Source organism: Astatotilapia calliptera, chromosome 5 (genome assembly GCF_964374335.1).
Source record: "Astatotilapia calliptera chromosome 5, fAstCal68.1, whole genome shotgun sequence".
NCBI lineage: Eukaryota > Metazoa > Chordata > Actinopteri > Cichliformes > Cichlidae > Astatotilapia > Astatotilapia calliptera.
Genome location: NC_137426.1, coordinates 18,191,650 through 18,257,829, shown reverse-complemented (window position 1 = coordinate 18,257,829; position 66,180 = coordinate 18,191,650). Strand labels below are relative to the sequence as shown.

Below are 66,180 nucleotides of genomic sequence, written 5' to 3'. Positions count from 1 at the left end.
ATTTGACCAATACATGAATATATTCAGCAGGCAGCAACGTGTGCATAACATCAAAACAACAACAAAAATGTTTTAACTCAACATGACCTTAACATGCATGTAAGCCTTTTACCATGTTTAATGAAGCAAAGTCTAAGAAAACTCAGGCCTCCCTGGAGGAGTAAGTGAGTGTATGAGGTGTGTGATCGGATCATTAAATAGCCAATTATGCTGAACTAACCTCGAGCAAACATCTCAGCGGTAAACCCAATGGGCTCACGAAAGAGTAAAAAGAAGGAATTAAGAGGGTAAGTAGTAACCAGGTGTTCCTAAACAAATGCACTTGATTAACTGATCATCAGCAAGTGTGACCATCTCTATAAAAGAAAACATTTGGCAGTTGATCTCTATCAGTCCGAGAAAGGCTATGAGTCATGCTTGACATACCAAAAGTAAAGAAGAGGGTGGAGGGGTGATGATTTCGATTTGTTTTGCAGCTTCTGAGATTCTGCAAGGTGTTCCGATTCTGAACGCTTTGCAGAATTCCTTATAGTTAGAGCTTGGCCAAAATTAGTGTGATCCTGATTAGTGTGATTAGAGTTTTCCTAAGCGCAGCGACAAGTCTACAACAGAATGACTAAAATAAATGAATAAATAAATAAATAAATAAGGTGTTGTAATGTCCTGCTCAAAGTACAGACCTCAACCTGACTGAGATGCTGTGAAGAACCCCTGAGAGAGTTGTGCATAAACTAATGTCCACAAACCACAATAAACTAAAGTAACACTGTAAAGAAGTGTGCACTAAAATTTGTCCACAACAATGAGACTGAAATCATACAGAAAACACTACTTACAGGTATTTCAACTGATAACCACCTGGTGGTGAGGTGGATCAGGTGGCAAGGGAGGATGCAGACCTGGCATGGATAAATGTACAGTGAGGGTGCACTGGAACGCCTAGCAGAACACCCATATACGGTAGAGCTTCGACAGCATCCAAAAGGAGACTGGGGATATTGATTTTGAATGGACCATGTTCAGCACCTCCATTGCTGAAGCTGCCGCACTCAGTTGTGGCCGCAAGGTGGTTGGTATCTGTCATGGTGGTAACCCCTGAACCAGATAGTTAATACCGGAGGTGGGGGGGCTTCAGAGGCAGCTGATAGATACCGACAGAACAAAGGGAATGTGGCTCTGGCTTTCACTTGAACGGTCTCAGAATCTCGTCTCTGCTTTTTTACGGATGATGTGATGCTGTTGGTTTCAACAGGTGGTGGCATCCAGCTCACACTAGAGCGGTTTGCAGCCAAGTGTGAAGCAGCAGGAATGAGAATCAGCACCTCCATGCTACTCAGCAGAGGTGGGACCAAGTCATTGTTTTGCAAGTCTCAAGTAAGTCTCAAGTCTTTATCCTCAAGTCTCAAGTCAAGTCTCAAGTAATGTCAGGCAAGTCAGAGTCGAGTCTCAAGTCACTGGTGTAAAAGTCCGAGTCAAGTCACAAGTCTGAAACTTTGAATTTCAAGTCCTTTCGAGTCTTTAAAAAAAAAAAAAAACGAAAAAATAATGTTGCAGTTATGCTAAATGTAAATATTAGACCATGTAATTTTAAAATCTGTGTTTTTCTCAACACATGACAAAATAGTGAACTTAGAAAATATACACAAATTGTGAAATTGCACCTCTTTAAAATGCAGCTCAATTAAACCTAGCTCCAAGAATAATTTTCACCGACAGTTCTGAGATAAGCTGCATGTTATTCTTGGATGCGGTTGTAGGACCAGCTTTAAAATCGCATGACAAAAATATCATACACATTAAAAAAAACTGTATCACCAACGTAGCCTGGACAACATTTGCTAGTTAGATGAAGTCAGCTATCTCATCTTAGCATATTTATATGCATATTTATAATTATACGGTTCTTGGAGTGAGTGCATACACTCATGAAGTTTAGTAACTTCAGGTCACTGCAACAAGCCCAGGTACAGTTTACCGACGGATGGGTACAGGACCTTGAAATGCACCGTGTAGAACGAAAGACCATCGTACGTATCATAAGTTTACCAGTCTCACAAATTGTCGTCATAAATACACATTCCTTAACCGTTTATTAATAGGACCTTTGAGCTCAACGGTAATTAATTAGTAGTGGAAATAATTTCTGGTAGCGTTACAGAAATGTAGCAGTGACAACAATATTGTATGCTGTAATCACCGCGCGGATAGGAGGCGGCTGGCTTGACCGCGGCTCACAAATGACGGCTCACTTTACCGCAGTCTGTAATCGCACTGGGCAATTAGTGATACAAAAAAACTGTTTTATCCTGTGAATAAAAGTATATGTTTTTGTCAATGTACCATAATAACAGAAGCGAAACGCAATATTGTGTCAGGACAATTCACTATTTATGCACAATAAACAAAGGAGCATAGCGCGACAATTTCTGTTCAGCGCCAGACTTGCTTGTAACCTATATCACTAATTATGTTATGAAAATGACGCATTAACTACTAAAAAACACTGACCTTCGTGTAAATGCTTGGAGCAGACTAACCTGTGAGCTGGAGTGTTCTGGGACGTTATATTTGATCTTTGAATGGCTGCAATCCAGGCCATCCGTCGCGTCTTTGTTACTTCGGAAACATGGCTTGAACAATTTCTCTTCAACGACGTAATCCGATAACAACCGATCTCTTTACCCGTCGGCTTCCCGTGGCTGTCATGCGACCGGCTATTGCAGTTAATAATACAACAGCTTCTTGACATTTTTGTGTTTCTTTTTATCGCTGTGTGACTGATTTTAATTGAAAGCCTGCGTGCGCTAGTACCGCTTGCCACGAGTTCCCAGAATCCTTTGCGGTTCTACCCGTGAATGACGTCACATTTTCAATCTCTATATAATATGCATGTTAAATTTTATATTTGGGGTAAAATATCAAGTCTTTTCAAGTAAACCGGTTCAAGTCCAATTCAAGTCCCAAGTCATTGGTGTAAAAGTCCAAGTCAAGTCACAAGTCTTAGAACATTTTTTCAAGTCAAGTCTAAAGTCATAAAATTAATGACTCGAGTCTGACTCGAGTCCAAGTCATGTGACTCGAGTCCACACCTCTGCTACTCAGCCCGAAAAGGGTGAAGTGATCAGTCCAGGTCAAGGATGAGTTACTGTCCCAAGTGGAGGAGTTTAAGTATTGCAAGTTATTGCTGCTAAAAGCAGTCCTGCAAGCTGTTCTATCATATGATATGTTCAATTTTTCACACTCTGCTTCTACAAAATACCTAAAGCTATCATCATGTTAAATTAAATATACATGCAGTATGCACAGTAAGTGCATAAACACTATCTTCTCTGAATAATGTCTTCAAACGAAATTTTACTGTATCAAATGTTGATGTGCTTGAATGACTGTTAGGACTGTTTAAATTGTACATAATGCTACTGGTCAGACAATCATGGCAGCCTACAGCCTTTGCAAAACACTATAAAATATCTGATGGAGCAAACCAAATTTAAATTAACCCCCAAGAACCTCATCTGATGTGCCATAACAGGGATTCTATAAAACCTAATGAGGCTTTAACAGCAGCCCACAGGAGCTGGAATAGAAAAGCAGCTACAAAGTCTGGCTGTAACCTCACCCTCCAGCCTCTGTTTCAGTTCTCTCCTTCACATCAGAAATCCTGCACAGTGACTGTGTATTTCACTGCTAGGCTCGCTACTCTGCACAGAAAAGATTTTGCCTTCAATCCAAACATCAACTTGCTCTTTGTCCCTCACTGTATTACTCTCTGTTTCTCTGTGATGTCAGCTTTTTTGTAGCCAATCTGGATGTTACTGGCTGCAGCCTTATACAGTATGACACTTTACGTCACAGAGCCAAGCAGCAGTTAGAAGAGCCACATCAGCCAACCTCATCAAAACCCCTTACTGCTTCAATAAACGGTTTCCTAAGCATTGTCTGTCTGCAGTTTTATTTCGAAGTAACACCTAGATCCAGGTCACGTGCTACAGTACTGAAAGTATGCACATCAATAGTTGATCCCAGTGATGTAATGACAGAGAACTAGAAAAGTATTTCTACTACATTTCTGTGTGTGTGTGTGTGTGTGTGTGTGTGTGTGTGTGTGTGTGTGTGTGTGTGTGTGTGTGTGTGTGTGTGTGTGTGTGTGTGTGTGTGTAAAAGCCATGGCCACAGTTTTATCCCCACTTTGCATCTTTAGTGACCCTTGCATAAGACCCTTGCCCTCAGAATGGTCCAGACTGGCGTGACCAATCAAGCAAACAGCCCACTCCTCTGTTACCTAGCAACACTTCAGTGCATATTTCATTTATGACAGCAAGTTTTGCATTTTAACTCTTGTATGACTTGAACTCATTTAGCCTCCATTTCTTCTCAAGTATTTTTGGCTGTTAGGCCATAAACCAATCAAATTTTTACCTCTTGGTTGACTGCTGCCATTCAGTGATTATCTCAAGCTACATGACAGTTTGTGTAATCATCGTGCATTATGTTCCCATCCAATCAAATCTGTGTATTTCACTGAATTAGTTAGTTAACCTGCACAAGACAGAAGATGACAAAGAGTGGAGGGACTACCACAAGCATTTTCTTACCATGTGTGTGCTGAGGGTTCAGGTGGCAGCAGATGCAGATTCTCTGAAAGCCATTAGGTTTACATATCAGTCCAGACTCCTTGATAATATTCTGCCTGCCTCAATTACTTTTGCAGCAACGCATAAAGCCAGTCTAGGGAACACAGCTGAAACCATCAATAAGAGTACTATTCTATTGAATGGCAGTGTAAGTTGGAATCACAAAGATGTATGCAATAGAATTTTATCTGTGAATAAGTATGTGATAGACTATAACTGGTGCTTTGCTCTTGGTGCATATTTAAAACCATCTGCATGACAGCCTGTGATTTCATTTCTTAAGCATCTCCATTACAAATACACATAATAAAAGCTAGCTGAGTTGAACATAATTGAAACTATTGACTACTGAGTCCAGCAAGCTTGTACCTCCCACAATGCACATTTCTGTTGCTTGAGTGATGTAGAACATTGCAAAATAAAAATTAGCTTTTTATTCCAGACAAAACTATCCAGAGGAGGAGGATGACAATGACAATAGTGGGCTTTACAGAAGAGAATCAATGTGAGAGTCAATGACAGTCAGGTGTGTGTAAACAGTGCCACTGGCAGTCAGACTGTGCAACACTAATAATGCCAAAATCACCTTAAAAATGTTGTGCAAACACTCTAAGAACTAAAACTGATAATTACTTAAATATTTTGGTGCAACACTTTTACACTCAAAAATAATGAGTAAATGCAAAAACAATCACATCTCTTAAATACACCTTATTAATTGAGTAAATCCAACTAAAATGGAATAAGTTGTTATGAACAATTAAAGATGTTACAGTAACATACAAAATTGAGTAAATACAATTGAAAATCTAAGTTAAAACAACAGTAACCAAAAGTTCAAACTACATAAAATATTAATTAGGAAATGCTGAAATGCTTGGCACATTTAACCTACACCATTACAATTATGTTTTTAAATAATGGTGCAATTTACTTAATATTTTTAAGTTAATTTAAGCAAAAACGTTAATTACAATTAAGTGTTTATTTTATTTATACACACACACACACACACACACACACACACACACACACACAGGAAAAAAGAACCACGTCAATTCAACATTGTTCACAATGATTTATTTTAAACAGCTTTTTTGTGAATCACACATTTAGCAGATTCCTTCTCTGAACACAGTGAGCTGAAATCTGTTCTACATTCAGTGGATAGAACTTGGATAAAATTTCAGTCACAACAGCCTTATATAATAAAATTGCATCCAAATTGGCATGCTTGATAAAACTCTGTAAAACTGGCATATTGATGCTAACAACAAGAAAAATGTACCTGCCATACAAAGAATAAAAGTGGCTCAAGTGAACGCAGTGCTTTACCTTTTCAGAAAAGGTCAAATGACAAAAATAAAATTAAGATCCCAAAAAGATATAAATCCTGAAAAAAAAACCCATTTGCACTGTGACATAGTTTTTGAACATCTTATTTTGATTCCAAAAAATTGGGAAGATTATAACTAAAGAGTGACCAAAAAACATCCATAATGATACTCTACCATTTACACCTTAATGTGAATCTGGAAAGTTAATACAAAAACACAGTTTATGGTACAAACATTATTTATGAACAGGAATGTCAAAACAATGTAATGTCGCAACTGAACCTTTTGATGAGCATTACATGTCACTTAACAAGTCTAACACTTTAAGAACAGCCCTGTGAAATTTTGTCTACAATGAACAGAGGTCATTTTTCAGTCTTTGAACCTTGACAGAAAGGTTTCCTGGATCCAGCTCCATGAACACTTTTCGAAATGCTTCAAATGTGCATTTGAAATTCTTGGGGTATTTCAGATCCAGAGCATAGCACAGTCCCAAAAGATAGCAACAGGCTTTGCTCAGATTCCCAAGTTTGCCCAGAACAGTAACGCCTTCAATAACAATACCCACATCAGTAGGTTCGCCTGACCTGTCTTGATTCTGCAGCAGGTAAATCTTCATCACCTCCTCAGCCAAAGCCTCTTCAACAAAGACAGCATCAGCACCGTCCTTTAAAAAGAGAAACAACTGTTTTAAGCTCACATATTTCCAAACATTGAAACAAAAAGTTTCATTTGTATGACATCACCGGTACTCATAATATGTAGACACTGTGCTCCAAAATCTTATAGCAATAGCAAATGCTATTCTTTTGTATGCTTTGAAGTGTTTTTTTTTCTTTAGAACAGTATCTTAAAACTTTTCTATGATCTCACAAGCTAAAATAAACTACCGTAATTGTCGGGCTATAAGCCGCTACTTTTTGCACCAGCTTTGAACCCTGCGGCTTTTAGTCAGGTGCGGCTTTTCTATGGATTGTCCATGATTTTTGTCATATCGTAAGATTTGTTTTGTTTGTTCCGCTGTTGCCTGGCGGAAGGGCATGTGATCAGACACACAGTATCGGGGTATGTTGGTCACATGTCCATCCGCCAGGCAACACAGTGCCGTACAAGTAGCGCGAAAAACAAACTTCAAAGTAGCGCTACGCGTTCAGCGGGAGGCGTGGATGACGAGCGGTGATAAACTTGCGAAAAGCAAGTTATGCTCAATTCCACCGGTGGATTCTGACAGCGTGGAAAAGTGTGAAAACATCCACGATCACCAACGGATTTGAAGGGCTGGACTGTTGCATGATGGAGAGGAGGACACCGCCACGGCCCTTCTGAGGGTGTTCGACTCTGACACTGACAATGAGGATTTCTTTGGTTTTGAAAGTGACAACGAAGGAAAGAAGCTGAGAGTGGATGACGAAGCCATCCTGAGCCTGTTCGTTTCCGACACTGGAGGAGAGGACTTTGGTGGTTTCAGTGCGCAGGAAGAAGAGAAAGATGGTGGTGAATGACTGACTTTTCTTCTTGTTAAAGCCGTGTCGCTGCACCTGAGCCTAAAAGGTAGTCCGAATCTATTTTTCTGGTGTGCTGCAGGTTATTGTTATGTACTACATTTGTTACTCATTTATGAAGCACAGTACATGTGTCCTACTTGTAATTACCGCTACTTGTACATATACCTAAAAAGTTATGCAAATATGTACCCATAACTTGTTTTTCAAGATATTAATAAAAGGGGTGTGTCTCCAAACAGCCATCTCTTTCCTGACAATTCCCTTTGTGCATATTCTCTTACATATGATAAGTCAACATTGAAACACCTGCGGCTTTTGGTCAGGTGCGGCTAATGTATGTACAAACCAGGATTTTCCCCTGATTTTAGCTTATGCGGCTAATATTCAGGTGCGCTTTGTAGTCCGGGAAATACGGTACTAATATTCCTAAAACAGATTTATTGCACCAACCTCAAAGGTTTTGATTAAGGCACTTGGATCCTCTCCCAGATGGTCAATGAAACATCTGATGATGACTTCTCGTTTTTTCTCGATGGAATTTCCACTCTGTAAAACAGGAAGTCTCAACTGAGGCAAAATTTGCACATTTAAAACATGACTTACCATTTCTAGCTTAAACATAACTATTTTTTTTCTGTTGTTGACCTGTTTTCACACCCACCATCAAGGTAAGAACACCTGTGGAGCTAAAATATTGAACAGAAACCTAAGAAAAGCCGTTTTTAGTGGAAGGGCCTCTTCAATGCTGTGTTGGAACGTTTTTGTGGTTAGAAAATGCAATCTTCCTTACCTGAAGCAGAAGGTTTAACTGTGCCCTGTGGCGTTGTCCAGCAGCACCTTTCTTGGCTTGAAACAAGGACAGGAGTTTGGATGAATACAAGTCCAACGATGACATGAACTTTGGTTCAAGGTTCAGGGTCGTGATCCTATGAAACGCTGCACTGACCTGGATGGGAGAGGACAAAAAATCTGAAGGCCAAAATTCTGATTCAATCAAAAAAAAAAAAAAAATTAAAATCTACCATTTTTTGCAACCTGGACCTTATTTTCTAACATGCAAAAGATTAATTTACACATCCAGACATAAATCCATATAAGTGGAGTTTCTCAGTATGCAGACTAAACCCTTAACATAAAGTATTATCTTCCACTAAGCTTCTAAATTTTATGTTATGAATTGCTTGCACTATTTCCCTGTGAGATTGTATAATCTTAGAGGGAAGAGGCGGAGCCAGGTTGCCCTCTGAACCATCGTCTGCCAGGCAGCGATGCGAGAGGAACACACCGCTGAAGTGGCGCACATATTCAGAATCGTGTCAGCGGCTTTACAGAGAAAGCCTTTCAGCTCCTCTGGCAGCTCTGCTTCCTCCACCTTCCTGGAGATGACAAACGCTAGCAAATCAGTGTTGTTAGTCAATGCAGCTGACTGAACAGTGCATTGATGTGCGCGATCAGTGAACCTTGCTATCAGCTGGTCAAGTTTGGCGGGATGGGCCAGTCGCTGTCCAACGACCTTGGTCATTTTGGTGCCGAAAACTGAAGCGAGGCTCGGCTCCAGAGGGGGAACAGGCGGAAAACTCCGGTCTGTGAAGCCCTCTGTGAAGCCCTAGGTAGAGACCGGCGCTCTGATCTTCGCTGGCTCTGCTGCTGCCTCAGAGAGGTTGGTCATCATCCCTGGGAACTGAGGCCAGATGGGATCTGGGCAACGAGAGTGAGTGGAGCCATACCTTCCCGCCAGATCATGGCCTGTATTTATATAGCGCTTTACTAGTCCCTAAGGACCCCAAAGCGCTTTACATATCCAGTCATCCACCCATTCACACACACATTCACACACTGGTGATGGCAAGCTACATTGTAGCCACAGCCACCCTGGGGCGCACTGACAGAGGCGAGGCTGCCGGACACTGGCGCCACCGGGCCCTCTGACCACCACCAGTAGGCAACGGGTGAAGTGTCTTGCCCAAGGACACAACGACCGAGACTGTCCAAGCCGGGGCTCGAACCGGCAACCTTCCGATTACAAGGCGAACTCCCAACTCTTGAGCCACGATCATCAGATGGGGGTGGAGCAGGCTGAGGGACGGGAAGTTCCTTCTCACCAGCTGCCTCCTGGATGATGCCAGGCAGATCCAGGAGCAGCGCACCAACAACTGGGAGCGGCGTCCTTGCCGACATGTGAAGGCCAGGGGTGGATGAGCGTCGGCTCATCCACCCTTCTGTCACCAGGCTGCCCAGCTGGGAGGCAGTGGAGCTGCCACCACTGCCGTTTTCCTCACGGTGGGTGGAATCATCCAATTCCGGCCCACCATCGAAGAACTCGATGGCTTCTTCCAGCGAGTGCCTCTCTTAGTGGGAACGCCTCCTCAGCATCAGCCTTGAAAAAGGCTGACCTCCGCTGCTTTTCCTCTGGCGGGAGGAGCTAACAGGAGCAGCAATAGGATTAAGGTGTGAGGGCAAGGTCCGCATGGTGAGGACCGAGGCAGCCCACGCAGACGGCATGTCGGTCATACGACATGATGTAGCCGGTCTGGCAGGATGGACACAGACGGATGGTCTCGCTGGACATCTTCTGGCTGGCTGAAGAAAAACGGTAGAGCCGATTTCCTGGTCTCACCGTAACTTATACTAGACCAGGGTGAGGCCCACACAGCAGGTGGGCGTGGACTAAAATACTTCAGTGCTGCGCGCACAAGGGGAATACCCACTTAAAGGGCTGCGCCTATACTCATGGTGACACTGGATGACAGGCCATGAACTCATCAATATATTTACCGAACTGAAAAATTCTCAAAATTTAGATTTGGCATTTGTATGACTAAAATAACCCACCACAAAACCAGTATAAATATTTAGGTGGTATCACCATCCACTACTCAGCTTGTATAAAACAATATCATATCCTTCCAAAATTTAACACATCAAGTCCTCTGAGTAAAATTACCTGCTTTACTTTGTAGTTGATGCAGATTTTTTTCCTGGTGGTGAAGATGGTGCTGAAAAAATACAAATCAAAACTTTATCATTACAAAACATGTCACTGAGTAATCTGCCATAACACCAATCTCTTATAAGAAAGTTTAGCTTGGATTGAAATAAACATTTATTTATGTAAATTGGGAGTAACTAGGCAAGGCAAGGCAAATTTATTTGTATAGCACAATTCAACAACAAGGTGATTCAAAGTGCTTTACAGAGAAACAAAAACAAATAAAAAGCATGATTTAAAATTGATTAAAGCAAGCAAACAAACAAACTAACAAACAAAACAGTATATAAAATCAAAACATAAAATCACAACAGTAGATAAAATCAGTAGTTAAATGTAAGTTTTGAAATTTAAGCTTAAAAGTGTGGATTTGGTGCTTTATTCAAATACAGCAGAGAATAGGTGAGTCTTCAACCTGGATTTAAATAAACTGAGTGTTTCTGGAACTATACTATACTAACTATATACTAACTATACTGGAAATGATGGTACTTTTGGCTTGACCAAAAGGACCAAAGCTTTTTTTTTTTCATTATTTTCTGGGATCTGAAAGGAAGTAGGGCCCCCAGTCTAAATTTACTTAAGGCCCCATAGTACTTTGGACCGGCCCTGGATGAGGTAATCTGCTGACCCGGGCGGTCCTGTCAGCGTTCTCTCAAAAACTGGCCCTGTTCGGGACAAAGCTGAAAGCAGCGTCTTATATGCTCTGAAAGACCCCACATAGAACAAGAAAGCTAAGCAGCATGGTTGCTGCTATGAACTGTTCCGCGGGCAGGTCTTCTTAGTTACCAAAGCCATTGATGACGTCTGTTCATCTCCTCCTGAACAACCTGACAGAGTAAGTCAGGCCGCGTGACTACCGCAGCTCCCGCACCGCGACTCAACAGGGCCATTTTCTAGAAATGTCTGAGCACACCTGCTTTCACGTGGTTCCTAAAATGCCCCCGATTAAACGGTCAGGTCGCTGGTACCGGGACATTCCGGTCAAATTACCCGGAACGCAGATAGCGACTCAGAACGTAAAAGGATAAAAGGGCGCGGTTTCCCGCCGCCTTGACTGGAAGACGGGTTGAAAACTTAAATTAACGTGCACAAACACGCTGCGAAAAGTGAGCCACCATGACAAACGCTTTCTTCAGAACATGTTATAAAAGAACGGTGTGGATAAAGACAGCTATTGTAAGAATTGGTCACTTACCTGAAAACGTTACCAAGTCTGCAGTGGATGTGTGTCTGTCTCGTTCAACGTGCAGAAAATCTCCCATGAGGCCATGCTCCTCGCGTGCGGTACATGCCAAAGGTCATTAGTCTTACTCAAAGTTTTAAGTTAGTATTGGGGGACAAAATTATATTGATTTTTGAACCATTAATAATTAAAGTTAAAGACAATGATAAGTATGAATACCAGTGTCTCAGTTATTATGAGTACTTTCTATGAGATATATTGAGTAGATTTAAATAATGCACCCTGTGTTTCAAATACAGAATTTTTTCTTTTAAATAAACTTGAACAAAAGAGCTCAGTTCAACTCAAAAACTGGTGTTGAAAATTTAAGCATTCTTTTCAGTATTTTCAACTCAAGATAACACTTTTGTGATTTTCAAAGATTTAATCAAGGTCATCTAACTTAGAATTATAATGATATTTACTAAGCCCCTGAATAATTTTTTAGGGTGAAGGACCACCTCTATTAATCCCAACCCCCTAAAGCCGTTATAGGTCAGAGTTTCTATCCATACTCTTTGGAGGTGCAACACTAACAAAAAAAAAAAACAAACAAAAAAAACCCCCACACACCTACAAATACGAGTTCTCTGAAATACAATCCAGAAAGTGGTGTGTATTTTCAAGGTGAATGTTTTTTTTAATTCATATGATTTGCAAGCAGAGAGGGTTTTTTTTAATCTAATCTGTAGATCTCTGCTTTTATTAACCAAATCACAATGTATTCAAAATGTAAACTTCCTCTTTATCTTTTTTGAAAAGTACTTTATAAGTTTTGTTTATTATTATGTTATGCTGTTGTTATAAAACTGCAATGATAAAGAACCAGAAAGAAAGTGAAAATAAAGGATTGGCACAAAAGTCTATACTATGAATGACTGAATGCAACCAAAACATATTACAGATTCGTGATCATACTGGCAGAAGGTTTTACTGATTGGAATTTTGAATTCTTGTCAGAAAGGAGAGGTTCCCCAAACCCTGCCAGTGTACCACCTTAAATCCTAATTAATAGACTCCACACAGCCATGACTGTGACACAACACAGGTTACACATATGTCATGGAGTGAGAGGATGGAGTTGATGGATTGGATCTCGGCCAAGCAGGCTATCGGGTAATGCAAGCCACAGTGAGTTAAAATGATATCTATAGAACAAAAAAGGAAAAGGTGCTTCAGTTTGCAGGCAGGAATTTACAAAGAAAGAAGAAAAAACTCAGGAACAAAGGATACTGGAAAGCAAATGAAATGACTGCCATCAAAGGGAATGGTTGGGCTATAAATATATAAGGAACTTAACAGGGAAACAACACAGGAAAAAAATAATATTAAGATAAAAGTCACAGTATATACATGCTTTTAACTTCTGGGATATTAATTTTGTCAGTTAACTAGCAAAAGGGTTTAAACGGGTACACTAGAGGGGCAACAATGAAACAACCCACAAAACAGGAAGGGTTTTAAAAGTTGACGTGAGTGGCACTTTTCTAACACATTACCCAGTCTATATCAGTTTAGACATCCAGGATGATTTTTTCCCATTGAGCTCTGATGTGTAACATTTTTGAAATAGTGTATGTACACAGACATGGAAAGTCACTAACAGGAAGTAACTGTCATTTAAAAACAAAAGAGACAAAAAACTGAGGGAGATAACAAAAGGGAAGCAGAGGTGACACAGTGAAAAGGTAAGCTGTAAAACAAATAAGAAAGAGAAACTACAAGAAAAATAAGTGTTTTTCTTCTTCTTCCTACACATATTTCACCTTCTTTTTTTAGAATTTGTGCCAGCACTCCCTCTACATGCTGCCTTCCTCCTGCGTCTTTCTCATCGTGCCTTTCCACAAGGCTCAGTTTGGATCAGTTCCCCAGTTCAATCAGACTTCAGCAATAATCTCTGCACCTGGTTTAAAATTGCAGCTAATCTTTCACTCAGAGTGTCTGTGAGGGTAATGTGAGTGTCTTTCATGGCCCTGCGTATTTTGTAACATTTGCTTTTATCCTTGTGTTATTTTGTGTCTGCTAGTCAATGGTTTCTCAGCACCTGTATGCTCTGTAGCACTGTTTGATTGCCTGAAGACTAGGCCAGGCTTAGCTTTAGTCATTTACTATTAGATGCACAAAGAAAAGGGACACAGCTATGTGTATTTTGATTGTAGTAGGAAGCTAGGTTCTTTTCATTTGTAACTTAGTAACTTTAATATTGGAGCACTGTTTGCTTTTTTGTTATTTTTATTCATTTCTTTGATTTTGCAACACAAAGCCTTTTTTTCTCTGCAGTATTGTCCCCTTTGTTAATTGTAAACTGCTCCAATGCCAGTTGCCTTTGATTCTAAAAGTCTCTGGTTCTCTAGTGGAGGAGAGGAGACATGGGTGGGGACATTGTAATCCTGGCAGAATAGTTAGGACAGAGATGTTTCATTATAGGGTAAAGTTAATCAGTCTGAACAACTTTGCATTGATTTGCAGTTACGATTCCCTCTAAAAGAAAATAAACCAAGCCAGCAAAATATTCCCAGAGCCACCAGAGTCCAACTCTGTAGGGATCCCAGGGTTTGGGATGTCACCTGTCTGCGTATTAAAGCACACGTTAACCAGAGAAGACAGAATGAATAAGAGAGCAGATATTTAATCAGTTAAATATGCAGATGTTTAATAGCACTCATTAGTATAAAGATGTGACTCGGTACCACACAAGCAATTGAAATTGGCACTGCAACATGTTACCATCCCAGAGAATCAACCACCCACAGTCTGTCCAAAGACTGTGATTGCTGACTTTATCAGCAATCACTTGTATTTAGAATCTGTGATAATCCCTGCCCCAGTGGCTGTGTACAACTCTGAACTTTAGCTCAAGCACAGTTGCCAGGTCTGTCTCAAAATCTTTGATGGTGTTTAGATATAAATATATTAATACACTTTTTAAAAATATAGGTTTGCAGTTATCTGTCATATCATTTTAAGGCAAAGCAACAAAAAAGAAAGAAAAGAAACTTTTTGAAAGTATGTAGCAATCTACAAGTTAAAGGTGCAGTTAGTTATTTTTATTTTGAGGTTTTTTAATAGGAAAGAAAATGTGCTCATAAATATACATCCAATTAGTGTCTTAATTATGTCTTCCAATTCATTGATGCATTGTCATAAACTTAGAACGGAATCATTTTTTAAAGTGGTAAAAAATGATTGCAGTTTTTGTTAATTTAGTTTCTGTCAACCAATATCAGCAAATGCAAAAACTGTTTGTGTGCAGTTTGTCACACAGTGTGTCTGCTAGCTAGCTAAAGGTACACATGCTGTATTTCCCGGGGAAACGAGAGAACGAGTTCTAACTTCACCCCGAGACGGAGAAAAATGAGAAAGACAGGACTGGAGAGAAAGAAGTGAGGTTACATTTAAAGGTTATATCAGTGCAACAGTCAGAGTTAGGTTATGTTAGGTATAGCAGAGATGAATCTGAACTTAAGTTGATGATGCTTAGAATCACTAACTGAATTCTACCTTCATAAACTTCATGCTGTCTATTATAAAGACAGTATACATCAGGGCTGGGGGAACTCCAGGCCTCCAGGGCCAGTGTCCTGCAGGTTTAATATATCACCTGGGTCAGCACACCTGAATCAAATGATTAGTTCATTACCAGGTCTGTGGAGAACTTCAAGACATGTTGAGGAGGTAATTTAGCCATTTAAATCAGCTGTGCTCGATCAAGGACACATCTAAAACCTGCAGGACAGTGGCCTTTGAGGCCTGGAGTTCCCCAGCCCTGATATACAGTATAGTGTCAGTGTAGGGGACTGAAATTCATTAAGACAACTTACGTATAGTTAAGTTTAGTTCTGTGAATCCACAAAGAGCTGTGAACCTCAGAGCAGCATCAAACAGCTCAGCTGATCACAACCCGTACACAAAGATAATCTACTGAAGTTCACAACAGAAATTATTGTGAGTTTTCATTCTTTTGTTCAAGTTCAAGTTCAAGACTTTAACAAGTTTTGAGAATCCTCCACATGCTGAATCTAACATAAACCCCTGACTATACTTACTATCCCGTTTAGGTGTGGAGGCAAAATGTACGATGTAGGCAGCAGAAAATAGAGTTTGATAAATTTTTATATTCTCACATCCTATAAGAGTTATTCACTAATTGTTCATCTAGCAAAGTTAGCTCCACTACAATCAAAGTTTCACTGATACTGGCTAGCAGCAGCTAACAGTAACAGTAGCTAAAAGCAGCAGAAACAGAAAGTTCAGGATATCCTGAGCAAATTACCTCAGTATTGCTGCCACTGGACAAAAGTGCACCTCTCCACTGGTAGCTCTGATCTTCACTGACTCAGTGACTCCTAGCGGACTCCTTTCATAAGGTTTTACAGCCTCCTCCACAGTAAATAGATGTGGACACATACCGACAGTGGGTAGCCATTTTTCTATGATCACACTATCATCACTATGAAAGGTGGCCAGAGTTGTTTTTCTTTCCTACAGCACTATAGCTATGATTATGCACTTTAATCTTTCAATATCTAGCAGTAAGATTTTATGCACTGTAACTTTCTAATGTTTTTCTCCTTAAAGTTATCACAGTGGATCTTTTATGTTTCCTGATATTGGTCACTCCCCAGTTAGCCTCATATAACCTAGTCCATCCTTACTGATCCTCCACTGGTGGATAAATATACTGAATGACAACTGAGTGTTCTTTTCTCTTTTTTCTCTGAGTGCTGACTTTGTGAATATTGAATGTGTAATGGACAAATGCATGAGGTAAATTGTCACTCTATATGTTATCATTTAGTTTGACTAACTTACTTTATTTGGGTGACATTGCTAGTTTTCGGTAATCTTATTTTAATATATTTTGTTGCCTGTAGGGGCAGCGCTGTTTCTGTCTCTGTCATTAAATATATAACTCAAGTTAAAAGTTATTCAGGGATGCAACAGATGCATATGGTTGATATAAAATTTTCCTATTATTTTTTCCCCTCAAATATGTACCTTCATTCTTCATGACCCTTATGAAAGCCACAGACCGAAACACACGGGTAAATAATAAATCAAATCTTCCTGCCACAAGTGTTCCTTAACACCTTGGAAGTGGGTGAAGCTGTTTGTTCTTTTTCCAGTATTTAACAATCTATACATATAAGATAAATATGTATACAATACATATTAAATATGGGGCATGTGGATTTCCAAATAAGGAAAATCACTAAATTTGCAAAAGCAAATAACAGAAATCATATAGATGACATCCCAGTCCTGTATGGAAATGAGAAATCAAACAGTGTGTTGGCTTTACTTGTTAAAGGTTTCCAATTGAATTCAATTTTATTTATATATATAACCTTTAAGGTGTAGGTTTGTATCTACACCTTTAAGGAGAGCATTCCCTTTCACTGGTGCTTTGCTGAGAAATCTTTCTCATGTTTGCACACAATGATACACTGTGTTTAGCGTGCCTTATTGCATCAGACATGCAACACAGATGTTTCTTTCTTAATTGACCTTTTACCTCATGCACACAGAATGACACGTTGTATATTCATCACCTGGACCTCTCTTACCTTTCTCGACATGTATCACCAGTGTTGTAATAAACCATGACACGGGTTGAAACAATTTAATGCCCCATTTACAGAAAACGCATCACTCCTCTCCATCTCCACACATCAATAGCAAAGCACCTATTTGACTGACAGTTGGACCATGAAAGGTCTGTAACAATAATCAATTTAGACCATGCTTCTATAGCCTCCTGGGTTTGAGAGATATATGTACATGTATAAAATTACCACCTATCTAGTTCAATATCATCCATCTTTCTGCCTGCAACTCAGAAGGTAGAGAAGATTGTTTGATAATAAAAAGGTGAATAGTTTGATGCAAGTCCTTGTCCTTTTGCAAAATGTTGGGCAAATCCATCTGTGTTTGACAGCTGGCAAAAGGTGCTTTAAAATTTAAAAAGGCTTAAAAAGCCTATGTGTGAATGTATGTGTGAATTTGCGTGCTCAGTTAAAGTAGAAAAGTCAATTTACCATTAGTGGAAAAATATTTAGCTTAAGTGAGAATTTTTACTCTTCACCTGTGCATTTTGGTCACCTGTGCTGTTCTTAAAGATGTTGCCTCACTGGAGCATAAATTGACTTTGCTGCAAAAAATAGGTGTGGAAAATACAAAACCTATTTTTTGCAGCAAACTCTCACATCGACTTCTATGTTACACCCTGGCGATGAGAAGAGAGAGAGAGGGAGAGAGACAGGGAGGGAAGCCAATATTTGTTTTACTTTGTCGCTGTGTTTCCACCCTCCCTTTTTGTAGAAATGCACCCTGGATTCCTTTTGTGAATCACCCAGCAACAGACACATCACTTTGTCACCATCTTTTCAGTGCAAGCGGAAACCATTGCGCCGAGGCTCTTCTGGAGAGGCCAAGCAGAATCCTACCTGACTGTCTTACCAATGAAGAGCCAAAACCCATTCTGTGGGGTTGCTGTGTGTTACACATAACTGGTCCTGACAAAAGTCCCTCCCTCTGCAGCACCCAGAAAGAGCCAAGGCTTTTTAGGATTAAGACACATGGAAAACTGCAGTTTGCATTTGCTTTCCATAAGCTCTCGAGTGCAGAGCCAACAAACAATAGTGTTTGTTTTTTAAGTGTTAGCTTAGCGGGTATTTGAGTTCCTAAAAGCACTGAAATCTTTGGGGTGGAAAGTGCACTAACAATTAATGCAAGAAGCACAGAGTTTTTATAGACCTATTCTGCCAGTGGAAAAAAAAACATGTGGCTGTATTTACGAAGATAAAAAGATGTTTAGCATAATAATATATAGATAGCATTCTTTTTACTGTATCCACTTAAGTTTGCCTAAAGATAAAGCTCTGCCATCAGGTGTGATTTAATTTTAACCACACCCGCTGTACTGTATATAAATGCTGGTAGGTTAATCCACCATTTGGAGAATTATGATGAACTCTTGACTTTTCTTCTAACACCATCATGAGGTTTATATTTAAAGTTAGGACTAAAATGTGTTGATGTGGCCTTGGTATACTTGAATAATCAGGTCAGTATTCTAATCTGTGCATTACATTACTTTATAAGTGCTACACCAACATTAATATCACTGATAACAGCCTTAAATTTTTTACCGTGTTGACATACACGAATAAATCCCTGAGCACAGTAACATTAATGCTTGCTGAAAATCAACATCTTTGCATTTAATGTCAATGAGCTGTCATTTCTGTGGCTGTACGTCTCGTATTGTTATATTAATCTGCATGTAGTCATTCCAGATTAAGAAACTTCTATTCTTCAACAAGTTAAAAAATGTATGGCTTCAGGGGCATTTTTATAACAACTATAGAGGGATGTTACTACTACGACAAGGACGCTGAGGGGAAAAGGGCTTCACCAAACCAGGCATCAAAGCATCGGAGAAGTACTGAAATTGACCCGTGGCATATTTCTACATGGCTCTGTAAATATGCCTGAATTTAAAAATGCATCTGTCATCATTATCGCAGTCATCATCTGCATCGCCATTTTGTCTGTCCCGCATGAGAGATAATCGACTGTACAGTTTCAGAGCATTGCTTTTGTCCCCAGCGTCTCAGCAGCGAAACTGACAGGAGGCCAGCTGTCTACCCGTGTGTCTGTCTGTACTCTGCTCTTTATTACCACCACCTCCTTCTGTAATTACAAGCTCCAGTGCACACAAGCGCACCATCAGGTGGGGCCAGGGCCACAAGCACGGCACCAGCAGCTCTCATCATTGTGGCATTTTGAATTCCCCCCGCATGTAAGAGCTGTAGGCCAACAGGAGGCACATCAGAGGTGCCACAGCCTGCAGGCCAATCAGCCAGCTGGGGTAAGAAATGCTACATTTTGTTTCATATCATTAGAAGGTTAGCTCACCCCTCATTGGTTCACCATCTGGGCATTCTTTCTTCCTTTCTCCCTCAGTGCTGTGGCTTCTCAGTACCGTATCAACACTGCACAGCCTTCAGCATGGCGCGCAGAGATAAAAAAGAACTGAAGATGGAGGCGAAAGATCTGGGTAGATGAACATGGAGGCAAGAGCAAATCGAGAAAAGTAGAGAAGTGTGGGAAAATAACATAAAAAGAAATTAGGCACATCGATATGACTGAAATAACAATATTAATATCAGAAAATATACACATATCATCCAGGACTTTAAGTATATTAAATTGCATATGATACCTTGTGATAATAAAGTGAAGCTGCTTTGATGTCAAAATTTACATAGAACGTCAAAATTGGGGCAACCGTGGTTCAGGGGGTTGGGAAGCTCATCTTGTAACCGGAAAGTTGCCGGTTCGATCCCCAGCTCTGTCTGTCTTGGTTGTTGTGTCCTTGGGCAAGACACTTCACCTACTGGTGATGGCCAGAGGGGCTGATGGCGCGATATGGCATCCTTGCTTCTGTCGGTCTGCCCCAGGGCAGCTGTGGCTACAACTGTAGCTTGCCTCCACCAGTGTGTGAATGAATAGTGGAAATGTTAAGTGCTTTGAGGGTCTCGAAAAGCACTATATAAATGCAATCCATTATTATTAAAATTGCACGGTAGAGTGTCACCTAGCAGTAAAGACAATGCATCAGTGTGGAAATATGCGAGGAGAAGTCATCTCAATAACAGTTTCACATCATCACAAAGGGAGGTGTAGAGTCTCTCTCTCTTTTTTAATCTGACACCAGTTTGGTTCTTACTCATTTTAACAACTCAAACTTTAACTATTAAACCATGAGCAAGTCTAATCTCCCAGTGAGAGCTGCATATTTTATCTCAATGTGGGAGTTAAACTCTGCATTAAGACTGCTCGTTTGAGATGTTCCACAAGGGTATTTCATTTTGGAAGACAGCGGGCTAAGAAGATTATAAGCACATTTTTCAATTTATCTCACACACCCTGACTCCTTTTATTGGCTGGGACCCTCTTATCATGTTTTGCCAGCAGCTAAAGCAGCCATTGGCATCTTCCACTGTATCCTCTACTTTGGAGTAGTTGCATTTGATGCAGTATTAGACTACACTTATTTTTACCCCGAGTGTGGCCTTTTTGAACATTTTGTTTCTCATAGTTGTGCATGTGCGTTATTAATGCGTTTCGGTGTTCTAAATGGCAACTTGATGAAATCAAGTTAATTCAAGGGATGACTTTGGGAAAATAGAGGATTACATAAAAGTGTTAAGTCTGTGTTATTCATCATCTGGACCTTGAGTGAGTCACAAAGGGAGAGAGGGGGAAGGGGGAGGTGGGAGGGAGAGAGAGAAAGAGAGAGAGAAGTTGCTGATGTTTAAAAAAACGGGAGAAAAAAAGCTGCAGGAGTAACGATATAAAACCTTGAGACAAGCGGATGCTCCTCTCTCAAACCCGCTGCCATCTCAGTGGTGGAAATGTTGGAGTTGGGGAGGGTCGACTTTGAGGTGACATTGACGCTATGTAGACGAAAGTGAGGATCCTGCGCTCCATGTTACGTCCCTGCTCGCTTCAACTGAGACGGCGGCAGCTCCTTTTCTCCGTCTTCTCTCCCCTCCTCTCTTTCAGCACCACTCCTTTAAGGACAGCACCTCGCTCTCAAAGACGCATTTGCCCACTATCCTCTCCCCTTTCGGATCATATATTCGCTCGCTGTCGCCGAATGCAAAGTTTTCACCGCGGTTTGACTCAGTGCAAGTGAAAGGAAGTTACTTTTTTCCAAAATCGGGATATTCCCCCCCGGAGAAAGAATCTGCAAAGTAGCGGACTGTATTGTAAGTATTCACTTGTACGGGGTGCAATTTACATAAATTCGAGAAAAGAAATGCATTTGTTACACGCGAGGACCATCAAGGAATTTGCCGTGTGCAGATGTGCTGAATTTGCGTAAGGATATGCAGCTGCGCGTGAGGTCGACGAAGACTTTTTACTTTTTTTTTAGTTTTCTTCAGGAGCCATTAGCATCTTCTTTGATCTTTCTGTTCTACAGCCACATTTCATGTATGTGAAATTTGAATCTGTGTTTTGTAGATTGTGTAATTTAAATACGCAGAAAATGCACAAGCAGTTCTTATCGCGATGTCTCTTAGATGCAAAATGTCACATTAACTTGGAATAGAAGTGGTGTATTTTTATTAGTAGACTGAAATATGAAAAAATAACACTCTAGCTTCCATCTGTAAATGCAACCCCGGTACCCCGCTTCTCTCAATTACGCACAAGGTAATAAGGGAGCACAGAGAGCGCACTCTCTGCTCACCATTTTAACGGTCGTTTATTTTGCATTTAAAAATGCTATTTAAAATACAAACAGATGACGTAGATCTTTTACGTTTATTTACTAATTTTTTTGCATTAACTGAAATAACTATTGCAAATTAGAACTCTATTCCATGGATATTTGATGTAGATCTATATTCAAATTGCAAATTCTGGTGAGTTATTAGCCTCTCCAGGTGATTCACTATCGAGTCTGATTTCTAAATGTGTTTAATTGCTTTTCTCTTGTAAGGGAGCAGTGAGAAGTGGGCCATTGAATTTAGAGCATAATGAATCAAGGACAAGAGCAGGCTCTAAATTTCTGCTAACATGGATTCACTCCAGGCAATTAAAAGTGATTCATATTGCATGAGAAGCTTTTATTTGATCCCGTGGGATTCACAGAACACGGGACAGACTTTTTTGTCACCCCTTAAGAAATGTCACGATATATATACATGTATAAAGAGAGAGAGCTAAATAGATATAATTTAATTCAATCTGTCATTTAACAGAATTTTTTTAGGAATATTTAATTCCTCTTTAAATGTTTTTTTATTTCACCCAAGGAGTTAACATCCACAGTAATTATCGCAAAATTAATCCCTCATTATTATTAGGACATTCGTTTTAAGGCTCTATGCATATATATTTTGAATAAGTATATTTGCATTCAAAGCAACTAACAATATCTAATTTAGGAATGTCACTTTTTCTGTGAAATTTATAACTATATTATTGTTTTTGTTTTTTAGGGTCACTGGATTGTTGCTAAGGTCCTCGCCTCGCCTTTTCTCCAAATCACTCGCTGTACCCCAGTTTTCGTTTTTTTCCCCCTCTCGGCTGTTGTCTGGGAACTGGAAGTACGGGACGGATAAACTGCTGTCTATCTGGACCAGTGCTGAAACCCCCTCTTCTCCACTGGTCAGGACTGTCCGACGCACACCTCGACCATGGCTACCAACGGGACCAAAGCCTCGGACGGACACGTCTTAACGGAGACGGTGAATGACGCGCCCACCACCACGCCAAACGACAAACCCAAAACCTTGGTGGTGAAAGTGCAGAAGACGAAAAAGGAGATACCCGAAAGAGAAACGTGGGGTGGGAAATTTGACTTTCTCCTCTCTTGTGTCGGATACGCAATCGGACTCGGAAATGTCTGGAGATTTCCTTACTTATGTGGAAAAAACGGTGGAGGTAATGAGGAATTCTTGGCAATTTTCAGATATCCACACACCAGAAGGAGCGCAAAGATCTCGACATTAAAACCTGACAGTTTGCCCAGGACTTCTTTATTTATAACAGATATAAACTGCATGTCCAGTATAACCGTGCGTAATTGCGCACAGACAAATAGCTGTGACGTGATCTGGGGCGCAGAAACAAAACACCCCTAATATGTTTTATTGGATTATGTTGAAAATTATTAGCATATCCTTTGTCGTCATTTACACACCTTTACTTCTCACCTTTCATTCAGGGGCCTTCTTGATTCCCTACTTTTTGACCCTCATATTTGCTGGTATGCCTCTGTTCTTTCTGGAGACGGCTCTTGGTCAGTACACTTCTATTGGAGGTCTTGGAGTGTGGAAGCTGGCTCCAATGTTCAAAGGTAAATTATATGTAAATTATATGTATTGTTAAGACTTGAAACTAAATTTTCTAAATAACTACTTTATTTAGGCATTCTAAGTGGACTTACATGTGTTCCTCATTTTGTTTTATTCAGCACAATTTGACATCACACCTTTATTTTCCATTGTTTCAGGTGTTGGCCTGGCTGCTGCTGTTCTGTCCTTTTGGCTCAATATCTATTACATTGTTATCATTTCCTGGGCTATTTACTATTTGTACAACTCCTTCAGTGCTGTGAGTATTTGAAATTTAAAGTCCTACATTTCTTAGCAAATGTAGTAACAGGGCACTAATTCTGAACCTTTAAGGGCCGAGATTTTCCAGATATAGCCCTGTCTGTGTTGTTAGTACTATTACTTTCTAACCCTTTAATCATGAGGCAGGTGCTGTTTGCCAGTATCTCTTATATAAGGCCTCACAGCCCTTAACAGAGTATGACATTTATTACTTCCTTTCCCACATAATTAGTGCCTTACACAAGGTATTGATAAATGCATTTGGCGATGAAGCATTCACTGCTCTGAGAAAACCATGAAATCTCAGTGTCCCGAATGAGTATCGTGGTCTTGGCAGCTTGACAGCTAAAGAGAATAGGCAGTGGGAGAGTGCTCCAAATAAAAGAACCTGTGTGTGTCTGTTTGTGTGCGTTTTCCTTAAATTTCAGGATTTGCCGTGGCAGACTTGTGGAAATAGCTGGAACACAGAGCGCTGCTACACCAACTACAGCATCACAGACACCTCAAACCTCACCAGTGCCGTTGTAGAGTTCTGGGAGTAAGCTGGACATTTCAGTTAATGTTATTAATAGGTTTTAACTGCACAGTAAGGTTAGAGGTTCCCTTATGTGCATGATCATTACATCATGGGTCAGAGTTAGATATGGCCATTTGCATATGATGACTCAGTGGCCATATCCGTTAATAGCAATCTACCCAGAATATCAGCAGAGGAGGAAAATCTGTGCACAAATGGATAATGGATGAGAAAAATAACGTGTGCACAGAAGCACAACTTCCTTTCGCTATCATACCTTTAAGCTTTAAGGATGAGAAAAAAGCCATCAAAAGACTCTTTGTGAATATCCAGATGCATGTAGGCACATTTGTGTATGCTTCCATGCATGCTACATATGTGACATCAAGGATGCCCTTGTGTATTGTAGTAAGACCCCTTTACTTCCCTCCAGACGAAACATGCATCAGCTGACCGATGGCCTGGAGAAGCCTGGGGAGGTCAGGATCCCACTGGCTATCACACTCGCCATAGCATGGGTCCTTGTCTATTTCTGTATCTGGAAGGGAGTCAGCTGGACTGGCAAAGTAAGTAGGAGAAGAAGGTACAGACATCAGCATAAACAATGAAAAAGCCAAATATAGAACTGGAACAACAGAACTTTAGATTATTGTTGAAATAAAGGGAGTTACTCACTTATTTTAGAAATTTTGTGTAATTTCCTGTTAGTGTGGGAAAAGAGCTTCACTGGTACACTGTCACAAAAAAGTTAAAAATCATACAAAAAGATTATACATGGACACATAGGCTATCCCTTTGGAATATCCTTTTATTATAAAGTATGTTGTGTTATATAAGTACCAACATTTTGCACAATGGCAAACAGCCCGACAGAGTTTGCATCATCTGTACACTGAGCTAAAGTATGAGATTTCTATTTGCTGTTGCTTGATCTTTATTTTGATGTCTGTTTTTTTCAGTATGGCAAAAGGAGTTTCAACAATTTCCTAACTTTCACAACAAGATCCTCTGCTGATTCATTTTTATGCAGTAGATGTTATCTTGGCTGGCATGATTAGTGTTGACTTTGACAGCACAGTCTGAAATTAGTTCAGATAAGGAGGGAAATAGTGCGCCGGGAGTGTGCTGAACCCAGTCTTTCTGGGGTCACTGTGCCTCTGGGAGATGGTTGACTAGGGCACTAAGCTGCTCTGTGTGGATGGTGCCTCAGTAACACAATAAGTTGATGAGATTAAGAACTTGTCGGTTTTCAAACTGCGCTCTTGCCTCAAATATTCTCGGGAGATCTTAAAGATGGCTTAGAGAGATTATTTTGCAGTAATCACGATTTTGTGCCCCGTAGGTGGTGTACTTCTCTGCCACGTACCCTTACTTCATGTTGTTCATCCTGTTTTGCCGTGGTGTCTCTCTGCCCGGTGCCATGGATGGAATCCTCTTCTATATCACACCAGACTTCAACAAGCTTAAGGAGTCTGAGGTGAGCTCACTGCTCTTTCTGATCACGAATACATGTAGATATTCTGCAGCAGCAACCAAAATTAAGGTTGCTGCAGAGTATAAGATGAGCCCCAACTTGATGTGTTTTGGTTTTTGGGGTAATGTTTCAGGGTTGTTGTTTTTTTTAACATTATGTAGGTCTCTGTACCTACATGAATGGATGGGAACTAATAAGTCAACAAGATTCCAGATACATTTTCAGTGATTGCAGAGCTTTAACGTGAATGTCTGTGAATGATGTTTATAACCATGATTGTTCATTGCAAGTACCATTATTAGCACAGTTCACAAATACTTTCTTTTACAGTATTGATTATGAGATAATGTGTTTATTTCTGTAAAGACTGAGAAGCTGAGGTCAGATCACGATTCAGTGATTTGACAGTTGATCAAATAGCATCAGGCACGACAAAACAATGCTGAGGCGTTACAGTGCAGAACAAACAGTTTCCCTCTTTCTAGCATTTATGCACATGCTTTCATCAGAGAAAAGAGTCCTGATAATCAGTAAATGAATATAATCCTGGCCGGTTTTTCAAACAAAAATCTTCTTTTAGCAGCAATTTTTGCACAAGCACACTTACTTGAACCTCTTTTCTGTCTGTGTGTCAGGTGTGGCTCGACGCTGCCACTCAGATCTTCTTTTCCTACGGGCTAGGATTAGGCTCTCTGATTGCTCTCGGCAGCTATAATCCCTTCACCAACAACGTATACAGGTAGGTGAATAAAATACTGTTTCTGTTTATTTACAGCTTGAATTAAATGCCTGTTAAAAAATTACCATCTAACACCACTCACTCATATCATTTATTTATTTATTTTTTATATGGAGACCGTGCAGATGTCTCTTCCTGGGATTATTTTTGGTTTCCGTGACAGCATAGTGTCTGCAGTTTGTTCTATTTTGGGACTATTTGAGCCCCCTGTTATATCAGTTGTTTCATTATTTTGGCTCCACATAGTGTTTTAGATTCAGGTACACACATTTGGTGACTGTCAAAGGCTGTCACCTTATAAAATAAACACTGGCCATCTGCCCATTTGTCTCTCTAGTCGTAAAACTGCTAGAACTCACTGCCGTTTTATAAAATCAGGACATTATCAATGTATTCAGCTGTTGTGCCACTGCCAGATGCAAAATGGCTTTCCACCTTTCCCTTTCCACCCCACCCCCCACCACTCCACTCCCACAAGCCTCGCCACAATGTGTGACGGGTTGATAAGGAATTGATATAGGCGTGACAATGGCTGCAGCGTGCTTTGTCTCTCCCCTACAGAGATTCTGTCATTGTCTGCTGCATCAACTCCTTTACCAGTATGTTCGCCGGCTTTGTCATCTTCTCCATCGTGGGATTTATGGCCAATGTGACAAAGAGACCCATCGCTGATGTGGCAGCCTCAGGTAATTGCAATCAATGTTGAAACTCAATAGTAATAACAGACACAGGCAAAAGATAATATGACTACAAATACGGTGCAAAAAGTCAGCCATTGCAGCTGCTATAATTTTGAAGGGACAAATGATTTTTTTTACACTGTTGGTCCAGATTGCTGGGATTATTAGAAGGGAAATACTTTGCAAAAACTCTCTGTACTCTCAGTCCTTTACAAATACTCAGCTTTGACATTCAGTGTACTTTTTTCTCTCAATGACACTTTGAGATCAACTTCTTTTTTTTGTTTCTTCTTTTATCAAGTTTTACACTTTCAGTACTGTCATATGAGCCCAGTTTAAATTTGTTTTGACTTCTTCAGTCAAAACCAGATACTTTTAGCTGCTCCCTTATTCACAAGGAGTCACCACAGTGGGTAGCTCCCCATGTTTGATTTGGAAGATCTTTACATCTGATGCCCTGCCTGATGCGACTCATATAGAGTAATCTCCCAGGACAGGAATCAGGAGCCTATCACTTGTTAGGCAATTGTGAAAGCCATTACACTATGGAGCCACTACGTCATAGCCAAATACCACATGTTTTATTTGTGTCCCACTGTCAAATACAAATCACATTATCTCTGATATTTATCTTTTATCAGGACCTGGCTTGGCTTTTTTGGCATATCCAGAGGCTGTCACCCAGCTCCCCATTTCCCCTCTCTGGGCAGTGTTGTTTTTCTCCATGCTCTTGATGCTGGGAATTGACAGTCAGGTAAAGATATTTCAAGAAAAAATGTCTCCTTTTACCAATATGAAATGCTTTCTAAAATACTTTTCTAACCTTCAAATAAAAATGATCTAAGTTTTCAGTTTGATACTGCACTAATGTGCCAAAAAACTTACCATTGCTCTTTTGCTCAGATACTAAACCTTAGCAATGTTTTTATTGTGACAGAAATGTATTGTGTAACAGTTTCAACCTGATTCTGCAATATCTCCAGTTCTGCACTGTGGAAGGCTTCATCACTGCCCTGGTTGATGAATTCCCCCATGTCCTTCGAAAGCGTAGAGAGATCTTCATTGCAGTCGTCTGCCTTATTTCTTACATCATTGGCCTGTCCAACATCACACAGGTGAATATGAATGTGCACTAACTCTGAATGTGCAGGCATGTCAAACATAAGGGTTGTGGGCCAGAATCGGTCCTACAAAGCACCCCCCATGGCCATTCATGCTGCACCACTGTAATTAAGTAACAAATTATTAAATAACAGATTTTTTTTTTTTACTACTTACCCTGGAATGTCTGTATTTTACAGTAAGTCCAAAGTAAAAAAAACAACAACAACAACAACAACAACAACAGGTCATTTAATAGGACATTTTCTGTGAATTTACCTTCTGTTTTATATTTACATTAACAACAACCAGACATTAACCTGATCAATGCCTGCATTTGTTGGGTTCATCTTTACACTTTGTAAAACAGTCATAGGGTCTAATTCTTGAGACTAACATGCCAAACTGATTCACAATATTTAGTATTTACTTGAGTACAAAAAGAGATCCCCCAACATCTACTAGCAAGATTCCCATGTGGTGTGATCTGGTCATTAAGGGCTCTGATTTGCATATCATATCAACATATCCTTGAGAAATGATAAAATGGCTTTAGTCTAGTACACGTTCTCTTCAATTTTTAAATATTCATTGAAACTGCTGCGCATATTCAAGGAGGAGGAACCCCAGCGCTTTGTTAATCACATCATAAGGTCACAAACAATTTATTAAAGTAACCTGACTGTCCGAGGAGGCGAATATCCCAACGTTTTCTCGACACATTCATTCTCCTTAGTGAATGAGCCTTTGTAGACAATTCATAAGCTTCTAACATGTCACCTTTACACTCGGACTGTCTACTGATTTCATTTTCGGGGCACATTTATCCTCCCCCAAAGGAAAACAGCCCTTTGTTTCTCCTGACCCCACATTCGCTGCTATTTCTGTACTCTCAGGACAGCCATACTTTGCAAATGTGATTCAAAAGCTTCAGTTGTTCCAAAATCACTAGTATATTTTATTATTTCCTCAATAATTTTAAGTCTTAGCATTTCAGTATTAGTCACAGCTCATTTATGAGTGAATGACCTCTGTGTACAAGACAAATTTTCCTGGGGCTTATGCACAGTGCGCTATTTTAATCCCATTTTAATCTACAAGAGCTGTTTTAACCCAATTATGACTGTAATTAAAATAGGTGTTTTAGTCTGTTGAAGAGAAATGTCATTGTACTTAATCATTTGTCTTTTCTACTATGCTGGATTTCAGATTTGAGTAATAAAATGACATTTGAGGGCTTAACACAGTTCTATAAACTATTGTTTACACATAAATATTTAGCTATCAAAGTTTATTTGAATATATTGGAATTCCAAACTCTGCTTCTTCAATTGACACTCTGAGTCATTTCCCTCAGGTAACATTATGCTAAAAACACTTCAAAGATTTGCATCAGTTTGAAATGCAAGACAAAGAAAATGATAAGCAAGAAAAAAAAAACCAACGTGTCAGTAATATGCAATAAAAGCTTCTGCATCTCTTGAGCTATGACAATTCAAGAGCCTGCGCTGTTCCTCTGTTCCAGTCACATTGGATTTCCATCATGCTACATGCACAGCACGTTATTTTATGGCAGTTATCCTAATCGCTGTTCCAGGCAGTATGAAGTATATCAAGCTTCAAAATGTAGAAGTGGACAAACTCCAAGAAGTCCTCTTGAGCTGGTCCCTAGAATGACTTGATAGCTGCAAGGCACTAAATGCTGGCACTGTAGAAATTTGAGCCATATTGGTACTGCGTGCACTGCACAGTAGGAGAAACACAGCTTTTCACAAAGAATCCATTTAGAGTTCTGAGTTCATCAGTTGGATGTTTAACCATTTATTCTCACTCTTGATGTTACTTCACTGCACTAGTTTAATACTCTCCCGCACATGCCTGTAAGTGCTTTTTCCATTACTTCTCCTTTCTCATCATGTTCTTTGCCTCTGTTTTCAGGGTGGACTGTACGTGTTTAAACTGTTTGATTACTATTCAGCTAGTGGGATGTCCCTACTCTTCTTGGTCTTCTTCGAATGTATCTCAATCTCATGGTTCTATGGTGAGCCAAACAAAAAGGGTTTTTTTTCTCCATCTTAGAACAGTAAGTGTTTTCTGTCTTTTAGCTGCCAATTTGGTGTCGCTACAATGCCAAGCTTTGACATCTAAGACTCAGATGGGAAACATATAAATCCACAGTGACATAATGATAAAAACAGCACTGATAATGTTTTTGGTTTTTTTGTTCCAGGTGTGAACAAATTCTATGACAACATTGAAGAAATGATTGGCTACAGACCATGTCTCTGGTGGAAGGCCTGCTGGGTTGTCTTTACTCCACTCGTTGTGGCTGTAAGTGCGGCAAGCACAAACATAACACAAAAGAAAAATAGTACTCCACTGTGGTCAGTATTTTATTTGAAGGCACTCTGTATATTGCAAATGACTTGAACCATACATTTAAGAAAAAGTGTGCCATTGTTTGATGATTGCTTCTCTCTCTGGCTGGAGTCTATTTCTTTTCACTGACACTTGATTTAATGCTTGTGTTAACTTGCATTTAAGCACCATCATCCAATAATGTGTCCCAACCACATCTGTATAAGACAATACAGGAAATAGTACAATTTGCAAAACTCTTATCTTAGCTTAAACATTATGCAGTTTGGTAGCATATTTGTAAGCATAATTAGATCTTTTCTCTTGTTCCTCTTGCGTACAGGGAGTCTTCTTGTTTAGTGCAATACAGATGGTTCCTCTTACTATGGGCGACTATGTGTTCCCTGCCTGGGGTCAGGGGGTCGGCTGGTGCATGGCCCTCTCCTCCATGATTCTCATCCCTGGCTACATGGGCTACATGTTCCTCACACTCAAAGGCACATACAAAGAGGTAAGACAAATATATTAATGCTTGACTTTTTTAATTGTATTTCACAAATTGTTATAATTGCCTGCTTTACACTACAAAAATTAATATCCTTTTCTTGTTAAGAAAGGAAGTGGGATGTTATTCTTTTTAAAGCTATGGTATAAATGCCAAGAGTGTACGGCTGACAAGTAGCTAAAGATAAACCAGCGTATAATGCATCACTATACCCACCTCTGAGCTTTTCACACATCTAGTAGCTTTACCCTGGACTCTGCAGCTGAATAAGCCACACTGAGTGTTTCAAGTGGATTACTTCTTATGCATGATTTTTTTGCATAAGCCAAACTGATATTAGCTCATACAGGATGTAAGGCGATCCTATATGCAGATAAAGAAAAATACAAGCCCAAAGGATTTAGTGAAAGATCCATTTACACCATGTACAGAAGTTTAGATAAATATTTAGGTCACCACAAATGCAGCCCGCTTTACCAGAATATACTAACCCATGAGCTTTATTACCTTTACTTTTTATTAATTTCATAATGGGCAGCTTTGAAAGTACTATGAAAGGATTATAATTAAGGGCCAAACAGAGAACCTGTGCAGGCACCAGCAGTCTTCTATTCTCCTTCTTCTTCTTTGTCCACTGGCAGTTCCCTGATTCTTTTTACCGAGTTTAATGGCTTTGCCACGAGTGCTCTAGGGCCACCAATGGTTCAGATTTAGCGGTATGTTTAGGCACATAACTTTTAAAAAACACAAATGAGGCAAATTAGCTACTCGTGGATTCCAAAGAATCTTAATATCACCATAACTTTGGGACATCTCATGAGTACATATTCTAGCATAAGGATGTTTATTCTCAGTGCATTCTTGTTCTCCTTTCCTAAGTCCTTATGAATTCTGATTCTGAAATGTGATTAGGTAAAAGAGATAGGATGTACTTTTGAAACACAGCCAGCAATGCAGCAATCACATTAAATTGTCAGTATATTACGCCTCGGGAGTGAGAACGGGCTGCATCTGACCAGTAGACGGTCGTACAATAATAGTAAAAACAGAAAAACATAATCAGAGTCAACCAATAGGCACAGAGGGCTTCTATTTCAGCCTATGCTTGCTCTGTTGTCCATTCATCAGGTCTGGCTGCACAAACTAGGCTCAAGGACTCAAATGGAGTTCACACAATACAAAGCATCAGACAAGTGGGTTGATTGTCACAGAACTGCTGCTGAGTTTTCCTTATGCCCAAGAAGGTCTCCTAGTGCCTCATTTCAGTGAATAAAAGAACAAGACATTCAGACAAAATTGGCATCTGCTGGGAATTTGCATGTGTGACCATCAATATTGCTAAAAGCTATGTCAACGCCTATAAGAAGGTACAAACTTGCAGTTTCTAGTGTAAAGCTATAGAACTGATCAGTTCTATAGCTTTAGTAGTGTTTTGTTTTTGTATGATGTTGGACGAAAGAGATATAGGACATAAACAAGAATTTTTGTGTGGTGTCTCTGGAAGGCCCCAAAGCCAGGATATGTCTCCTTTTCAACCTAATTGATGCAACCACCATGAGTGATTTCATTGAAAGGCTACATTTTTTTCTGATGTCTACAAATATTGTCAGAGGTGATCTTCAAAACAACCCTCTCTAAAGTTATCACATGGATTTTGACTTTTCTATCCATTTGCCCCTTACGGACAATTGATATAAAAAAGGAAATCATACTGTAGCACAGCATCTCTTTCATAAATTAACATCAGTCTTGGTGTACACACTATGCACTTTTTTCTGAGTCCCTAGAAGCCATGCAAATGGTAAAAAGAGGTTTTATTTTCAATCAGTGCTAACAGATACACCTTTAACATAATCAGATCAAACTGACATTGTGACTGTACCCTGATGAACTTCTTGGCCCCCTTGTTGCCGCTTGCAGCTATGTTTTGTAATTAATTTTGTAATTTAGAAGCCAAAAGATGCTCCACACTGAAAGGGAAAAGGATGAGCATAGCGAGTGTGACTTTGCTCCATGCATTAAAACTGTACAGCACCACTGTAATTCAATGGTTTTATAATAAGTAAAACACACTAGCATCCTGGGCAAAGTAGTAAATTGTCATGAAGCGTAGAGCGGTGATTAAAGGATTAGTGAAATAGATTTTTAATTAGTTTTGTTAAATAATTTCTGATAGCTGTGTGCTGTAACAGTGACAATGACATACAACAGCCATGAAGTCCTTGGTAAATGACGTTTATACGCAGGGCAGTGCCACGCTGCATTTTTATTGACCTGATGTTACTAATCACTGTAAGAGAATACCTTTTCTGGTATACCATTTACATTAACAACTTCTTGATTTGCAGTCATCCACAGTGAGCCGAATAAGCAGGCTTACAGATAGTCTCTTAGTCTCCTCTGACAGATATAGCTTTATAGTCACCACTGACAGAATAAATGGGCGATAATTGCAGACAGTGGAACAGAGGCTATCAGAGGCGATGTGCAGGCGTCAGATCCTGCAGTAACAGCTGATGGCTGATTGTCTAATTGTAGCAATCAGCAAGTTGATTAGTGCTCTGCACCCAGGCGAACACTTAGTTTCACAAACACTCCATAAAAATGTTGACTGCAAAGCCCTGTTCTGACGCTGCATAGCTGAGAGCATTTTTTAAAGATTTAGTAAGTTTAGTAAGTTTGGCCCATGGAAGTTTGTTGGTGTCATTAGTAGGTTTCACTCTCTAAAGGTATATTAATTCATATAACTTTATCTCAGGTTGGAAAGCATCCAGTAGAAGAATGTTTACATTCAAAGCCTAAGGTCATTTATCCCTTAAGCTCACAGCTGCATAGCTCGTGTGGTTTGTTACAGCCTTTGGATTTGAACACTGACTTCTCAGCTCACGATATTAACTGTGGTACTGATCTTCTTCTCAGCGTCTGCGGATGATGATCAAGCCTTTGGTACTGGTGAAGGCTCAGGAAAATGGTCCAGACCAGCAGACAGAAAACCAGAATCAGAACCCTGCTACTGAGGAAGCCTACATCTAAAAAGGTCTGATCTCTGTCTCAACAGCCAGACTGGCACTCCACAATAGAAGAAACGTAATCAAGGTTGGGAACAACCACTAGACTTTTATGTCTGCTTTTATTCACCTACCTCCTGGGGACATGTGAAACCAACCTGATTACACAGTTATTTTTAGGGGGTTTTCTGTATGTTTATTTGTAAAATACAAAGTTATAAAACTTATGATGACAAGCAAATTATCCAGCAAAGTTATTGTGATATTATGAATTTCATTATGCAAAAAAGTTAGCCTTTTTAGAAAAGGAAATGTGACTTAGTAAAATACTGTATATTGAATATATATAATTAAAATTTGGAGGCCCATGTTGATTCAGTAGTAATGTGCTTTGAGTAATCTACTAAACTCCAACTATTGTACAAAAGGGTTTATCGGTAAAATGCATTTTGCATGTCCATGAAATAAATACATCAAAATAAATGCCGTGTAGTAGATGAAAACACAATTTGAAAGTTAGCAAAGTGGAAATGGAATATTGAGCAATTTAAGGCAAAGACAATGTGGGAACATGCAACAGGTAAGGCCAAATTTGCTTTTATTTTTAAAACAAATTTAACTAGACTATCAATCCCCTGCAAATCCTGCACTTCACCTGAAATGTTTACTACCCGTGTCTGGGGATACAACTGAAAAGCACAAGTACAGTATGGAATTTCTAAGTGTCCAATTTATTTTTGGCATGAGTGAAAACTGTGACCACAGCAAAAATAACATATATAATACATAGCAAGAGACTGTTATAATTGTTTCTTTGTTTTCTAAAGAACAATAACTTTGTATGTTGTCCAAATCTTTTTTGTAGAACAAGTTTTAGGTTATTTTCTATGTGTGTGAGTGAGAAGGACCAAATTAATGCTCTGAGACTGCTGACCCACTGAGCATTTATGGATTAAATAAAGAGTCTAATTAAAGTAATTATTCGAGAATCCCCTTTTGACTCGGTATAGAGCAGCAGGGTAGTGAAAAGAGCAGTCGCCCACAAGCACAGTTTGAATCTGTAAACTAGTACCTCTAAAAATAAAGGCGTAGCCATTACAAAACTCCTACATGTGCACTTCTTCTGGAGAGTAAACATTTGGAAAATGGTGACTTTTCTTCAACTGACACCAATTAAGTAGAAGGAAAAGTGTTACACTGAAATAAAACAATACTAATTCAGAGTTTAAACTGTGAGAGCTAATAGGCTGCAGTGTAGCGTGCGAGATGATTTCTATCATTACTACCATTATTCTGTCTGGAATCGTTTACTTGTGTATCTATTTAGTAACCCACTTCTCAGGAACAAAGGTGGAAGTGACCAAATTCTCTCAGATACTACCACGATACACTGAAACAATGAATGCTGTATTAAACGACAACAAGTGTGAAAATGGTCATTTTTTTTCCCATAAATTCAACATGCTACCTGAAGCAGCAACAAAACATAAAGTCGCAAACCAGAATGAAGACTTCACACATATATATATGTATATATATATATATATATATATATATATATATATATATATATATATATATATATATATATATATATATCTACTTGGGTACATTCAAAAGCTGATCCAAATTCCTGCCTCTTTTCTGTGTGCCATCTGCTCTGCTAGCATATTTTCTTTCACTGTGTATAAGCTGTCATGGCCTTCACAGATGTTGGTAGAAGCCATAAGTTGTTCCTATTCTGTCTTATATTTCCAATACAAGAAATGGGCAGATAAACTTTGGCACAGACACAGAACAAAACTGGCTGAAGTACTGTTAACAGGACATAGCCAGATGCTTTATAGGCCAACACCACCGAAAACTACTCCTTTTCATAGGGTGAATAAAAACCTATTATAACATATCAAGTTGCTCGGCAATATAATAGCATATGAGTAGATCCTGACTTTGTGACAGACCGCAGATATCGCTGTATTACTACGAAGAAGGATCAAGAGAATTTGCTTCTGTGGCAGCTATGCGACAGGAATCAGGTTGAACCAGTCCCATCTTTTCTTTTATTTATGTTTTTTTTTTTCAAAGATGTGTTTAAATGTGCAATGACTAAAGGGTTCCGTGAATTTTGTATAAAGTTACCATATTGCAGTTTTCTCTCTTGAATGATGTTGTAAACTGGACTGTGTAATACATGTATCTGTGAATGTCCGTACAACCTGGATTTTTTTTCCTTTCGTCTAAATGTTGAACAGAAAAAAATGATATCATTTGCTGTTTTCTGCAATAATACTGTCTCAGAAACTAAAGCACATATCTCTCAACTGTAAAAAAACAAAAAAACAAAAAACTATGAAGATAACAGCAGAATAGATTAATAATAAAGAAGATTATAATAATGATAATAACAATAATGTAATAGAAATGTCTAGTCAGAGAATATTGTTTTGTATATTTCTAGCTGTTTCATGGGCCTAATGTAAAATATTATATGTAAAAAATATAATAAATGTCTAGATGGTGTTATATGAAAAAGCATGATTGCAATATATGTTATCTGCAAAATAAATAAAGTTCTATAGATTATAATCCCTGTGTTATGTGTTCATTCCATTTAAAGGGTAGGTGAATAAAAGTCCACTCCATTTTAAATGCTTTCATTTTCTAAAATTATTTATTTATTGTGGAACTATGCAGGTGGTTAATTGTGGAACAAATTGTTTTATGAAGAACATTTTACCCTTAGAAAAAACTTATTTTCTGTTTCTATAAAGAAAGATGTTATTGCACATTACTGACCTGTTCAGTACTATGGTAGCTTTTTGCACGAGTTGGTGAATATGCAATCAGCTCTGTCACTACAAGAGATGTTTGCTGTAAACATAACTGATAGTTTCTGACAAAATGGTTCATGCCGCAGTAACATTCTTGTGACACCTGCACTGAAGGCTGGGCCAGCACAGACACTACAGCTATTTTGGCTAAAAGCCAATTCCTCCAAGCCACAATGCACAATACATTAACCTACATTCATTTCAGTCCAAATAATCATCAAATAACCAAAATATGCACATAGAGAAGGAAGCGTGGGAAGAGGACACATTGTAATTTAACGGAATTTATGACTAGGGAAGACCAATAAGATTGGAACAAAATATGTGACAAAGTGATATTTAAATAATAAATGTAACCTTCAAAAATGTGGGGGTTTTTAAAATCACATTTCCTTTTTTATTCTGAAACTGTAAAAGCGTATTGTCAAGAATTAGATGTAATGAAACAGATGTAAATGTCAGTAGTTTAGAGTCACTATTTAGCATCAAGGCTATGGACTTGTCACTCTATAAAAGAGCACACCAAGCTCAATATGGCAAAGTCTGGGAGTAGCACTTCCACAGGAAGCCAGTGTGCTTTTAACTGCTTGTCTGATAATGAGATTTAATCTCCCTTTCCAGCCAAATAATTGCAGCAAGCTCCAACACAGAAAATCCCATCATGGCCCAATTTTTGCAGCAATTGACGAAGTGAGGATAGGTAAGTAAGTAAAGCATTGTTTCAGTTTCTAGCTAAAATCCAGTTCATGTCTTGTGAAACTACACAAAATTCAAATTAAAAAAATCATTGGAGCCTGAATCTCCTTAACCAAAAAAGACATGATATGGAAGTTACTCTGTTCTGTACAGCTACTGTTTGCCCTTACAGCGGCACCATATAGTGATTGCAATAGCAGAGATTTCATGCCAGCCGTGCAGAAGAAGGCATGGGAAATCAAGACACAAGACAGAGTAGTGAGGGTACATTGGATATATAATGCAGCAAACTGTGTTTGTCATGTGAGCATGGCAGCAAATGCCATTCATCATCCTAAACTAGTCACAGGCTTTTGGTCAGCTTAAGTACATGGGATAGAATATAATGTGAATGCAGAATATGTAAAGCATTTATTGTCATTGTGTTGGTGGTGACATCATCACTTCTTGCAACATTTTTAAGTAATGTTCCTTCAGTTTGTGTTAGGCTTGCAGCCAATGCCAGATGTGAAACCATTTACAGTATATGTGCTTGCAGCTCAGCCATTTTAGCTATTTCCTTAGCTAGTATAGTGCAAACACACACCACTATTGGTGGTTAAACACTAGTCACAGTATTACTGTTTCCTTCTGAGAACCAAGTCTAGGGTTTGGGATTTGAAAAAGCAACCCTACATATTTGTTTAATATGTGCACTGAAGAACATATCCTGGTCAAAAATGACTCCAAGGTTCCTCACAGTGTTACTGGAGGCCAAGGAAATGCCATCCAGAGTAAGAATCTGGTTAGATACCATATTTCTAAGATTTTCAGGGCCCGAGTACAATAACCTCAGTTTTATCTGAATTAAGAATCAGAAAGTTAGCGTCCATTCAGGTCTTTATGTCTTTAAGACATTCCTGCAGTTTAACTAATTGGTGTGTGTTATCTGGCTTCATGGACAGATAGAGTTGGGTATCATCGGCATTGCAGTGAACATGTATACTATGTCTTCTGATGATACAGCCTCAGGGAAGCATGTATAAAGTAAACAGAATTGGTCCTAGCACTGAACCCTGTCGAACTCCATAATTGACCTCAGTGTATGAAGAAGACTCTCCATTTACATGAACAAATTGGAGTCTATTAGATAGATATGATAGAAACCACTGCAGCACAGTACCTGTAATACCTACAGAATGTTCTAATTGCTCTAACTGGATTGTAAATACTCAGCTATTAACCTAACATGAATGTCTGCAGGAAATCTGAGCACCAACGAGCACGCAAACATCTGACAGAATCCCCACAGCCAAACCTAAAATGTTTTCGCTAACCACTGTAATAATTTGCTGCCCAACAAATACAAATATTATAAAAACTGTAACATTTTCTCTGGGCACTCCAGCTTACTCCCACTGACTGAAGAAAACTGGTGATTCTAAATTGGCTGGGATAGTTGTGGGATCCCCCCACAACCCAAATTACAAACACGGTAGAAATTGCATGGATGGTGCCTCAACATAGGAAATAGGTTTATCCATCCGGATGTCTGACCGGCCTGAATATGACAGCCAAGGCTTTTTTCCTCCCTATCTGGAACCAATACCACCGTACTGGCGTTCCCTACCACCGTCACCAATACCACCGTACTGGCGTTCCCTACCACCGTCACCGGATCTGCGGAAGCGACGCAGGAGACGGGGTAACCGTGGAGGTCGTCTTGTGAAGCTGAAATCCTGGATTTCTCATTTTCCCCATGAGCTCCGCTGCATCCGCCGCTTTTGTCCGCAACTATTGGTGCCATTGCGTGCCTTGGATCCGGTGGACTCCTGGCTGGTTCCTGTTGTTGGGTCTTTCGAAAATGGTCCAGCAAAACTCTCTCCTCTACGGCATATGCGCTGGCGCGGAGTTGACAAGAAAAATCTTCGACCGGTGGATCTGGTTGCTAATACCTCGGAAGTTTTGGACCCAGTCCCTCTCAGGCTGGGTCTAATAAATACCAGGTCGGTGGTCAACAAGACCTTCATATTGAAGGATTTTTTTCTCTCTCGTGTTCTGGATTTACTCTTCTTGACTGAAACCTGGATTTCTCCCGGTGAGTTAAGCGCTTTCATTGAACTAGTACCCGCTGACTGTACCTTTTTTAATGTTCCGAGAGCTTCTGGTCGCGGAGGAGGGCTTGCTGTTGTTTTTAAGGCTCACTTGGACTTGAAGCAGCTTTTCCCTTCGTCTCGCTACACCAGCTTTGAACTCTGTTTATGTAAACTGGGCCACTCGCCTTCGTTGTTATGTGCGATTGTTTATCGCCCGCCGAAATATAACAAGGTGTTCTTATCAGAGTTCTCCGAGTTTCTTGCTGATTGTGCATCACGATATGACCAGATCCTCCTGCTTGGTGATTTTAATATTCACGTTTGCTGTCCGGGGAAGCCCCTGGCCAAGGACTTTCTGGACTTAGTGAACTCTTTTAATTTTGTCCAATTTGTTAGTGGTGGCACTCAAGAACGTGGTCACACACTGGACTTAGTTTTATCTCATGGTTTATCTGTTTGCAATGTACGGGTTGAAGATGCAGTATTTTCTGATCATATGCCTATCTTATTTGATATTGCTCCTTCTAACGCTTTTGCAAATCAGGCTGCACCTGCTCGATGTTATCATGCCTTTGGCTCTGATTCTGCCGAACGGTTTTCTATACTGTTTGACAAATTTATGTCTTATGCCCCTGAGTTGCCCACTGCAGATGACCTACTTTTGTATTTTGACTTTGCTTGTAAATCTGTGCTTGATGTTGTTGCCCCTTTGAGAGTAAGAAAATGTAACTCTAAGACTAATCCTTGGTTAACAGATCATACCCGAGCTATTAGAAGACAATAGGAAATGTGAAAGACAGTGGAAAAAAGACAGATTGCATGTCTCCCTGGAAGCCCTAAAGATTAGTTGGAAAACTTATCAGAGGGCAGTTAAGGCCGATAAACACTCCTACTTTTCTCAACTTATTTCGGCCAACTCTCATAACCCTCGTGTTTTATACAATACGATTAATTCTGTACTTAACTTGGAGGGTTACAACCTTTTGCCGTCCTCTGAGGCTATGTGCAATAAGTTTATCACCTTTTTTGTGGACAAGATTGCTAGCCTGAGGCCTCTGATTCCACCTATTGTTGATCCGGCCATGCATGCTCCTTGCTCAAGCTTATTCCCTGCTTTTGCACCGATTTCTCTGCGTGACTTAGAGGAGTTGGTGCTACATGCTAAGCCCTGTGGCTCCCCAAATGATGTTGTTACTCCCCGCTTTCTCCAAAAAGTATTTCCCATCCTTGGACCTTATATCCTGAAAATTATCAATACTAGTCTGTTAACCGGTCAAGTTCCTAGTGGGTTTAAACATGCAGTCATACACCCCTTACTTAAGAAACCTGGCCTTGATAGTTCTACTATGTCAAATTTTAGACCTATCTCCAAACTTCCCTTTTTAAGCAAGATCTTGGAGAGGATTGTACATACCCAACTGTTGGATTATTTGAGCGACTCGCAATTGTCTGAAATTTTCCAATCTGGTTTTAAGCCCTTTCACAGTACGGAGACAGCTCTTGTTAAAGTTATGAATGACATTCTTGTTGCTACTGATCGTGGTAAATATGCTGTGCTTGTCTTATTGGATATGACAGCTGCATTTGACACAGTGGACCACGACCTGCTGATCTCCCGCTTACATCACTGTGTGGGAATTTCTGATCTGGCATTGTCATGGATAAAATCATATCTTTCCGAAAGGAGTTTTTGTGTCAAGCTGGGGTTGGCCGCTTCCTCTGTGGCCCCTCTGCTTTGGGGTGTGCCCCAGGGATCTATCCTTGGGCCATTACTTTTCTCGCTGTATTTACTCCCCCTTGGTGCGATTTTTCGTAAACACGGAGTGTCATTTCATTTGTATGCCGATGACTGTCAGCTTTACTTACCTTTTAGTCATTTGGATACCTCCCCATGTCAATCACTGCTTGACTGTCTTAGCGATATTAAATTATGGATGGCAAATAATTTTTTGAATTTTAATGGTCGCAAAACGGAAGCAATTTTATATGGCCCGCATCGTTCTACTGATTCTCCAGATGTTGATTTTGGTGATTTGACCTCTCATCTGAAAAGTTCAGTCACTAATCTTGGTGTTAAACTTGATTCTGCGCTTACTTTTGAAGGTCATGTAAGTGGGGTGGTAAAATCAGCTTTTTATCACCTCAGACGCCTGTCGAAGGTTAAGCCTTTCCTTTCCAAACCCAATTTGGAAACTCTTATTCATGCTTTTATCACCTCACGTCTGGACTATTGTAATTCCCTTTTAATAGGGGTCGGGTCGGGCACCTTGTCACGCCTGCAGTTAGTGCAAAACGCGGTGGCGCGATTTTTAACCGGTAGTAGGAAATTCGATCACATCACTCCGGTTCTGGCTTCCTTGCATTGGCTTCCCATTGATTTTAGGGTTCGTTTTAAGGTCCTTTTATTGGTTTTTAAATCTTTAAATGGTCTGGCTCCTGTGTACTTATCTGACTTGCTGAAGCCACATGTTCCTCCTCGCTCGCTCCGTTCAGCTGAGCAGCTGCTGCTGTCGGTCCCTAAGTCGCGGCTGAAATGCAGAGGAGACCGTGCCTTTTCAATTGCGTCTCCGATGCTCTGGAATAACCTTCCCCTCCAAATTAGACAAGCGTCATCAGTGCAGGTCTTTAAGTCCAGATTGAAAACCTATTTTTATTCCCTGGCTTTTAACTCTGTAGGAAACTGACACCTTCTTATTTATTTTATTGTTTGTAATGATTTTATGGTATTTTTAATTTGGTTGTTGTTTTGATCTGTGTTGTTCAGCACTTTGGTCTGCCTGGTGTGTTCTTAAAGTGCTATACAAATAAACGATGATGATGATGATGATGATGTCAGCTGCTGGTGTTGGTCCACTGTGTTTTATCAAGGGCAGGGTCCATGCAGCTAGCTATCAGGAGATTTTGGAGCACTTCATGCTTCCATCTGCTGAAAAGCTTTATGGAGATGAAGATTTCATTTTTCAGCACGACCTGGCACCTGCTCACAGTGCCAAAACCACTGGTAAATGGTTTACTGAGCATGGTATTACTGTGCTCAATTGGCCTGCCAACTCTCCTGACCTGAACCCCATAGAGAATCTGTGGGATATTGTGAAGAGAAAGTTGAGAGACACAAGACCCAACACTCTGGATGAGCTCAAGGCCGCTATCGAAGCATCCTGGGCCTCCATAACACCTCAGCAGTGCCTGTCATGGTCCTGGGTCGTTGACCCAGTGTTTTGTCCCTGCCAGAGGCCTGCGCGCCTGCTGGTTCTGCCCTGTATGTGCCAGAGGCCCCCGTGCTTGCTGGTTCTGTTTTGTCCCTGCCAGAAGCCCACGCGCCTGCTGGTTCTTTCCTGTGTGTGCCAGAGGCCCCCGTGTCTGCTGGTTCTGCCCTGTGTTTGCCAGGGGCCCCGGTGCCCACTGGAGGGCCCGAGGAGCCCGTCCAGCCACCAGCTGCTCCACCACCAGCATCATCCTCCTCCTCGCCTGCCGCAGCAGCTTCATCATCCTCATCATCGCCTGCCGCAGCAGCTTCATCATCCTCATCATCGCCTGCAGCAGCAGCTTCATCATCCTCATCATCGCATGCAGCAGCAGCTTCATCATCCTCATCATCGCCTGCAGCAGCAGCATCCACTGACAATGGCGGACATTTTGAAAACGTTTAAGGAATACTGTAGTCCACGAAAGAACGTTGTTTTTGAACGCCACAAGTTCTGGTCATACCCAATGTCGGCGGATATAACAGTGGACAGATATGTCACGGAACTCCGTCAGAGAAGTAAAAGTTGTGAATTTGGGATCAATGAGGACGACATGATCAGGGATAAATTGGTGTTCAGCATAAGTGACGCAAGACTAAAAGAGAGATTGCTTCGTGACAACGACCTCACACTGCGCAAGACGATAGAAATATGCAGATCAGCAGAAGTGGCCAAGTCACAGATTCAGGCCATGCAGTCAATAACTGCAGCCCAAGACACGTCAGTGGACGCATTAAGAAAAATGCCAGGATACATTAAATCAGGACACAGTAAAAACAAACTGAGCAACGACAAACAAACAGTTTGTCACAAATGCGGCAACAAACACGCAGTGTCCAGCCTATGGGGCAACATGTCACAAGTGTGGGAAAAATAACCACTTCTCAAAAGTGTGCAGAGCTAGTGCAGAGAAGAGTAGACACTTCAAGAAAACGAAAACTATTAACAACATTGAAACTGATGGCGATTCACTATACATCGGCATGGTATCCAGCGACAAGCACAAGACTGGCAAATGGCATGAAAGTGTGACAATCGGAGACGTACCACTCACCTTCAAGCTAGACACAGGTGCGGACGCAAATGTGCTCCCCAGATCAGTTTATGACGAGTTACCAGATATGCCTCGGTTACAGCCCACAAAGACTGTACTCATAGCTTTTGGTGGAGCCCGCATACGTGCAGATGGTGTGGTGTCTCTTGAGTGTGAAGCACGGAAGCACAAGGCTGTGTTTGACTTTCTTGTATCAAGCCATGCAGATAAACCGATCCTAGGTGGACAAGCTTGTGAAGAGCTCCATCTGGTGCAACGAGTTGAGACCCTTGCCATGACATCCTCTGTACCGAAATCAGCTAAACCACCTTCTACCTCGGAAGATCTTGTGGAGATGTACGCTGATGTGTTCACAGGCTTAGGTGAGTTCCCTGGACTTCACCACATACATATTGACCCAAATGCAACACCTGTGATTCACGCATGCAGGAACGTGCCACTCTCCATAATGGATGCGCTGAAGAAGACGCTACAGGACTTACAAAACAGAGATGTCATAATGCCTGTCAATGAGCATACAGATTGGGTCAACAGTCTTGTCGCCACACAGAAGAAGAACGGAACACTAAGGGTGTGCTTGGACCCTTGTGATCTGAACCAAGCAGTTAAACGCCAGCACTACTCCATTCCCACACACGAGGACGTTCGCAGCAAGCTAGCAGGAAAATCCATCTTCACCATATTGGATGAAGAAGATGGATACTGGCAGATCAAGCTGGACGAGCCGTCATCAAAGCTCTGTACCTTCAATACACCTTGGGGCCGATATCGCTTCCTCCGACTCCCATTCGGGATCAAATCAGCCAGCGAGGTCTTTCAACAAAAGAATTGTGAGACTTTCGGCAACATTCCTGGTGTATTTATCATTGCAGATGATATGATAATTGCAGCTACATCAGAGCACGAACACGATGAAATCCTGCAGAAGGTCATGGAGAAAGCAAGAGCAGCTAACGTGAAGTTTAACAAGGACAAAATTCAGTTCAAAGTTGACACAGTGAAATACATGGGCCATATCATCACAGCAGCAGGGCAGAAAGCAGATGTTTCAAAGATCAAAGCTATTGTCGACATGCCGACTCCAGAAGACAAACAAAGCCTTCAGCGTCTGCTGGGAATGACGAAGTTTTTGGCACAGTACATCCAAAATGAAGCATCGCTCACAGCACCTTTGAGACAGCTACTCAAGAAGGACACAGTGTGGCAGTGGCAGCCACATCACACAGTAGCGTTACAGACGCTCAAGTCGACGCTCACACAAGCTCCAGTGTTGAGATTTTATGACCACAAGAAACCACTAACACTGCAGGCCGATTCTTCAAAAGATGGGCTGGGCGCATGCCTATTACAAGAAGGGCAACCTGTGTGTTACGCGTCACGAGCACTCACAGACACAGAAAAAAGGTATGCACAAATAGAAAAAGAGTTGCTAGCCATTGTGTTTGCCGCTAAACGATTCCACCAGTATGTCTATGGAAGACCAGTGACAGTGCAATCTGATCATAAACCCCTGGAGGCGATAGTGCGCAAACCGCTATGCAAGGCACCAGCGAGGCTACAAGGAATGCTGCTACAACTACAGAGATATGATCTCACCGTCACGTACACCCCCGGCAAAGACATGTTCATAGCCGACGCACTCTCACGTGCCACAATTACCAGTGACGACGGAAACGTGAGTGAAAACGCAAATGATGAAAGAGTTGTGTATGCTCTGGAGGCCACAGCAGCATTGAGCGAGAAAACACTGTGTGACCTGAAAAAAGCAGTGGCAGCAGACAGCGTACTACAAGCCGTGCGCGAAAGACACTTCAACGGATGGCCGCCCAGAAGGAAGAGTTTAGACAAAACACTCCACAGCTACTGGCCTATGAGACACGATATCAGTTTCCACGATGACATTATTATGATCGGGGACAAGATCGTAATACCCCAAAGCTTCAGGCGTGTGATCCTGGAGAAGCTGCACCTTGCCCACCAAGGCGTGCAGCGCACAAAAGCCAAAGCAAGAAGAGTGCTGTACTGGCCTGGCATGTCACGCGACATAGAGACCATGCTTGAAAAGTGTGAACAATGCCAGCAAATGCAGCCAAAGAACCAGGCTGAACCGCTTATTCCACACCAGATTCCAGAGCTGCCATGGATGAAAATCGGAGCAGACATCTTCGAACTGAACGATCATCCATATCTTTTGTTAGTGGATTATTTATCGAAATATCCAGAAGTTCTTAACTTACCTGACAAAACGGCACACTCTGTGATTCAGAAGATGAAATCAGTCTTCGCAAGACACGGAATTCCCAAAGAGATAGTGAGCGATCATGTTCCATTCGCCAGCCACGAGATGAGATCGTTTGCAGCATCTTGGGAGATAAAGCTAACTTTTTCCAGTCCCGGTTTTCCTTCTTCAAATGGAATGGCGGAGCGAGCCATAAAGACTGTCAAACATGCACTTAAGAAAGCCGCATGGACTGGAACAGACCCACATCTAGTGCTGTTGTCTTTGAGGAACACTCCAGTCACAGGACTTAGTGTGTCACCTGCACAAATGTTGATGGGACGGGTTCTCCGCAGCACCCTGCCATGCACCAGTGCTGTGTTGAGGCAGTCAACCCCACAGAACATTCACGACAAAGTGCGCGGGTTGCAATCAAAGCGGAAACGCCACTATGATCAGCACGCAAGACCATTGCCTGTTCTGACCCCAGGCGAGACTGTGCACATGCAAACAAGGCGCGGTTGGGAGCCAGCTGTTGTAACTCATCGGCGAGAGGAACCACGCTCCTACACTGTGCAAACACCAGATAGTAAAGTGCTCAGGAGGAACAGGAGACATCTGAGGAAAATACACCCAAGTCTGTTCAAGGACACACCCATGGACCCAGATGAACTGTCCGTTCACACCCAAGAGCCAGTGGAGCCACCAGCAAATGACACCCCACAAAACTCTAGTCCTGCAAGTATGGACAACACACCCACATGTTACACACGCAGTGGCCGAGCAATAATACGCCCTGCCAGGTATAGAGACTAAGTGATTGGGAAACTTAAAGTCACTCTATCCTGTACCTGCGTTGTTCTGTACAAGCTAGATAACTGTCTTGTTGGAAAAGAGAGAAAATATGTCATGTTTCATATGTTCATTTTGACATGTCTTATCTAATCTGTCATGTGTTCATCTGTTTCAAAACACTACACTGATGTGTATTTGCATTGCTCAAGTGACAAGCAATCTGAGGTGTGCTTTACTTAATGTCTCAAGAATATAATATTGTTAATGTTCCTACGATTTAAAAGGTGCATTTATGTTACAAAATATTGGAGTTAAGAGGTAGTATCTTTATCTCGGAAAAGAGGGATGTGGTATATTGTAATAAGCAGCAGCTATTACTACCTCCCACCAGTAGGTGGTACGGTGTTATTGTATGTGTTCTGAGCTTATGGAGTAAAAGTCCGGACCTCCACCATAGCCTCGTCTCAGTCCTCTGTGCTTGGTCTAAAGTTATTGTTGACCACAACCCACGCTACACGGGCAGTTGGAGCAACACTGCATAAAGTTACAACACCCTCCGCGTGGCCGGCCCCCAGATCTGCTCTCTCGCCGCCACTGCCTTCTGCGTGGCCGACCCCCTGAACTGTTTCACTCTGCACTCCTGGGCTGGCAACCTCTGGGCCGGCCACCAGAGCTGTGTGAGCTTTCACAATATCAGGCCCCGGGCCGGCCACCTGAACTATGTTTCGGACTCTGCTCCCCTGCATTTTGGACATTTTTGTTTGGGTTCCTGGGGGTCTCTTGTTTTGTTCTGTTCCGGACCCTGAAATAGTTGTGGATGATAAAGGATTCAGAAAGTTTATTCATGCAGGCACATATGACAGAGAATATGCATGTTCTTTTTGTTTTCATATTTTAATTTATATTTAATTGTGTTGTGGTTTGCAGTGTTTTGTGTTGTTTCACTTTAAATTTGTTTAAAAGAAAAAAGCTGAAAATTTAAATAGTTAAAAGCTGAAATGTGAATAGCTGGTTTTTGTATTATATGACTTATTTATTACGGAGCCCCGCAAGGGACATGGGAGAAAAAAAATTAAGACGGACTTTTGCGAGATCTTGCAAAGCAAACTTGGGATCTCGCAAAACTTTTGCCAATTTCATAAAAGCTCAGAAATTGCAAGGTTTTAAGTACTCTGTTTTATTACATCACTATATTCAAGATTACAGAAAAATGAAATATATATATGCAGGTGACATTTGAAAAATTGGACATATTGAGAAGAAGAAAAAACAAGGGCTTTAGACTATAGACCCTCCTACTAGCTGTTCCTCAAAATTAGTGGGATCTTTCAACAAATAGTTAAGCAAGTAGATGATCATCAGAACATAACCTGCTCTGTAACATTAAGTTACCATCAAACCTTAGGAGCGTAACCACTTTAGTAAAACTGAAAGTGCTAGGTTAACTTTCAACTTACCTCACTAAGCTTTTAATTCTGCTTATAGGCCTCAAGTCACATTTTTTAATCAGTTATGATTTTGTAAACAACAGGAAATGATGGTTATCCCACTGATGGGGGCAGTGACAGATCAGAAAATGCATCAATGCAATTTCAGTATTCTGTTGTTTATTTGGGGTGATATGTTTAATATTTTCGTCTATTAGACATAACCTGAGGTTTTAAAGGCTATCTAGTGTACACTGCCAAACATCTCCTTCCTGTATTACCCTGAACCACTGCTGAATCAGGATATTAGTGAGTCTTCTGTACACCTTAACAAACAGTGTGCTGATAGCATATCAACTCCCAGCAGAGAGGGACAGACAGACAGGCAGCAAGAGAGCAAATGCCCTTATCGCTGCCTGCCATATGATAGGATTAGCTGGAGTGTTGGTTAACAAAGCATTAATGAACAGTTTTAATTGCCTGCATGAATTCCCTGCCAAGCACCCTGAACTACACACAAACGCACACATCATACAGATAACAACACAGGGTTGTGACGTGTTTTGTCCCATCTGAAATTGTGTCCAAGTGATAGAAAATTTGCATTCATGACTCAAGTACAGTCACAGTATTACTGCTGTTGTTCCAATCTGTTTGAATACAATGTGCCACAGAGCATGGGTTTGAAGGCATTCATTTAATTTAACCTCCATTCACTCCTTCACGCAATGCAGACTTAATTGAAATCAATGTTGAAATCAATGTTTTTGATAAGCTCCTGGTGCCATATTACAGTCCAGCTTCTCTGCAGTCACAGGACTTCCAGCTGTCGCCTGAAACCCCTCTGATTACAGCAGGGCAGTGAACATCTTCTGTTTATGTTGCTATGACAATGCTGTTTTTTACCAACCTTTGCCATTTCATCTGCCTACTATTCTGGATATGAGGCATATAATCAGCAATGTCTGCAGTGACACATTTCTGCAATTTTATTTTTTGTATATAGTGCTGCTTTAGTGATTTTATTATATTTTATTCTTAGGTAGTATATGTATTTGGGTATCCAAATTTCCCCCTTTCCTCCTTCATCAGTAACACTGTGATAGCTGTTCCCATTAGTTAAATACCTTTCTCATTACAGACATTTTCTCATGTCAAACAGTTTAGGAGGCTCAAACATAAACATCCCAAAATGGTCAGCAGCTTCTGCACTTCACCAGTCATGCTAATAATTAACTGCTGGTCTAACTGCACAGCCCAAACAGACACAGCATGCCTCTGATACGGCACTGACAGAGGAAGGCTAAAAGTATGCCACACTGCAATCAACACAAGATTTCAGCATAATCGTGGGAGAAGAATACTGAACTTGAGGTAAATATTTCAGATTGTTGGATGACAAAATACAGTCTGGCATCATGAAATGGCTTATCAGTAGCACGATAGTTGAATTTTGCATGTTTTCTCAATTCCTTGGCAGAACGTTCTTGGTTCGAACCTGTTGGCTGGCAAGGCAGGGAAGGCCTCTTTGTTTGCATGTTCTCTTGCTTTATGGTTGCCTTTGTGAGTTCTCTCTGGGTACTCCAACTTCCTCCTACAGTCCAAAGACAGGCATGTTAAGCTGATGACTTTTAACTGGCTGAAAGTATGAATAACCAAACAATATTGTTCCAGATAGATAGCTAGAAGGACCGATCGATAATTTAGTGATCCCACAAGGGATAAGCAATGATGGAAAGAAATGGATGGATACACAGATGCATGTAGTCACTTCTGGCAGCTAACCATCAGAAATACATTTCCTATCAGTACTCACATAGTTATTTTAATAGTATTAAATGACAAAATCACAGGAAATGTCTCGAGGAAAAGTTTTGAGAAAAGATTCAGATTTGTGTTAAATTATACTCATTCACGTTCAAAAATTATGGTTTGAAGATGCACAAAGTAGATTTTCACTGAATGGAAAGGATTAAAATGAGTTCATCAGAGGGACAGCTCAAATTGAGTGATTTAGAGACCGAGTTGGAGAGGCAAGGCTTTAATGGACATGTGCAGAAGAGAGATAGTAGATATATTGAACAAAGGATGTTGGGGATGGAGCTGCCAGGCAGGAAGAAAAGAGGAAGACCACAGAGGAGGTTCATGGATGTAGTGAAGGAGTACATGCAGTGGGGTTGGTGTGACTGCAGAGAACGCTAGGGATAGAGTGAGATGGAGGCAGATGATCTACTGTGGCAACCCATAAAAGGAACACCCAAAGTTCAAAAACAATGCTTATCCATATGTATTTAATTGTGACAAGTGGGAAGTGAGAGACCAGTGTTACTATGAGCCTAACATTTTATTTGATAAGAATTCAGTACCAGCAGGTAGGGGTTTAAACAGAAGAATTTCTCTGTGTTGGAACAAAACAAGAAAAGAGATGGTGACTTTCTGCTGGCACAAACAAGTGAAGCGCCCCAGTAGAGAGTATCATTGCCTCAGCAGATCCTCAACCAGAGAACCCATCTCTTCTAGCCTCTTAGGCCTTCTGCCATGCCACATTTATCACCAAATGTACTAGCACTGATAGCTCAACACTGAAACTCAGAGGCGGCCTCCTTTCTTTGTGGCATTTTCTTTAATATAGTGGAGTAAACAAAAAGATACAAGATGAAAGAAATACATGTTCTTTATGTGAGACAGTATGACATACAGATAAATGAGTAAAGGTAAAAGGACAAGCAATTCATAATTTACATATTCTCTCATTTGAATATTCATTTTCATTCATTTTTATTGCTAAGTGATTATTCTTAAAGACATTATGTGCTAAAACCTTATGATTAGGTCTTCACTGAGTCAGAAAGCATCACCTTATTACTGAAGAGGGTTTAATTAGTGTCCCATTTACTGTCAAGAACCATTTCCTTGTCAACGCAGTGCTCTAACTGTCTCTAACTTAGACAAATTGTTAATGTGTTTGTGTCGCTCAAGGAACATCATGTGCTTGACACAGTTTTCAGACTGTTACCCATACAGCTTACATAAAAGTTCAGCTACAGTTAAGATAGCAACCTTTTAAAAAGAGGTTTAAAAAAGAGAGAAATGAAGATTTTAATAAGGCAGAAGAATGAAAAGTAAATGTTTGGAAAATGGGCACCGGATGTCACCATGGGAACAGTGTGAACCGTTGTTTTTGTGAAATGTTATTGCAACACCTCAGTTTACTTTAGGAGGCACAAATGCAGGATTCTCTGTAAAAGAAAAATAATAATAATAATAATTCAAGGAATAAAAATGTTTCAAGACAATCAGTCAAAGTTTATATACAACAGCAACATCTGAACTGGTTAACAGTTCACCATGTATTCATATTTGTGGCAATAAAAAGGTGGAAGACAGTATCAGTAACAACATTAATCTAAATTAAAGTAATTTTTGGCCAGGAAAAATCCAAATTTAAGATAATTCAATTCACTTTTTTAAACAAAATTAATAACTTGTACGAATGTATGACATTCAACATTTTCATTTGAAAACCCAAATGTTAACCTCCCGATAATGTCAGATGAAAAGAAGGGACTCAGCGGAGTCACTCTTTTGGGCACCACAGATCCTCTCAATCCAACAAGACGGGCAAGACATAAGAACTGCCATTTTTGATATTTGAGCTACTTTTCTGGCATGGCTGTGTTGTACCTGTAAGTCACATTAAATGCTGAGACTATCCCAGAGTGAGTGTTTATATAACAGAAACAAAACCACCTTATTCAATGGCTTGGTCTTAAAATTTCTGAAATGTCTCTGTTATAAGGATTCTTGTTTTTCTTACCCCCTTTTTTCCTCCCTCTCCCTCACCTCACCAGACTTACCTTGTTTCCCTTTCTCACCTTTGATTGGCTTTGGAGTTTGCCCTTAATTGCGCTCACCTGTCACACATTATATAAGGACTGCACTCACTTACAGCTCACTCTTTTCACTCCCACATAGGGTGGCAGCTCAGATGAGTTTGATTTGGTCTCTTGAGTTTAAGCGTTATTCTTAAGTTAATTAGTAACTTAAAATCCAAACCTTATTTTCTTTTCAGAGTTAGCAGACCATGTGTCTTCCTTTAAGTTGAGTTACCACTGATTACAATTCAATAAACTGAGATACTGCAACAGATTGATGGCTGTTTTATTCGCATCCTGACCGGATGAGGTTTTGGTGATAACAACATCCACCTTCCTTTGAACCTCCTCATTAACATCACTATATCACAGAATAAATCCTTTTGCTGAGATGGAAATATACTATATATGATACTATCCTTCACCAAATGTCCTCAAAGCTAGTGAGTACCTAGCAAGCATGCATCTATGCAACATCCGCAGCCACTCTTCCTCGCATTCCTTAATGCTGCTTGTGCAGAGAGGAAGGAATCTGATGTAATGCCTGCCTGCCCTTGGCTGTCAAGTCCACACACACACACACACACACACACACACACACACACACACACACACACACACACACACACACACACACACACACACACACACACACACACACACACACACACAAAGCATGCATACATACACAGACAAACGTTATTTACAGTATAATTACTTCCATGACAGTTCAGATGCAAGCCCATCACTGAGTATTATCAAACAACTGAGTCGTGTAACAGTCTATAATACACAGAGAAAAATCTATGACTTCTATTACTGAACCACACATGTGACCAGTGATATCACCAGTGTAATCCAGAGGAAAAACAGTGTTCATTGATCTGTTCTTTGTTTTTTTTCCCCTCTCTTAAATGAATCTATTCAAGATTCATAAAAAATCCCGAGGTCATGATAACAGTTAGCAGCTAGAATATCCCATCAAACATATTCATTATCATTCAAATGTAAGGTTACTGCGCAGAAATATACCAGAAATGACAGAAACTGTTTATTTGTTTGGCCTTTAAAGGGCCACAAATGCAAATCTGTGTAGAACACAAAATGATCACATTTAGATCACAAAGCCATCTCAAAAACCTGCTGTTCGCTCTCTTGCTCTCTCACCATAACCTGAGCCAGCCAAGCAGAACATGCACTTGTCTTGCTTCATGCATCAATTTTAACATTGCCGAGGGGCGCATTGAGAGAGATTAGATGTAATTAGGAGGATGTTTAAGAGACAGTTGCATATTAGCATGAGTTTCACGTGGTGCTGAATGCCAAGCAAGCATCTCCTGCAGACATTTTATGTTTACAGACAGATGTTCTATAAAGCCCAACTGCCCCATAAGGAAAGGAGCTCTGATTGTACTTCTCATACAGTCAGGAGAGGCAGGATAAAACTATCAAGGCATGCACATTCAACACTGGCCAATAAGAAAACACTTTTATACTCTATCCTGAGTTTTAGCAGATATATTTTGAAAGAAACATAAAGCAGTTATTGTGTGGATTATGTTCACTGTACTATCAACTTTTAAAGCTAGGGCAGGAATATATTATTGTGCCATTGGGTCATTGTACTCATTTTTATTGTATTCATTTCTCAACATTTCATTATTTCCAGAAAACCTACTTACATTTCCTTATATACACACGTAATTTTACTCATATGACTTGTTGCACAATAAATTTTTAAGCAATAAATTGGGGGGAAAAACACCACCAAGATATAGTAAATATGATGCAAATTAACTAATTTTTAATTGTTTATTTTTTTATTGTCAGAAGGTTCAATGAACAGTCCATTTTTTTTTTCTTTTAAAAAAGGACTTTCCTGGCAATTATTTAATTGCCCAGGTTAACCACGTGCTCTGAGTGCAACACATAGCAAAAGAAAAACAATACTGTTCTCTAAAAATTATCATTTTGTTTGTAAAATTCACCAGAACTGCTTTTACCTTGAAATAAAATATCTTTGGCTGTACATTGCTACATTGGTGATGCATTTCTTTACACCGCTGCCTCATGAATTGTCATTAAAAAGGCTAATTTCCGAAGTAAATCAAGCATTCCTGCTTTGTTGCACCATTCAAATCTTCATCAAAACAAACAATTTTCAGTGCGTCAGTTGCCAGCTCTGATGTGTTTTTTTTTTTTCATCTCATATGTGCATCAAGTGGTTCAGACCAAAAAGCAAACAACAACAAAAAACCCACTATTAATAAAACCATTTCTTTCCCAATCAACCAGTACAACACAATCATTCTCAAAGATATTATGATTGGAAAAATGATCATGTTCCCTCTAACATGTTAGCAAACATTGTGACCAATGGAAAAGCATCAGTTTTGTTGTTGGAGATCATTCTCTGTGTCTGAAATTAGTGAAAGATTTATTGTTTATGCAAGGCCAGTGGTGACATTTAGTTTTCTAAGAATTACTTTAAAAGTCTCACCTGAGTGAAACTCAGACTGAAACTTGAGAAGAGAGAAGAAAACAGGACTGACTCACACAGGCACACACACACACTCATACACAAAAGTAAATAGGACATGCTTCGAAGAAAAATGGCAGAGACAGATTACAGATTAAGCGTGCCACATCCAGCTCTCTAACTCCTCTTTCTGTCTCTTTTCACATGGTAAATACTTTTCTTTTCTTTGCCTGGAGAAAGTAGTGGGAAACAGTGAGTCAGACTGGAGTGCTCAGAGCTGGACTGGACTGTTAATGCTGCTCAATGAATTAAGAGTCGGTTCTGCTGGTTTACCATTTGAATGACTGGGAGGCTTGGGAAGGTGGTGAGCTCAGGACACAAAGAGATACTTCACAGCCAAAATGCAGTTGGGTTCACATCTACATGTCTAAATATTTGCTTCCAGCAACACAGCATATATTGCATAAGTAGAAAGACATTATACTGTTCAATAACACACAAAGTATTTTTGTTGTTGTTGTCCTTACATGTCTAATATCAATTTGATTGCTTGAACATCTCAATAACTTTTTTTATGTGTGAACCTTTTGGGATAAGTTTCGGTTACAAATGTTATAAATTAGCACCAATTTACCCAATTTAAAAATCACAACTTTTAACATATTGACAATTTTAAAAGCACATCAAAGGACAACCTCGAAACTGAGCGCCTATCAGAATCCAACTGAAAGTCTGGCTAGTTGAGGAGATACAACAATTTACCATGTTTTTGATAGTAACTACTAAATGGCTACTATCAAAAGCATTTTCTATTTTTCTGTTGTTCATTGTGCAAGATCATTATAGTTGTGGTTTACATAAATTGCCTGAACTACATTTGTAGTTCAAGCAAAACCATGTCGAGGATACAAGGATAAGTGCCCTGAAATCAGTCCACAAATCATTCCTGGTTATATACTGTTGTATTCTTTGTACATCCTGAAGCTGATAAGTACGGAGCCACCTTCCCATGACAACTAGTGTAATCATGACGTTTGCGATACCACTGAGGTTCTCACTTTAAACCTTCAGAGACAAGGACAGTTTCTGTGAAATGGCATTGGTTTTTTTGGGGGGGGTTTGCAACTATATAAGATCCAAACCCTGACACTCCTTAAAGTTGAGTTCAGCTGCTTATTTTATTAAAGGGGTCCCTGTTCTCATAACTAACATAAAATATGTGACTGCTATTTGTTCTGTGCAGTGTTTGGCTGGGGGTAAGATGGTTGTGTGATGGAATAGAGAAAGTTTTTAAGCCTGTGAGAGCTTTGTTTCCCCAAAGGGGCTTTCAAGAACCCTGACATCGGTGAGGTGAGCCCATCAAGCTAGTCCTGATTACAGAGAGAACTTCACTTTTTTTCACTTTGTTTTTACAGCACGTTACATCAGTTTCACAGATACCTATGAGGGTGCTATTTATACAGTCCAAATATCATATTATATGGCTCATTAAAATGTTTTGTCTAAATTGCCAACATGGCATGAGCAAGCTTTGTGAGTTCAGGTTCTAATAATGTTAAAGACATGCACCTCTATCATAAAAAGTCAGACTTTTTCTGTGCACTCTACCAATACCACAGTGATAGAAGCTGAAGATATGTGCACTGAAATGAGAGTCTACATGACAGCGATGCCATTTAACTTAAAACTTAAAAGTCCACTGCAGCAGCACTCACTGATAGGCAGCAACCTCCGGTCAGGTCAAGAGACAGGACTGATGCACCAAAATAAGCCAAATCCTTGGACGCTCCATAGAAATTCCATCTGCTCCCAGCATCTGTGCCAAACACCTCAAGACAACCCGAGGTGTGGAGTCCGTGCCCATATGGATGACAGCTGTTTTGGCAGCACCAGGGAAAACAACACAAGATTAGGCAGGTGGTTTTAATGGTGTGCTGTTTAAAGAATCGTTAAAAAACACAAAAACAAATCACAAAAACTGAAATTAAGCTGTTAAGGATCAGCATGACCTGAATAGCATGGAACTGTTTGCATCTGCTAATGGCCTAATTAATCACATAGGCCACTGCATGTGTCACATAGTAGAACAACAAATTCTTTTCATTTCCACTTCGCACAAAATTCGCCCCACCCCCACACCCCACTCCCACCGACCTCACTTCCTTTTCCATAGCAGGAATATCTCCAGGCAGTCTTGCAAGACAATGACACACAATTACCCAGAGCAAAAAAGCACTGTGGCACTGACAAATGTAGTTTTTACTGTGCAGGCAACACTATGTTCTCACATCAGCACTAACTACCTCCTATTTATCTCAGCCAAGGAAAGAGAGGGGAAAAAAAGTGAAGGGAAAAGGGAGGCAGGGAAAGAGAAAGTCAGAGTGATCGAGACAGACAGAAAGAGGAGGAACTAAGCCGTGGGCTACGAGACACAGCGAGACGTTCCATGACAACCGAGCAGAAGGATTCAGAAACATTTCCTATTAGAAACGTCACATGCCAAATAAGCAATTGCTCAGCAAGAAGGTGCAGCTGCATAATGACCTATGGCTTATTTCTCATGCAGACATGAGTGACACTGGCTATTTTGTACAGCTCTATTGAATTGAAACTGATGTAATTCAGAAACACTGAAAGGCATTTTTATAGTTAGACCCTTCAGTTAAAACTGAAAAGTGTCACTACACCAAATTTTTTAGCCTATGGGCATTAAATCTTCTCTTTCTGTAATTCACCATTAATGTTACAATATGTATGTATGTATGTATGTATGTATGTTATTGAAATACTTTTTTTTTTCATTTTACGTACTTGTATTGTTCAAAAGATGATATCTAAAAAAGTTGTTCCTACAATTAGTATTGTTGTGGTCAATACTAATAGATCTTGACTTAACCTCAAGTTTTGCTAGTTTTGCAAAATGTCATTTATTACATTTGTCCAAATAAAATAAAGAAAGTCTTTCTTTGGTCTCCAAATATGGTGACATTAATCTAAATGTCATGCTGTAAGGCGGACATGATTTTCTAGAGACACCAGTTCCACAGTGCAGCCATGACTGAGATTTCTGTGTCTGCGGTCTTTCATTTGTGAAGGTTATCCAGAGACCTAAACCATTCAAACCCCGGCCTGTGTTTGTAGTTTGTTCATTGCCCAGCAATCGTATATGTTGTCTTCCTTTCATTTCGAAATCCCAGCATAATTATCAGCTAATACTACTTAGTTAAATGGTTTGAATAGCAAGGTGCATAACAAATTTACTCTTGACCTCCTTGCGGCTATATTTCAATTTTTGTTTAGTTGCTACTTTCTAAAAACATTCTTCAACACAGAGGTCACAAAGGTGTCACAGTGTCTTTCAGAACTCAGTGAGCTGAGGCATAGCGCAAGAACAGCTGAATCAATGGGTATTTGAAGAGAGAGCTCTAATTGTATTCAGTCTTTAGCATTTAGAGCATTTCATAGTGCAGTGGGCACCAGGGGGCTTGAGAAATTAATCCATGGCCCCCTTTTCTTAAAGTTACTGAATGCCCTGAGTGGTCCTAGCACAAAAAAGCACAAGACCCAGTAGCAATAGGAACTGATGATCCATGATGCCTTTGTACTGTGCTGGTCATAAAGACTTCTCAGTGTTTCCTTCATGCTTCCTATGTCTATTTTCCGTACCCGTATCTTTCGCTTTATTTCTGTACATTTGTTTGTCTTTGTATTTTTGTGGTGAACATTCAACTGAGAACAGCAGATTGTTTTTAATGTGGATGTACGTGTGGTATCTCAGTGCCCAATGAGCCACTGGGTTAGCTAAACTACAACAAGGGCAGCAACCTTTTACAAGTTGAAAGGCTTTCAGACACAGAAAGACAAAGTCTTGCATAGGACAGTGCACTTTCAGTTATTGTCTTAGTCATGAAATACACTGGGACAAAAATCCTTTCACTGTTCATGCCCACTGTAGGATTAAGATCATAGATTTGATAAGCGTTCTTTGTGGGGTGTTAGGCTTTGTGGTGTGTATACCAGTCAAGAAGAATGCACTTCTTTTCTAATCCTTGGAACACGATTTGAGTTTAGAGGAACTGTTAGCTTTCCTTTACATCGAAGACTTTCTAAAGGCTGCAAAGCTCCGAGATCTTCAAATGACCTAAATGTGGGAATGAGAAGGAATGTCATAGTAGCTGCTATTTACATTTACATTTATTTATATTTATATATATATATATATATATATATATATATATATACCATCACTTCAGATGAAAATTAATGTTACTGTACATTACTGTGAATACAGTCCAGTCTGAATGTTAACTCTGTGAAAACACAAGGTGATGATGTGAGACATTTATTGCAAAACTGTATTTATTGAAAATTTACCACAGCAGAGGCAGTAAAATAAATTTGGTCTCACTGGAGGAGGAGAAATCAATTAAAAGCCTGTTATATTCAAACAACATGCACCAGTAACCTACAGTCTGTAGTTTTGGTCCCGTAGGGTGAACATTACTGGATAATCATTACATTTTCCATTATCACCAAGACATATCAAAATTGACAATTACACTTTTTCAATATGCAATAGAAACATAATCATGAAATCAGTAAATGTGACCTCCCAATGCCTGAGGCACAGCAAGTCACAAAGCAGCGCTGTTCATCTTAATGATCTCATGCTGCATTTCACTCATTACTCTTATAGTTTGCAGGCTGTTGTATCCTCAAGGCTCATGGGACCTTTACTTTAGTTCTATGTGCAAAAAATACAGTAGTTCAGAGCAATGATTTATCACAGTGATGCACATATTTTCCAATTGATCCTCACTGGTAAGGGAAATCTTTACAAATCCTAAAATATTGTTGAGTATTGGAAATCTATGAGATTCAAATCTGAAACGACTTATGTGTCACATGGAAGGTCTAATAGGCACTGACCTAACAGCAGATCATGTTGTTTTCAACACAGCTCACTCTCCGGAGAATATTTCCTGTTAAGGGAATAGTACTGTATTTTTTAAATTATTCATTTGTATACTTTTTTTTTTTTCATCTACTTTAAGATTTATGTAGTGTAGTAAAAATCAGATTGTACTGATTTTGTAAATAGGTCAAATGTGACACAATATTTGGATGCAAACTATAATTTCATATTTAGATTTTATATATACCAATAGCTTCTGTTTATAATAATAATAATAATGGATTGCATTTATATAGCGCTTTTTGAGACCCTCAAAGTGCTTTACAATTCCACTATTCATTCACACACACTGGTGGAGGCAAGCTACAGTTGTAGCCACAGCTGCCCAGCGGCAGACTGACAGAAGTGAAGCTGCCATATCGCTCCATCGGCCCCTCTGGCCATCACCAGTAGGTGAAGTGTTTTGCCCAAGGACACAACGACCAAGACTGTCCGAGCCGGGGCTCGAACCGGCAACCTTCTGATTACAAGACGAGCTGCCAACTCTTGAGCCACGATCGCTTTGTTTATATAGCAATTTTAGCAATTTTCTAAATGTTGCCAATACAAATAAAATCAGAAGAATTTTAAGCATAGTTTTAAAGATAAAAGACATTTTATGAAAGTTTTACCTAAAGGGAGTTTGACCGTATTTGATCTTGAAGAAGAGGTCAGAGGTTCAAAGTAGTGTAAGATTTTGAATCCCCATATATCATTTCCCATATGTTGTCAATACAAACGATGGTAGTAAGAAGTTTCCTTTTTAATGGCTCTATATATCATTATTAACACTTTGACCTTCTATTGGCCTTGATTGAGAGGTCAGAGGTCAAACGTGGCATACTTTAAATCTTATATGATACTTTCTCGATATTGACATTACATTTTGTAAGTGACACTGCATTTTATCGATTTTCAACCAATAAATCGTTATGTAAAGCCCTTTCATTTAAATGGGTTGTTAACACGATCCCAAAGTTTTATCAAGATTCATTCAAAAAATTTTGAGCTAACATGCTTACAGACACAAAATGACACGCAAACACTGCCAAAACATATCCTGCCTGGTGGAGGTAATAATCGTATCTTATAAATTCAATTCAGTTTTATTTATATAGCACCAAATCATATCAGCAGTCACTTCATTACATTACATTGTGATCTACCATCCATTACCAATCAGCAATCATGTCTTGGTCAGTTCAATTTGAAAAGATTTGTTTTTGTCTGTTCTGTGTTATACACTTCCCTATTTCAAATCACACACAATGTGCCATGATACTTTCTCAATTCAAGTCCTCAAACATCAGTTATGTATACAGGCATGTAGGTGTCAGAAATTACAATTAAGTCCTAAATAAATTAATGACAAACAGCATTTATATGGTTCCACACAGGACACTGTGTGTCATTGTCCCCTAAGACCTGCCGCTTTCTCTCTCTCACTCTATCAACACTCAGGTGGAGCTGAGAAAGCTTTGGTGCCTCGTCCTAACCCTGCCCATGTGTATGGCAAGACTCCCAGCACCCCTGCTTGCCAGAACCATCGCATTTTGGAAAAAAAAGGCCAGCTGCATCCAAATTTGCCACATTTGTGTCATCAGGACCTTGTCTTGATATTTTGGAACCATAAAATCTTTAAAGTATAGTGTGAGGATCAGATCTAGTGTACTAGATATAACGCAGTGAAGTCATCCATAACATTTTTAAGGAGGGTGTTTTTTAAAGCCTTGCAGCCTGACTGACAGAGGCATGGATTTAAAATGCATATTTGTATTTGCAAGATTAGCTGCAAGCCAGGATTTTTTTTGTTCAGCTCATTATCTATATGAAACAGTGTGGTAAGAAGCATAATAGTAGATGCAAACATGCTTCACTGTAGTTTAATAAACTAACGGAAGTACTCAGCATGAGCTTATTGTTTTAACGGATCTCAGGACAAAGTGGACAATGAATAAATAATTCAATAAATCGAAGATTAAGAGACATTTGCTGGGTAACTGTCATGAGTTGTAGCATCAGACAGCTTTTCCTCTGCACATGAATGATGCTGATCAGAAGCTGTATGTGTGAGAACTGAGCTAATGGCGACTGTGTGTAACTCTAATTGGTGAAGCTTGCAAGTCATGCAGTAAACACATCAAACTGTCATTGTAATGAATATTATTATAGCCAGTTACAGTGATTTCTTCTGTATATGATTCATTTGCCAGTTCCTGTGCATGAACTCAGGTGCAATTAGCTTGAATCTTATTTTAGTTTCAGTTATGGACTCATGACAGACCAGCAGCTCCTTTTAAAAAAATCTCTTCAAACTTAAAAAATGGCACTTTTTAAAGTCAAAGGCAGTGTAATATTGACCTCTGTAAAACAGCTCACATGGTCTTTACCATAGACTATATATAAAAGTCTATTGTGCACCACTATTACATTGACCCACTGGTAATAGAATTCCCATTGTGATGCCTTAAGCCAAGCTCTTTTTTCCTCCACTGATAATCCAGATATCAGCAGTCAGTCACAAGGGATTAGCAAAAGAGCATAGGACCATAATTTACAAAATAAACTTCTTGTTATATTCAGTGTTATTTGAAACAGTTGATTGAGACCATAAAGTCATTTACATGTACAACCGAAGTCACAGAGCAAGGGCATTTCCCCTTGAATCACATACAGTCATGTGAAAAAGAAAATTTTCACAGGACTATATTTGCAGTCCTGTGAAATCTCTTTGTGAAATCTCTTTAGCTGAAATGACTTTATGTAATTGTTTCCATGTGACTTTATCAATCTCTCCCATCAAAGTTGGGGATTTTCATCCACTTTTCTTTACAATGTTGATTCACTTCATTCAGGTTTGTTGGCATTTGCAGTAAGCAGTGATTTCAGGGTGTAGTGTCACAGGAGGAGATCTCCATCATCTAATCATGCCTTCCCTATTTGAGTTGGACTCTGGAACCTGATGGGAGATGTGTGTGTTGTGCTGAGTGAAAGAACGCAAATTGAAAGCTGTGCAAGCTAAAGAGTAGAAAACAATGCAAATAAACATTCACTTACCTTGCAGTACTGTGCACACTTTGTAACAGTGGTGCTATGTATTATGGCCAAACATCTTTTCTTTGCTGTCATGTGTCCAAAGGATATTGTGTCAGAAACACTGTGTTTTGTTCAGATCGAGGGAAATCCATGCCTGGGAAGATTGTGGCATTGCATTAACACGCACCTGAATATTCCTGACAAGCAAACGGCCAAAACCTTTGGTTTTATAGATGCGGACAACTTGCTGATAATCAATTAATTAAGTGCATTTGATTAGCGGCACCTGACCAATACTTCGATTCACAGACCAAAAGACAAATATAGACCAACAGTATAGGGCTTCTTAGTGTCATTAGTATTTTTTAAAACCATTAATTGTAGAACTGGACAACTGACGTAACCAACATCAAAGGTGCAGTATCTAAAGATCCCAATATACTGTGTCCGTCAGTGAACTTTTTTTTTCTTTTACATGGAGTCAGCTGGAACAGATTCAGCCTCCAATGGACCAGAGGATCCAGAGTAGCCTGACTGGCACTGACTCATGAAGAAAGGGAGAGTGAGAGACAGAGAAAGAGTGGAGTATGACCTCGAGGCTCCCCTCCATCCACCCACCACCATTCACCCATCCATTCTTAATGGGATACTCTAACCTGGCTGTTTAACACAAATTAACATCAAAGCTCCCTTCAGACGGAAGTCTGGCTTTGGAAGCTTTGGGCTATAATGGCCTGTTTGGAGGGCATTATATATATATATATATATATATATATATATATATATATATATATATATATATATATATATATATATATATATATATTTATAGAAATGTATGGTGTTTTTCCGAATCATATGTTGTAATGTCGTACAGCAGGACTCATTCATGTTGGTAACCACACAGACAGCCAACACAGTTTTCTCAGAAGAGACCTTGTAACTGGTTAACTATAGTCTTGACTAATAAAATTAATAACATATGCGCTACCTGACAAACCAGGTGACCATATGTCAATTAACAGCTTTCGTCAATGCTGAGATAAATTGGTACTCATTGTTATTTTGCTTGTCATTGCAACAAGTGTCTTTGATCAGTTTGTTCTTGTATGTTTTCAGTCAACACATTCCTGTCATCTCCACCTGAGAATGCAGAGTTGAGGTCATGGTTATTTCACATGCTTAACAACAGATTGTGCAAATTTATATAAATATCACTTCACTGGCATCAACCAGCCTGCACCGCTTTCATTTATTAATATCTATTACACAAAACAATTCTAAAGTCTAAAGTTTAATTTTGGGGGGTAAAAACTGCCGTGGCAGCATTACACTGAAGAGCTCCTAAGCAATTGACACCGGTACGTATTACACAACGGGCCCATGCAAGCAATGAAGTAGACAAGTTCCCTTGTTTGTTTATCCATTAATGATAAATATCCATTCACTGAGGGCAAAATTAAATGAAGTGCTGCTTGACACTGAGTTCATTAATCTGTAGCGAGGAACAGTGGGAGAGTGGTTATGGCTTCCTGCTGTTAAGTGATTCTAGTTGGCTGGCATAATGATGTTAGTTTTACATTAACTTGATAATATTCTCTCCCAGAGGTGCTGCAAAATATGCTTCCATCAGGGAAGACTGGGATGAAACTAATTTGTAATGATGTTGTCAGTGTGCTTGATAATAGAAAATTTTCTTTCTACATTTTAGGCATTTGACTTTCTGGATATATATATTTTTTTAAATTACAAAAACAGACTAAAGGGAAATGGCTAATAAGGACTTCTGCCTCTACTGCTAGCCCATTTGTTAACATTGGGAAGCATTGTTTTATGAATTAAAAATACTATCATTAATATCATTCTTCTTACCATTGTTACTATAAACAGCATACATATCCCATAGCAAAATAACTTAGTAAGAGCAGTTGCATCTCTACTGGTTAAAAATAAGAAAAAGTCCTATTTGTTTGTGCTTTTTTTAAGGATGATTAACATCTATGCAAGTTCAAATTCATGAGTAGCTGTACTGCATTGAGCTAAACGACAACATCAGCATGCTACTAACTTATGTAAGTTAATGTTTTCATGTGGCTGTAGTACCACGTAGACATACAATACTGCAGAAAAGAAGTATTTGCCCTCTTCCTCAGGTCATCAAACAAATTTTAATATTATAAATAAACCACCCAAGCCAACCTGTTGAATCAAGCACTGTCTGGCAGTGGCAAATTTGGTAGGCTAAAGGATCTCAAAAACCAACACATCATAAAACACATATCATCTAAAGAAACTCCAGAACAGCTGAGAAACAAAGTCACTGACACCTATCTGTCTGGAAAAGGATACAAAGCCATTTCCAAGGCTTTGGCGTTCCAGTCAAACACAGTGAGAGCCATCATCAAACAAATGGTGAATCTTTCCAGGAGTGGCCAACCTACTAAAATTACTCCAAGAGCACATCAATGACTCATCCAGAATGCCACAAAAGAACCAAAAATAGCATCTCAAGAACTGCAACTCTCACTTATCCCACTTATGGTCAGAGGTCATGATTCATAATAAGTAAGAGACTGGGCAAAAATGGGATTCGTGGGCGAGCTCCAAGGAAATCCACTGTTGACCAAAAATAACACAAAGGCACAGTTTAAAAATTGCATTTTATGTTTAATTGAGTTGTCTTTGTCTAATATTAAAAATTTGTTTGACAATCTGAAAAACTTAGGTTCAACACATATGCAAAACAAATATCCATTGCTACACAACATTTACTGATATGTTCATATTGGACTCGCTAAAACAGCACACTGCTTTGCTGTTTGATTCAAACAAGCTGCACTAGTTAGAGTCTGTCAGTCACAATACAAACACTTCACAGCATCCATTCACTTTTGTCAGAATGAGCAATGCTCATGTCATATTCTTCAGTCGTAAGTACCATTCGCTCAGTTCACCATTCACTGAAAACACAATCATGTGCTTTTGAGCACATTCATGCACAACTCAGCACCACTTTGGTGAATTCAGGGTAGAACAGAAACTATTAATTAATCTGTCACATTCAAAACCAAATCCTTTGTGTTGCTGGAGCCAGCAGGTGACCAAAAACCACACACATACAAATTTCCTGTGCTACTTCACTGCAGTTCCCTTTAACAGGCTTCCCATTTAGCAAGGTTTGTTACTGCCCCAGAGAGTGAGACAGAGGCCCCCCAGTACACTGGCTGAATGGCTTCTCTGGTTCATAGCAGGTTGTTCCTCTCCCTCATACAATTAATGCTTTACT

At 39.8% G+C, this 66,180-nt stretch overlaps 2 protein-coding genes across 2 annotated transcripts; one reads left to right on the top strand and one right to left on the bottom strand.

The window, feature by feature from the left end:
* Positions 1–5,692: 5,692 nt before the first annotated feature.
* On the bottom strand, positions 5,693–11,766 carry LOC113032795 (uncharacterized). Its single transcript, XM_080301795.1, has 5 exons — positions 11,664–11,766; positions 10,421–10,472; positions 8,267–8,422; positions 7,927–8,022; positions 5,693–6,638 (listed from the first exon to the last, which is right to left on the bottom strand). Exons 3-5 carry the CDS (start codon positions 8,369–8,371, stop codon positions 6,321–6,323), a joined length of 519 nt encoding a protein of 172 aa, XP_080157921.1. The 5' UTR covers positions 8,372–8,422; positions 10,421–10,472; positions 11,664–11,766; the 3' UTR covers positions 5,693–6,320.
* A 9,314-nt stretch (positions 11,767–21,080) lies between these two features.
* On the top strand, positions 21,081–34,692 carry slc6a1b (solute carrier family 6 member 1b). The gene is made up of 15 exons (XM_026167717.2): positions 21,081–21,469; positions 22,709–23,153; positions 23,437–23,568; positions 23,725–23,825; positions 24,256–24,365; positions 24,778–24,910; positions 25,687–25,821; positions 26,454–26,557; positions 27,119–27,243; positions 27,879–27,991; positions 28,221–28,352; positions 30,277–30,379; positions 30,569–30,669; positions 31,040–31,207; positions 34,121–34,692. The coding sequence occupies exons 2-15, from the start codon at positions 22,907–22,909 to the stop codon at positions 34,232–34,234; spliced, it is 1,818 nt and encodes a 605-aa protein (XP_026023502.1). The 5' UTR covers positions 21,081–21,469; positions 22,709–22,906; the 3' UTR covers positions 34,235–34,692.
* Positions 34,693–66,180: the final 31,488 nt, after the last annotated feature.

Bases quoted from the DNA above. Each gene is read 5' to 3' on its own strand.
- LOC113032795 (XM_080301795.1), bottom strand. From the start codon at position 8,371: ATGTCATCGTTGGACTTGTATTCATCCAAACTCCTGTCCTTGTTTCAA. The intron at 8,023-8,266 runs GTAAGGAAGATT...CCTGTTTTACAG, and splicing joins AGTTAAACCTTCTGCTTCAG to AGTGGAAATTCCATCGAGAA. The intron at 6,639-7,926 runs GTTGGTGCAATA...CTCTTTTTAAAG, and splicing joins CCTTAATCAAAACCTTTGAG to GACGGTGCTGATGCTGTCTT.
- slc6a1b (XM_026167717.2), top strand. From the start codon at position 22,907: ATGGCTACCAACGGGACCAAAGCCTCGGACGGACACGTCTTAACGGAG. The intron at 24,911-25,686 runs GTAAGTAGGAGA...TGTGCCCCGTAG, and splicing joins GAGTCAGCTGGACTGGCAAA to GTGGTGTACTTCTCTGCCAC. The intron at 26,558-27,118 runs GTAGGTGAATAA...TCTCCCCTACAG, and splicing joins TTCACCAACAACGTATACAG to AGATTCTGTCATTGTCTGCT.